The sequence below is a fragment of the Scyliorhinus canicula genome, chromosome 21 (genome assembly GCF_902713615.1).
Source record: "Scyliorhinus canicula chromosome 21, sScyCan1.1, whole genome shotgun sequence".
Classification (NCBI taxonomy): Eukaryota; Metazoa; Chordata; class Chondrichthyes; order Carcharhiniformes; family Scyliorhinidae; genus Scyliorhinus; species Scyliorhinus canicula.
Genome location: NC_052166.1, coordinates 19,321,977 through 19,393,805, shown reverse-complemented (window position 1 = coordinate 19,393,805; position 71,829 = coordinate 19,321,977). Strand labels below are relative to the sequence as shown.

Below are 71,829 nucleotides of genomic sequence, written 5' to 3'. Positions count from 1 at the left end.
GGATATTACATTTGCAATTGATGTACCTTCAATTCACAGTGAGGCAGAGAGAGCGAGTGAACAGTGGGCTTTATTAGTCATGAACTTGCCGAGCCAGAGTCAGTAGTACAGATGAATGCCGCTCACAAGAGGCCGGCCTATGTATGGCCCCGGTGTGGGCGGAGCCAGAGACAGAGCCATACCAGGGTTACAGTACAGTACCTGGAAGCAGTTCATATCACCACTTCCAAGTCATAGGTCACAGGTTATGGTATCATGCATGCATTATGATGAATACACTTACCACAGCAACATTATAGACAGGACTGAAGTAATGGATTGTGCCTTAAATGAGATTTGGAGGACTTGATGCACTATCAATTACGATGAGACGAGAAGGCAGGGATCTACCCCCGTACCTGTAGTACAGGGGCCTTACCGTAAAACCCATATATACAATATAATACAACAGTGGTGACTACCAAATTCACCCCCTGTTAAAAAATGAGTCCAGCGGGGGTGGTGGAGAACTATATACATGCAGATTGGTTTTTAAATTACAGAGAAGGTTACAAATTGAGACGATCGGGCGCCTTGATCTGTTGTTGAGAGTGCCACAGTGCTGGTGGCGGCTCAGGCGTCGGCTTGGTCTTCGGTGACTCCAGGAGCGTATCGAAATCCTCTTCATCCCCAGATGGGAGCAAGGAGCGGACGGATTGTCCTGGAGCGGGGGCTGCAGTGGGGTGCGCCGGGGGAAGGGAGGGTGTCGCCGGGGCAGAGGGGTGGGTGTGTGGGGATCCAGCTGGTGCCAGATCCCTGAGGGAGACTGTGTCTTGGTGGCCGTTGGGGTACGCTACATAGGCGTACTGCGGGTTTGCGTGGAGTAGCTGTACCCTCTCAACCAATGGGTCTGCCTTGTGGAGTTGCACGTGCTTGCGGAGGAGAACGGGTCCTGGAGCTGCCAGCCATGTTAGGAGTGAAACCCGGGAAGTGGACTTCCTGGGGAAGGCAAAGAGACGTTCATGGGGGGTTACGTTAGTTGCGGTGCACAGGAGCGACCGAATGGAGTGAAGTGAGTCGGGGAGGACCTACTGCCAGCGGGAGGCCGGGAGATTTCTGGACCGTAGGGCCAGCTGGACGGCCCTCCAGACCGTCCCATTCTCCCGCTCCACCTGCCCGTTTCCCCTGGGGTTGTAGCTGGTTGTCCTGCTCGAGGCAATGCCGCTAATGAGCAGATACTGGCGCAGCTCATCGCTCATAAATGAGCATCCCCGGTTGCTGTGGACGTAGGCGGGGAAACCGAACAGAGCGAAGATGGTGTTGAGGGCTTTGATGACGGTGGCAGACGTCATATCGGGGCATGGGACGGCGAAGGGGAATCGTGTATATTCGTCGACCACATTAAGAAAGTACGTGTTGCGGTAGGTGGAGGGAAGGGGCCCTTTGAAGTCCACGCTGAGGTGTTCAAAGGGGCGGGAGGTCTTCACCAGGTGAGGTTTGCAAACAGGGAGGGTGGGTCGACCTTAAGGGTAGCAAGGCCGCAAACAGTAAGGGGTGGTGGGGGCCCGTCAAATTTCAGGGTTAGGCTGAGTAGGTTGTAGTGGAAGTCCAGGCCGAATAGCAAGGCAACGCAGAGGTTGGGGAGGTCGTAGAGCCGGAAGCCGCTGAACACTACACCCTGGACGGTGAGGGGGGGGGGCGATGCAGTACCCCCGGATCACCACGGGTGGGATGCGCAGGCCAGGGAGATTCTCTGGTTAGCGGGGTGTACCGCAAGGGAGCAGTGCCTTACCGTTTCGGGGTGGATGAAGCTCTCAGTGGTCCCGGTGTCCAGAAGGCAGGATATCTCATGCCCATCGACCTTCACCTTTATCGAAGCGGTCGCGAGGTTGTGCGGTCGAGACTGGTCGATCGTGACTGAGGCGAGACGCGGCTGGTCGTCGGCGGTTTCAGGAGATGAGCGGCCCGATAGGCAGGGGTGCTGAGGTGGGTAAGGTGGCGGCGCCCACGGGCCGCACGTGTCCTGGGTCAGGCAAGATGGTGGCGCCCTCTGGCCGCATTTGGTCTGAGGAGAGAAAGATGGCGGCGCCCACTGGCTGCACGTGGGGGGGGGGGGGTGCCGGGACAATAGCGGCGATTGAGCGGGCCTGGCACACTGCAGCGAATGTCCCTTCTTGCCACAGGCCTTGCAGAGCGCGCTCCGCGCCGGGCAGTGCTGCCGGGAGTGTTTTGTCTGTCCACAGAAGTATCATTTGGGTCCCCGGGGTTGGTTGGCTGCCGCACGGGGCAGGCGTGGGGTTCGCTGGGGGCGGTCACTGATGGAGTCCGCAATGGGGTGGCCGCTGGCGGGATCCACGATGCACGGGGGGGGGGGGGGGGGGGGTGGGCTGTGCGGTTGGGGGCGTGAGGTGACCGTGAGCGAGAGTGCTAGTTTCTTGGTCGCCGCGAGGTCAAGTGTGGCCCCTTCTAAGAGGGGCTGGCGGATGTAGTCAGACCCTATGCCCGTAACGAATGCGTCTCTCACCAGCAGGTTTGAATGTTCAGTGGCCGAAACGGGCTGGCAATCACAGTCTCTCACCAGGGCGAGCAGGGCAGGCCAGAAATCTTCCACAGACTCACCGGGAGGTTGGTGCCGTGTGGACAGGATGTGCCTGGCATAGATCTTGTTGATTCTCCTTCAGTAGTGCCATGGCCTCTGCGTAGGTAGGCACGTCCTGGACGAGGGGGGAAGATGTTGGAGCTCAGTCGCGTGTAAAGAATCTGGAGCTTCTGTGCTTCTGAGATTGGGTCTTGTGCAGACCCGATGTGAGCTTCAAAGCAAGCTAGCTAATGTGCAAAGTCCTTTTTGGCATTGTCTGCTTGAGGTTGCAGCTGCAGGCGATCCGGCTTGATACGGAGGTCCATCTCTGAAAAATCTCTGTAATAAATTGATGCACTATCAATTACGATGAGACGAGAGTAGAATGTAATCGAGGCTTTATTACACAGAGATGTGTGGCCTCCTACAGCAGCTGATGAAATGGCCGCTGTTCTGAGAGCACACACATTTATACTCCGCCTACTGGACGGAGCTAGAAGGCAAGGATCTACCCCCGTACCTGTACTACAGGAGCCTTACCGTAAAACCCATATATACAATATAATACAACAGTGGTGACTACCACAAGGACATTACCATGTGATGCAGGAACTGTTGTGGAACAAATAGATTGTGGAGATGGAAGTGGTGTTGTCAGAAAGGTCACTGAGCTATACATTCTGATTGAAGAGGGACAAGGTTATGCACTGTGTCATCTCCAGCCTGGGTGTCATCACATTCACTCTTCTATTTGAAAGATGCACGGATAGTCTTGTGCCTCCTGTTGGTTACCACTGACCACAATCGCCTGCTCTAAACATGTCCCAGTGACTGAGCTGATGCCCTCTGCACAATTTATAAGTCTGGATCATGCTTATCATTGGATAAGCATATGGATGATAAGGGCATAGTGTAGGTTAGATGGCCTTTAGTTTTTTCCATGTCGGTGCAACATCGAGGGCCGAAGGGCCTGTACTGCGCTGTATCGTTCTATGTTCTATGTCCACACTGCAATACAGTGCCAGCAGTTAAAGGGGCACTGTCACCGTTCAAAGAGATTTGAAAAGATTGAATTTCTGACACTGTATATTTCCCGGTCTCAGTTATTTAATAATGAATGCATTTCTTATTCAGTAGTGCTGTAGTTAAATAAAAGTATTTAAACAACTGTGTTTCTAATTTATGAAAATTATTCTTGAACACAATTTTTTTGCCGTTACCACATTTTCTCATCAATCTTTTACAGCCATTCATGCTCCGTGACGCCATCCTTTTATCATACCTTTCTCTGTAACCCAGAGAAAATCTTAAGAGAGTGGCTGAGGCAGTGAGAAAGCGTGAATTGAATTTAATCAGCAATTCTTCCCTTCCTCCCTCACTCAACTTGACATGGAGGCCGAGCATCAGCCCTGCTGCCTTTAATGAATTTGCCAATCAAAATGTTCAGATTTCCCTTGTGACTTTCTTTGCATAGCTACTTACTTTGCATAATGGATGTCTATCAGTTCAGCCATTGATCTTTCAGTAAGTCTGTTAGAGAATAGGAGATGAGGATGTACATTCCCCAGGAAGCACAATGAAATATTGAGGCGCTGCACCTTTGACAATATTAAATTCATTCAACATTCTAACCAGTGAACCTGGACTCCATGGCGGTCTGCTACTTTTCATATTAAGGATAAAGAATACATTTTGTTTTTTAATTTGTATTTTTTACTGCGCTGCTGTATTTATACTGTTCAGACAACACGGCACCACTTTACTGGCTCTGGAAGGTTTTATTGTTCTTATTATTCCCTTTCAGATTTCAGGTAAGCATCCAAAGAGAGTAAAGTGTTTCACACGTCTTTGTGAGAGGGTTAACTGTGACTTTCCCATCACCTTCACATTACAAGGCTTGCAAGTTTCAAATTATTACAGACATTAGTGACTTGTGCTCCAGAACTAGCTGTTCCCTTAGTCAAGTTGTTCCAGCACACTTATAATGTTGACATGTACCTGACAATTTGGAAAATTGCCCAGGTACGTCCTGTCCTCAAAAAGTAGGAAAAATCCAACTACTGCCCATCAGTTAATCATCAGCAAAGAAATGGAAGGTGTCATTGACAGCGCTGTCAAGCAGCACTAACTCAGCCATGCTCAGTTTGGGTTCCATGAAAGCTACTTGGCTCCTGATTCCATTCCAGTTTTGTTCCAAACATGTACAAAAGAACTGAATCCTGAATGAGGTGAGTGTGATTGCCTTTGACATCAAGGCAGTATTTGACAGACTGCAGCATCAAGGAGGTCTTGCATAACTGATGTCAATGTGAAACGGGGGGGGGGGGGGGGGGGGGGGGGGGGAGGGGAACTGTCCACTGGTTGGCATACTTAACACAAAGGAAGATGGGTATGGTGGTTGGAGGCTATAATCATCTTGGTCCCAGTACATCACTGCAGGAGTTCCTCAGGGTAGTGTATTAGGCCCGACTATCTTCAGTTGCTTTATCAGTGACCGCATCCTCCATTAGGTCAGTGATGGGGATGTTCACTGATGATTGCAGTGCTCAGCATGATTTGAAACTCCTCAGATACTGAAGCAGTCTGTGCATGCCTCCAGCAAGGCCTGGATAACATTCAGGCTTGGGGAAATAGGAAGTAACATTTGCTCCTTCCATGACTGTCACGCAGTGTGCACCACCTACAAGATGCACTGCAGCAACTCACCTAGACTCCTCAACAGTAATTTTCAATTTCGCAACCTCTCTCACATAAATCAGATGTGTGGATACACCACTATCTGAAAATTCTCTTCCCAGTCACACATCATTCCAGACTTGGAACTATGGCTGCGATCTACCTGCCTTGTTGCACCTGACTCACGAGGCAATGAGGCCAGTAAATTTTGTCACACCACGTGAGATCTAACGAAATCTTGCGAACTTCGCGACCTGGATCCTGCCCACAATGGGTGGGGCCAATATTTGCATATTCAAGTGTGCAATCAGGCTCATTTGCACATACTTTCACCGGAGTTACTCAAGGTGTGGGATCTAACACCCATGCCTTCTGGAGACCCCAAGCGAGCGCCGTTTAGCATTGGTCTCCACTAATCTCCCAGGAAATCTCCCAAGGTGTCCAGGCAACACTTTCAGCCTGGCAGGGCACTGCCAGTGTGCCAGGATGGTAGTGCCAAGGTGCTCAGGTGACATTTTGCCCAAGCCAGGATCGGGCCCGGCGTGCCTTGCCCTAATGAGGTGTGGTGCAGGGGCTCAATGAGCCCCTCTCCAGGGTCCCAGGTTCGATTCCTACCTTGGGTCACTGTCTGTGTGGAATCTGCACATTTTCCCTATGTCTGCGTGGGTTTCCTCCGGGTGCTCGTTTCCTCCCACAAGTCCCGAAAATAAAGTCCCGAAATACGTGCTGTTACATAATTTGGACATTCTGAATTCTCCGTGTACCCGAACAAGACCCGGAATGTGACGACTAGGGGCTTTTCACAGGAACTTTATTGCAGTGTTAATGTAAGCCTACTTGTGACAATAAAGATTATTATAAGTGCGTTGGGCTCTGGGTGAGCTGTTGGCTATGGTGGGCATGTCTAGCGGTCAAGGCACCATTTTTAAATAGCACCCCAATCTCTTCCTGCACTAGAGAGCGGTGCTCCTTAGTGCAGGAAATGGGATTATGTGCAGCATCAGTGGGCATTCCTCGCTGAGGCCCAAAATGAGGCAAAGTCCCGTTTTAATAACGGCGTGGTCTTGGCCCTGCCAGCACCGGGAAACATCTGACTAAACAGACTTGACATGGGACTGTTTCATTTCCATTAAATTGCGCCCAACATTATTTTTCCTTCATTGCTCGGTGAAAATCCTAGAACCCCCTCCCTAACAGCACTGTTGCCTTACCTACACCATGTGGATTGTAACTGTAACATCTCATAAACAAACAGAAAAAATAAGTTTGTTTCATATTTCCAATAGTTTTGTTACTGATACAGAAAAGTGTTCAAAGATACTAGTTCTTCTGTAATAGTGTTCAGGAGATTAATTCCTAGACTCAAGGCTATAGGGCCTCAAGGGTGGTACAGTGGTTATCACTGCTGCTTCACAGCGCCAGTGACCCGGGTTCAATTCTGACCTCAGGTGACTGTGCAGAGTTTGTACCTTCTCCCCGTGTTTGCGTGGGTTTCCTCCGGGTGTCCCGGTTTCCTCCCACAGCCCAAAGATGTGCAATTTAGGTTGATTGACCATTCTAAATTGCCCCTAAGTGTTCCAATGTTAGGTAAGAATATGGAGATAGGGTGGGGGAGTGGGTCTGGGTAGGGTGCTCTTTTAGAGGGTGAGTGTGGATTGATGGCTGAATGGCCTCCTGTAAGGACTCTTTGCTTCTATATCCTGGAGCACTGGCAGCTTACTCTGGTCAGACTGGGCAAGGCACCTTGATCTGCAGTCCAAGACCTGGGCTAAGCATCCACAAGAAAATAGATGGGGAGAGACTGAATAGGTGCAGGTTACTGAAATGCAGGCCAATGGTAAAATAAAGAGAGCCAAACAATGAATAAAAGGCAAAGCTGTCCACAAGTTAATTTCCCCAGTAGGCACGGATTTGAATTCCTTCGACTGTTAATCTTTTGCAAAAAGCTCGAATTTAATTCAATTCCCCCTTTATATTCTCTAATTTCCGAAACCGCACTGAACTGTGACTCCACAATCACCCTCAACCTTGGCGGAACGACACGTAGGGAACAGCAAGCTTCCGGGGATTGTTTCTGGGGGCGGAACTCGGGGAATACAGGAAGTTGCATCGACTCAAGATTCCGGGTAGATCCACATCCGGCGCGGAGTGAATCAAGGCGTCGTATTGGATAATAAATCCCTCGGTAGCCAGGGGTTACAAAATAAAGAACCGAAGCAGGTTCTAGTCCAAAGGTGAGTGTTTGTTTAATCGTCTTTGAAGAGCCTGGAGTTAAAAACAGTCTCCTGATGAATAATAATAAGAATTTTATTCCTTCCCAGGTGGACTTGCATATCCTCCAGGATTGCTCTGGAGTCTCCAGAAAGTAAAGCTTCATCATCTGGACACCTGCTTCCAGTATCCCAGGAAAATCCACTGAGACACCAACATAACATTGTGCGCAGCTTTCATTTTCTTTGTCCCCTAGTGCGTGTCCAATATTCAAGAATCATCTAATTGGCCAATGAGGTGTCTTTGTTTGCCGGTTAATGTGGGTATTCGTGAGGATAGGCCAGTTGGCAGATCAATGGGAAGAACAAGGGCTTTGTCACGTTTATTCTTAGATTGCCCAACCCTAATTGCCCCTTGAGAAGGTGGTGGTGAGCTGCATTCATGGTTCATATAATGTAAGTACACTCACAGTTCTGTTAGCACAGTGAGGGAGTTCCAGGAATTTGACCCGGCGACAGTGGAGGAACAGCGATATGTATTCCCAAGTGAGGGTGGTGTGTAGTTCAGAAGGGAATGTGAGGTGGTGGTGTTCTAATGTGCTTTCTGCACTTGTTCTTACTGGTGGTAGAAATCACAGGTGAGGGAGGTGGGATGGTGCAATGCATCTTGTAGATAGCAACTATATAGTGGCAGCAATGTGTACTATGGAGCAAGTGAATGTTTAAGGTGTGGATGGGGTATCGCTTTGTCCTGGATGAAGTTGAGCTAAGTCGGGCACCAGCAAATCCACTTATGCTCTGCCTTGAAGAGGAAACAGATTCCACTATTCTTAAAATCACATTCTGTGCCCATGCATGATTAGTTAAGACAGTATTTTTAGATATTTACCCAGCTTCTAATCTTTTCAGTTTTGCCTTTGTTCTACAAGTGTTGCTTACATTACAGTAAGTGCATAGACCAAATATTTATCTTGCATCGTGTATGTGGTGTTTTGGCAACAAGTCTCTTGTCAGGGTGTCTTAATCTGGGTACTTCTATTCTCTGTCCTTGCACTGTTACACTGTTGATCAGATATAGAGACAAAATTTCCCTTTCCCCACATTTTCCTAACTCTGAAAATGCTAAAACAAAGGAATGTTGGATTAGCGGGTGGCATGGTAGCACAGTGGTTAGCACTGTTGCTTCACAGTGCCAGGGACCCGGGTTCGATTCCCGGCTTGGGCCACTGTCTGTACGGAGTGTCTGCACGTTCTCCCCGTGTCTGTGTGGGTTTCTTCTGGGTGCTCCGGTTTCCTCCCACAAGTCCCGAAAGACATGCTTGTTAGGTAAATTGGACATTCTGAATTCTCCCTCAGTGGACCCGAACAAGCGACATGGGGATTTTCACGGTAACTTAATTGCAGTGTTAATGTAAGCCTACTTGTGACAATAATAAAGATTATTATTAAATAGTTTCTTAAATATTTTAACAAGCTTCTTGAGTGTTGTTGCATCTGCATCCATCTAGGCCAGTCGAGTGTCCCCTCCTACTCCTGACTTGTATCCTGTCAATGTGTGATTGCCACTGTCAAGTTAGAGGTTATTGGAACTATTCACAATAGAGCATTTTTTATGTGATTAGGCTAAATGTGAGGTAGCTTTAGGTTTTAAGGCCTTCCTGCATTCTACAAAACTAAACTGTTTGGGTGAAATTTGTGGTGAGAAGGAAACCTGCTGCAGTTCTGAGAACCCAGTGTCAAGCACTCCCATTAGATGTGGAGTGCAGTTACTTCTTCTCGGCCCCAGTATTGTACCCTAACTCCACTTGCAGTGGAGTGCACGAAGAATTAATGTTTTCATCCAGCAATAGGTGCAGCTTTGACTTAAGGGTGCAGCAGAACCCCCTGTGGACAACTTTCAGCGGGCAAGGGAAAGGGATGTATGTAGTCTATTGGGATATCCCATTAGTATTCCATTCCTGTGCTCTGAAGCAAAATTAAATATCAGTCACCCGTTCCCTCTTCCACCATTAATACAGTAAATATCATGTTGGCACTTACACCTCTGAGTCAGAAGGTTGTGGATTTGAACCCCACTTCAGATGCTTGAATGCAAAATCTAGGCTGACGCTTGCAGCACAAGTACACAGGGAGTGCTGCACTCTCATCTTTCAGCTCATTAATGAAACCGCTCCATCTCCCTTCGCAAGTGGGCATAAAGAATGCTGAGCCATTATTTCAAAGATTAGGGGATCTGCCTGGTATCCTGGCCAATATTTATGCTTCAGCTGACATCACTGAAAAATGGCCCAGATTTTGCAGTAATAATAAGTGAATCTCTCAGCGTTCACCATTATTAAAGAGTAAATTGGATAGCAACTTCTAGCGGTTGCAGGTGTGCAGAAAATCAGGAAGATGATTTGGGTAGCATGGTAGTTAGCACAATTGCTTCACAGCTCCATGGTCGCAGGTTCGATTCCCGGCTTGGGTCACTGTCTGTGCGGAGTCTGCACGTTCTCCCCGTGTGTGCGTGGGTTTCCTCCGGGTGCTCTGATTTCCTCCCACAGTCCAAAGATGTGCGGGTTAGGTGGATTGGCCATGCTAAATTGCCCTTAGTGTCTTAAATTGCCCTTAGTGTTGGGTGGGGTTAATGGGTTATGGGGATAGGGTGGAGTGTGGGCTTGGGTAGGGTGCTCTTTCAAAGAGCTGGTGAAGACTCGATGGGCCAAATGGCCTCCTGCACTGTAGATTCTATGTTGTCTTGAGTTGACATGTCCCCCAGAAGGTTTATTATCATTGAATGCCATCCAGAGACTCGTCATTGAAACATATGTCAGAACATAAAGTTGCCCACTAACCAAGGCGGAAATGTTCATGCTGTATGTTCAGATTTGTGTGTTCTTTAAAAAAAGGTGTAATAAATTATAATTACTGCAAAAGATCTTCTCTGGGACTGAAATGTATTTTTACAAGCATGTTCTCTCATTCCTTTAGAATTTAATTATTGTTGCAGATATTTCTGTCTCTTTTAACTTTACCCTCTTAATCCAATCTCATTTTGCTCTCTGTACATGATTTTACGAAGAATTAAATATTTTAATTTGTATGTGTGGTTTAGACTCTGCTCTCCTGCAGTGAGAATTCTTCAATCTGATTGGTTGAAAAGGCAAGCTTTTCCTTGACCTGCTCAAACATACAGCATATGCCCTTTGAGAGTGCAAATGCTGGTTTGGATGCCTGATGATACCAACGTGCCAGTCAAAGTCCAGACAGTTGTGAACACAGTGAATGGCCAAGTCATTCCTCAGCCACTGACTTCACCTGCATGTTGCTGTTTGTGGGTTTTTTGCTCTGTGTAAATTGGCTGCTGTGTCTCCTACGTTAAAACATAAGTACTTCATTAGTTGTACAGTGCTTTGAGATGACCTGATATGTGAAAGAGATTGTGTAATTGTGAGTTTTTTTTTGCCCAACCTGTAGTCACAATCGGTGTTGGTTGAATTAAGGGTGACTGAAGATGAGGCTTCGGTTGCTGACCTGGGATGTTAAGGACACTCTGCTCCGAGTGCGTCACACAGTCGGCGAGCAGTACTCCTTGGAGGCCAAACTGCATGGGATTCAAGTTGAGGCCGAGGCACTCGACAAATCGTTCCTGGCTGCCTTCCGAACACAGGACAAGCTGCTCCCCAACTATGGTCTAAGCCAGGGCCTGAGTTCCCAGCAGTGGTGGGTGGAAATAGTAAAAAAGACCTTTCGGCTTTGTGGGGTGAGTGATGAACGGGTATTATCCCCGCTGGCAGAGAACCTGTATCGAGAGTTCTGCAGTGCGAAGAACTGGGAGGTGTTTAGCGATGTGAAAGACACCCTGATTCACTGCGACAAGCTGGGAATCCACATGGCGGTGATTTCCAACTTTGACTCCCGCCTGGAGCAGATTTTAGCCAACTGCGACCTGCGGCAGCACTTTCAGTTTGTGTTGACATCGGAAGATGTAGGAATAAGCAAACCGGACCATCGAATCTTTATTAAGGCCCTGGGCCTTGCCAAGGTGGAGCCTGAACAGGCCATGCACATAGGCGACCATGTGTTGAAGGATTATCTGGCAGCCAAGGCTGTGGGAATGGAGAGTTACCTGATCTGCAGGGAGAAGGAGCAACTCACTGAGGCTGAGGAACTGGTGCCCAAAGCTCACATCCTCCACTCCCTACAGCAATTGAACAGCCTCCTGAAATGAATAGTTTACCAAGTACGTCCCCAAACCCATAGTGTCCTCATAAAATGGAGTGTTTTACACTGAGGAACTGAGTCAGACTTCTGATAGGCGTTTGGGTGATATTTGCTTTCTCCCTTATTGGGGAGCTAACGGTTATGGATTGGTGATGCTGTGTAATTTTGAGTGACATAAAGGGGTACTCCGTTTATGTTAGGGCAGCATAGTGGTTAGCACAGTTGCTTCACAGCTCCAGGGTCACTGTCTGTGTGGAGTCTGCATGTTCTCTCCGTGTCTGCGTGGGTTTCCTCCGGGTGCTCTGGTTTCCTCCCACAATCCAGAGATGTGCAGGTTAGGTGGATTCGCCATTCTAAATTGCCCTTAGTGTCCAAAAAAAAAGGTTAGGTGGGGTTACTGGGATAAAGGGGATAGGGAGGATGTGTGGGGCTTAACTAGGGTGCTCTTTCCAAGGGTTGGTGCAAACTCGATGGGCTGAATGGCCTCCTTCTGCACTGTTGATTCTATTCTATGATCTCCACTAGGTGTCATCTCTGAACACCATGTGAGAGGAATTCTAGAATGCTGTACCAAGCACAAACCAACTGAAAGTGTCTGGCATTTTCCAAGTTTATCTTATAACCAATGACATTATTTACAAAGAGAAGCGCAATGATTAACATTTCACTACAGGTGAATTATTGAATATTTTATTCAAGATTTCTGAAATAAACATTTTCCTTCCTCTGACCGGTTTGTCCTGTGTTCAGTCTTAGAATAGCATTACCTTTTGAGCTCCATGTCCGGTACAGTGCACCTCCGTGAGGTGACATGAATGAGAGTTGGTCTTGAATTAGTGGCATGTTCTCTTGTATGAAAATAAATTGGAGAATGAGCAAGGTTAGATGTTATTGATAAAGCGTCTTCTGACATCTGTCGGAAATATCAGGGCTTCACATACACAATGGAGTAGGCTGGAATGCGGGGACCCCTTAATGCAGTTTCTGCAGGGGCTGCACCCTGGTTAGCACTGCTACCTCGCAGTGCCAGGATCCAAGGTTCAATTCTGGCCTTGGGTGACTGTGTGGATTTGCACTTTCTCCCTGAGTCGGTTTCCTCCGGGTGCTTCGGTTTCCTCCCAGAATCCTAAAATGTGCAGATTAGGTGGATTGGCCATGCTAAATGGAAACTTGCTATCCTTACCTGGTCTGGCCCATATGTGATTCCAGTCCCACACCAACACTCTGAAGGGGCATACAAGGTCATTTGAAGTTTATGATTGATGCCAGCTTTACTACCTCCATCCCATATATGAATTATGAAATAATCTTTAATATCTACTCAAATTGTTGGTGCCAGTTGATGAAGGTTTAAGGTTTGCCACTGAGAAAGTCAAAATCTTCATAATTCGTTAGGGAGGAGAAAATGACATTTGGATTACTGAACAATGAACCAGAGCAACAAACACTCTTCACATTCACCACCCACCCTCTCCCCAATTCCTCATCTGCAGTAAAAGAAGTGGCAGCACTGGGAATACACTGTGAGTAGGAAGGGGCCTGTCCAGTGAGTTGGGTGGGGGTGGACGGCGTGGGTAGAGAGGAAACACAGTGAGCTGACAAGGTCACAAAACAACTGTAATTTCTGTGTTTGTATTTTCAGACTGAGTGTCTCAGTCATACTGACCTTCACAAGCAATCATTCGTAAATCAGCAGCACTGATTTCAGCTCATATAATTATCAGCAATTTCTTTATTTCTGCACCAGGAGGTGACAGTCAAGGTTATAGTTTGATGCTTTCATCTTTCATTTAAATGGTTTGTTCCTTCATGGATGAACTACATCAGATAGAAACAGATTACCCATTATTTTTACTGAACTCTACATCATACCTGCTCTGTGTAATGTAAGCACATATGAACCAGCAGAAGTAGGCCACTCAGCCCCTCAACCTCTTCCGGCATTCACTAAGATCATGATGGTAACCGTAACTCCACAGTGAGAAATGTAGCAGCAGAATGCTAAAAGAGATGGCTAGGGAAATTGCAAATGCACTAGTGATAATTTACCAAAATTCACTAGACTCTGGGGTGGTCCTGGCGGATTGGAAATTGGCAAACGTGACACCACTGTTTAAAAAAGGAGGTAGGCAGAAAGCGGATAATTATAGGCCAGTTAGCTTAACTTCGGTAGTAGGGAAGATGCTGGAAACTCTCATCAAGGAAGAAATAGCGAGACATCTGGATGGAAATTGTCCCATTGGGCAGACGCAGCATAGGTTAATAAGGGGCAGGTCGTGCCTAACTAATTTAGTGGAATTTTTTGAGGACATTACCAGTGTGGTAGATAATGGGGAGCCAATGGATGTGGTATATCTGGATTTCCAGAAAGCCTTTGACAAGGTGCCACACAAAAGGTTGCTTGATAAAGATGCATGGCATTAAGGGTAAAGTAGTAGCAGGGATAGAGGATTGGTAATAGAAAGCAAAGAGTGGGGATTAATGGGTGTTTCTCTGGTTGGCAATCAGTAGCTAGTGGTGTCCCTCAGGCATCAGTGTTGGGCCCACAATTGTTCACAATTTACATAGATGATTTGGAGTTGGGGACCAAGTGCAATGTGTCCCAAGTTTGCAGACGACACTAAGATGAGTGGTAAAGCAAAAATGCAGAGTGCAGAGGGATTTGGATAGAATGGGTTAGGGTCTGGCAGATGGAATACAATGTTGACAAATGTGAGGTTACCAATTTTGGTAGAAATAACAGCAAAAGAGATTATTATTTAAATGATAAAATATTAAAACATGCTGCTGTGCAGAGAGACTTGGGTGTGCTAGTGCATGAGTCACAGAAAGTTGGTTTACAGGTGCAACAGGTGATTAAGAAAGCAAATGGAATTTTGTCCTTCATTGCTAGAGGGATGGAGTTTAAGACTAGGGAGGTTATGCTGCAATTGTATAAGATGTTAGTGAGGCCACACCTGGAGTATTGTGTTCAGTTTTGGTCTCCTTACCTGAGAAAGGAAGTACTGGCACTGGAGGGTGTGCAGAGGAGATTCACTAGGTTAATCCCAGAGCTGAAGGAGTTGGATTACGAGGAGTGGTTGAGTAGACTGGGTCTGTACTCGTTGGAATTTAGAAGGATGAGGGGGGATCTTATAGAAACATATAAAATTATGAAAGGAATAGATAGGATAGATGCAAGCAGGTTTTTTTCCATTGGGTGAAAGCAGAACTAGGGGGCATAGCCTCAAAATAAAGGGCAGTAGATTTAGGACTGAGTTTAGGAGGAACTCCTTCACCCAAAGGGTTGTGAATCTATGGAATTCCTTGCCCAGTGAAGCAGTTGAGGCTCCTTCATTAAATGTTTTTAAGATAGAGATAGATAGTTTTTTGAAGAATAAAGGAATTAAGGGTTATGGTGCTCGGGTCGGAAAGTAGAGCTGAGTTTACAAAAGATCAGCCATGATCTCATTGAATGGCGGAGCAGGCTCGAGGGGCCAGGTGGCCTACTCCTGCTCCTAGTTCTTATGAAAAAGTGGCAGAACAATACAAAAAATGAATTTGCTTTTGTGAATATTGTTTCCTGATTGCACAGTTTTTATATTTAAGAACTGACTCTGGTAATTGGCCGGGAAGTTTGAACTTCTGATGGGAAATTCCCCTGCTCCCTAGATTCTCTAAAAAAAAAAAGTCTCTGACTCTCGAGTGTTGGAACCTTCAGTTTTGATTTACCTGGGTATTAGCCAGGAACTGTTCGAAAAATTATTTTCTTAACTCCTGGATAACTATACAACTGAACCTCCCATCACTCACTGGCCACCCCTTCCTCCAACTTTCCTCTTGACTAGCCCCCACCACCTGATTGGACCCCTCATCCACTTGCAACCCTACCCACTTATCTCACCCCTACCCACTTACACACACATACTCATTCACTCATTTACCGCCATATCCGTGGCCATCTATTTGACTAACTAAACAGTGGAATTTTTAAACATTTCCCAAAATATGGCAGCTAATAAGATTTGTTGGTCAGTGTTTTGGCACTATTGAGTCAGGACAAAATGCTTAGATCCTCATTGATCTGTGGGCTGGAAGGAGTCGGGGGTGGGGCTTTTCTTCAATGACACAGCTACATTTGGGAGGTCTCCTGCCTGATGCTGCGGTGTATATCAACAGATGATGGCTGCTTACGATATTAATCTGTTTGACTGTCTCGGCTCTGCGGTTTATGTCGTCAAAGTCCAATTTCAAGAGTTGCAAGGCATTTTTATGGAGGTGTTGGAGGTGCATGAGGAGGTTCTTGTTGCAGAGTGTCGATGGAGCACATTTAATCCTGTCTGTTAGGCCAGGGGCGGGATTGGCCTACCGACCCTATGTCCTGTGTCATCCTTTTTTAAAAAAAAATAATTTTTATTGAAATTTTTACAAAATATAAACACCTTAACTCTATTAACAAACAACCGCGGTAACACCCCAAGAACAATCCCCCCCCCAACTTCAAACAAAAGGAAAAAGAAAAAAAACCAAAAGAGCACCCAAACACCAAAAGGGAAAGAGATAGCACCCGCCACATCCCACAGACCCATGTACACAGTTCTTCCTCCCCCCCAATGCAAACCCCTCCCCCCCCCCCCCCCCCCCCCCCCCCCCGGGTTGCTGCTGCTGTCGGCCTATTTCCCTACCGTTCTGCCAGGAAGTCCAGGAAAGGCTGCCACCGCCTGAAAAACCCTTGTACTGATCCCCTCAGGGCAAATTTCACCCTCTCCAATTTAATGAACCCCGCCATATCAGAGATCCAGGCCTCCACGCTTGGGGGCCTCGCATCATTCCATTGGAGCAAGATCCTCCGCCGGGCTACTAGGGACGCAAAGGCCAGAACACCGGCCTCTTTCGCCTCCTGCACTCCCGGCTCCACTGCAACCCCATAAATTGCGAGTCCCCAGCCTGGCTCGACCCTGGATCCCACCACCCTCAAAACCTCCTTGCTACCCCCATCCAAAACTCCCCCAGCGTTGGGCACGCACAAAACATATGGGCGTGGTTCGCTGGGCTCCCCAAACACCTAGCACACCTGTCCTCGCCCCCGAAAAACCTACTCATCCTCGACCCAGTCATGTGGGCCCTATGCAGCACCTTGAACTGTATGAGGCTAAGCCTTGCACAGGAACAGGAGGAATTCACTCTCTCCAGGGCATCCGCCCACGTCCCCTCCTCAATCTCCTCACCCAGCTCCTCTTCCCATTTACCCTTCAGTTCCTCCACCGAGGCCTCGTCTACCTCCTGCATCACCCGGTATATGTCCGAAATCCTCCCTCCTCCAACCCACACACCCGAGAGCACCCTGTCCCGTACCCCATGTGGGGGCAACAAGGGGAACCCCTCCATCTGCCGCCTGGAAAACGCCCTAACCTGCATGTACTGAAACATCTTCCCGGGGGGGGAGCCCAAACTTCCCCTCTAACTCCCCCAAGCTCGTGAATCTCCCCTCCACAAACAGGTCCCTCAACCTCCTAACCCCTGCCCTGTGCCAGCCCAGAAATCCGCCATCAATGCTCCCTGGCACAAACCGATGGTTCCCCCGTATCGGGGCCTCCATCGAGCCCCCCATTTCTCCCCTGTGCCGTCTCCATTGCCCCCAAATTTTGAGGGTAGCCGCCACCACCGGGCTCGTGGTATACCTCGTTGGAGGGAGCGGCAACGACGCCGTTACTAGCGCCTCCAAGCTCGTGCCCACACAAGACGCCGCCTCCATCCTCTTCCATGCTGCCCCTTCCTCGTCCATTACCCACTTACGCACCATCGCTGCGTTGGCAGCCCAATAGTACCCACAGAGGTTGGGCAACACCAGCCCCCCCCCCCCCCCCCCCCCCCCCCCCCCCCCCCCCCCCCCCCCCCCCCCCCCCCCCCCCCCCCCCCATCCCTGCCTCGTTCCAGGAATACTCTTCTAACCCTCGGAGTCCCATGCGCCCACGCAAATCCCGTGATACTCCTGTTGACCCTCCTAAAAAAGGCCTTCGGGATAAGGATGGGAAGGCACTGGAACAGGAACAAAAACCTCGGGAGCACCGTCATCTTAACGGACTGCACCCTCCCCGCCAGTGACAGTGGTAACATATGCCACCTCTTAAACTCCTCCTCCATCTGCTCCACCAACCTTGTGAGGTTGAGCTTGTGCAAGGTCCCCCAGTTCCCCGCCACCTGGACCCCTAGGTACCTGAAGCTCTTCCCTGCCTGCTTCAATGGGAGCCTACCAATCCCCTCCTCTTGGTCCCCGGATGTACCACAAACACCTCACTCTTGCCCAGGTTCAATTTATACCCCGAGAAACCCCCGAATTCACTAAGAATCCTCATCACCTCCGGCATCCTCCCCACCGGGTCCGCCACATACAGCAACAGGTCGTCCGCATACAGCGACACTCGATGCTCCTCCCCACCCCGCACCAGGCCCCTCCAGTTCCCTGACTCCCTCAGTGCCATGGCCAGGGGCTCAATTGCCAACGCGAAGAGCAAGGGGGACAGGGGGCACCCCTGTCTTGTCCCCCGGTACAGCCGAAAGTACTCCGACCTCCTCCTATTTGTGGCTACACTCGCCATCGGGGCCTCGTAGAGCAGCCTCACCCACCGGATAAACCCCTCCCCAAACCCAAACTTCTCCAACACCTCCCACAAATACTCCCACTCAACCCTATCGAAGGCCTTCTCCGCATCTAATGCCACCACTATCTCCGCCTCCCCTTCCACAGCCGGCATCATAATAACGTTGAGGAGCCTTCGTACGTTTGTATTCAGCTGCCTTCCCTTCACAAACCCCGTCTGGTCCTCATGAATGACCCCGGGCACGCAATCCTCTATTCTAGTGGCCAGGATCTTTGCCAGCAGCTTAGCGTCGGCGTTCAGCAGCGAAATCGGCCTATATGATCCGCACTGCAGAGGGTCCTTGTCCCGCTTCAGGATCAAGGAAATCAGCGCCCGTGACATAGTTGGGGGCAAAGCCCCCCCTCCCTTGCCTCGTTAAAGGTCCGGACCAACAGGGGGCCCAACAGGTCCACATACCTTTTATAAAATTCCACCGGAAACCCGTCCGGCCCCGGCGCCTTCCCCGACTGCATGCTCCCTATCCCCTTGACCACCTCCTCCAGCTCGATCGGCGCCCCTAGTCTCTCCACCTGCTCCTCCTCCACCCTCGGGAATCGCAGCTTGTCCAAGAAGCGCCCCATTCCACCCCCCTCCACCGGGGGTTCAGACCGGTACAGTTCCCCATAGAAGTCCCTGAAGACCCCATTAACATCTACCCCCCTCCGCACCACCTTCCCAGCTCTATCCATCACTCCCCCAATCTCCCTGGCCGCATCTCGCTTCCGGAGCTGGTGTGCCAGCATCCTGCTCGCCTTCTCCCCGTATTCATACACCACCCCCTGTGCTTTCCTCCACTCAGCTTCCGCCTTTCTGGTAGTCAATAGGTCAAATCTGGACTGAAGGCTACGCCTCTCCCCCAGCAATCCCTCCTCTGGGGCCTCCGCATATCTCCTATCCACCTGCACCATCTCCCCTATCAGTCTCTCCCTCTCCCTCTGCTCCCCCCTCTCCCTATGGGTTCGGATGGAGATCAATTCCCCCCTCATCACCGCCTTCAATGCCTCCCAGACCGTCCCCACTCGAACCTCCCCGTTATCATTGGCCTCAAGGTACCTCTCGATACACCCCCGAACCCTCTCGGCCACCTCCTCATCTGCCAACAGCCCCACCTCCATGCGCCAGAGCGGACGTTGGTCCCTCTCTTCCCCCAGCCCGAGGTCCATCCAGTGCGGGGCATGATCCGAAATGGCAATGGTGGAGTATTCCACATCCTCCACCCTCGACACCAACCCCCTGCTCAGGACAAAAAAATCAATCCTCGAGTAGACCTTATGTACGTGGGAAAAAAACGAGTATTCCCTGGCCCATGGCCTCGCAAACCTCCAGGGATCCACCCCCCCCCCCCCATCTGGTCCATGAATCCCCTCAGCACCTTAGCCGCCGCCGGCCTCCTATCCGTCCGGGACTTGGATCGATCCAATGGGGGATCCAGTACCATGTTGAAGTCCCCCCCCATGATCAGGCCCCCCACCTCCAGGTCCGGAATGCGGCCCAACATACGCCGCATAAACCCCGCATCATCCCAATTTGGGGCATAAACATTCACCAACACCACCCGCTCCCCCTGCAGCTTGCCACTCACCATCACATATCTCCCGCCACTGTCAGCCACCACATTTAACGCCTCAAACGACACCTTCTTCCCCACCAGGATCGCCACCCCCCTACTCTTCTCATCCAGCCCTGAGTGGAACACTTGGCCCACCCACCCCATCCTCAGCCGGACCTGGTCCACCACTCTCCTATGTGTCTCCTGGAGCATGGCCACATACGCCTTCAGTCCCCAGGGCCGGCCTAAGGTACCGGCAACTCGGGCAGTCGCCCGGGGCGCCATGTGCTAGGGGGCGCCAGAGACTCGGATCATGCGCAGTTGGGCCGGTGCCAACCAGCGCATGCGCGGTGGCCGCCCTCCCCCAGGGCGGCTCCCTCCGCCCCCCCCTCGGTCCGCCGCCCCCCCCTCGGTCCGCCCCGTCCCCCCCCTGTCCGCACCCCGCCCCCCCCTCGGCCCGCCCCCCAAAGGGCGCCGAAGTTCAGCTTGCCCGGGGCGCCAGCAACCCTAGGGCCGGCGCTGTCAGTCCCTTCAGGTGCGCAAATACCCGGGCCCTATTGACCGGCCCATTCACATTCCAGGTTATCAGCCGGATCCGAGGGCTCCCTGCCCCCCTCCCCTGCCGATTAGCCATACCCCATCCCTTGCCCACCCCCGGCCAGCGTCCCCCGCTCTGCCAGTTTCCCACGGCGGCAACTCCCCCCCCCCCCTCCAGCACCCCCTGCATCCTCCAGCTCCTTCCTGACCGTTTCAGCAGCAACTCGGTACCCCCCCCCCTCCCCTCCCCCCCAGGCTAGGACCCCTCCTAGCCGCGCCCCTCCCTCCACAGCACTCTCGTGAGCCAGCTAACTTCTGCTGACCCCGACGACTCCCGCCCTACCTTCGGCTCCTCCCCACGTGGGACTGCCCCTCCTCCATTGTGCCCGTCAACGGGTCCACCCTCCCCCCGCTCTTGCGCGGGAAAAGAAATCAGCCAGCAACGACCCGCGCTTCTCAGCCCCGGCCCCACCCCCACCATCTCACAGCGCGGGAAACCCGCAGAAAGCCCGTGCTTTTGCCCTGCCGGGCCCCGCCCCCTCCAGGGCCACTCCCATTGTCAGTCCCCCCCCACCAGCTCCCCGAACTCCCCGTTTACCCCTCTGCCGAACCTGTCCACCCGACCCCTGCTTAAAAACCCATATAGAAAAAACAGTACGACATTCTTACACTAAACCAAGCAAATGCAAATACAATATTATACAACATCCCCCATCCTATACCCTCAGTTTGAGTCCAATTTCTCGGCTTGCACAAAGGCCCACGCCTCCTCCGGGGACTCAAAATAATGGTGCCGATCCTTATAGGTGACCCACAGACGCGCCGGCTGCAACATGCCGAACTTCACACTCCGTCTGTGGAGCACCGCCTTCGTCCGGTTGAACCCGGCCCTCCGCCTCGCCACCTCCGCACTCCAGTCCTGGAAGATCCGCACCTCCGTGTTCTCCAACTTGCTGCTCCGCTCCTTCTTGGCCCACCGGAGCACACACTCACGATCCACGAACCGATGAAACCTCACCAACACCGCCCGCGGCGGCTCGTTCGGCTTGGGCCTCCTAGCCAGAATTCAGTGGGCCCCCTCTAACTCCAGGGGCCCCTGGAAGAACCCAGCCCCCATCAGCGAGTTTAACATAATCACCACGTAGGCCGCTAGGTCCGACCCCTCCAGCCCCTCCGTGAGGCCCAGGATCCGCAAATTCTTCCTCCTCGACCGGTTGTCCAGCTGCTCGAACCGCTCCTGCCATCTTTTATGGAGCGCCTCGTGCATCTCCACCTTCCCCACCACGGCCACCACCTCGTCCTTCCTTTCGGAGGCCTGCTGCTGCAGCTCCCGGATCGCAGCCCCCTGGGCTGTCTGGGTCTCTATCAGTTCCTTGTTGGTTACCTTCATGGACTCCAGCAGCTCCAACTTCAGCTCCTGGAAGCAGCGCAGCAGAATCGCCTACTGCTCCTGGGCCCACTTCCTTAGCTCCTCGAGGCCTTCGCCGGCCGCCATTTTATCTTCCTGCCCCCGTTTTTTCAGAGGTGCTTTCCTCGGTTTTTTCTCTGCCCCGCTCATGGTCCGGACCATGGGACCGTTGGGGTTGACTTCTGTCCTCTTCCCCCGTTGGGATTCGCCGCTACAGCTCCGTTGGGGGCCCTGAAAAGAGCCCCGAAGTCCGTTCTCCGCGGGAGTCGCCGAATGTGCGGCTTAACTGCTCATCGCCACCACCGGAAGTCATGTCCTGTGTCATCCTGTTCTGATGTCGGTCAAGAGGGGTTGGGGATGGCTGAGCCGGCCGAGGTCATCCCCACCACTGCTGGAGCCTAGATTGTTATCATCTGGGCTTGAGTGAGACCGTCATGTTGGAAGCAATAGTGATGTATATACACAACTGTTTATAAATATGAGAAATGCCAATAAAAAGATTTTTTTAAAAAAATGTTGGAAGCAGTAAGGTTTCATGCTTTGATTGTTAGAATCCTTGGAAGATCCTGAAGATTGCTCACTGTTTTTGATCCTGCTTTATCCTTGATTCTAGTTTCTTCATTTGCCAGTGGAGAGGTCTTTGGGCAGCACGGTAGCACAGTGGTTTGCACTGTTGCTTCACAGCGCCAGGGACCCGGATTTGATTCCCGGCTTGGGTCTATGCAGAGACTGCACATTCTCCCTGTGTCTGCGTGGGTTTCCTCCGGGTGCTCTGGTTTCCTCCCACAAGTCCTAAAAGACGTGCTTATTAGATGAATTGGACATTCTGAATTCTCCCAATGTACCCGAACAGGTGCCGGAATGTGGCAACAAGGGTATTTTCACAGTAACTTAATTGCAGTGTTAATGTAAGCCTACTTGTGACACTAATAAAGATTATTGTATTATTTATCCTGGCGGCATCAGATCTCAGTTGTTATCATAGAATTCATTGAATCATAGAATTTACAGTGCAGAAGGAGGCAATTTGGCCCATCGAGTCCACACTGGCCCTTGGAAAGAGTACCTTACCCACTACCCTATCCCCATAACCCAGTAAACCGACCTAATATTTTTTGGACACTAAGGGGCAATTTAACATGGTCAATCCACCTAACCTGCACATCTTCGAACTGTGGGAGGAAACTGGAGAACCTCGGAGGAAACCCACGCAGTTTGATCCAATTTCTCAAAAAATTGAGAGCACCAATAAAAGTACTTTTTAAAAAAAATCTTTACTATTTCCGCTTTCAGCCTCTGTTTTTCCCCATAAATTTAGAGTACCAATTCTTTTTTTCCAATTAAGAGCAATTTAGTGTGGCCAATCTACCTAACCTGCGCATCTTTAAGTTGTGGGGGTGAAGTCCACGCAAACATGGGGAGAATGTGCAAACTCCACATGGACAGTGACCCAGAGCGAACCCAGGTCCTCAGTGCCTTAGGCAGTAGTACTAACCATTGCGCTACCGTGCCCTTGCTTTCAACCTCTTGATTGCCTAATTTCTCTGGTTTAACTATCTCACCTTTTCTTTTAGTGCAACCTCTTGCTTTTTCTACCATCTACTGAACCTTGTATAACTATGACTACTTCTTCGAGGGGGACTTGCTCTCTCTCTGTTAAACATTCTGTGAACAAAATATGGACCTCACAGTCTGGAACCTTTAACTTCTCTTTATACATTGACAGAACACTACCCTCAGCTTTCCCTGATATTTCTTTACTCACCTTTAACTGACTGGCAGGTTCTACTAATCCTGCGACCGTGAAGCTTTTCTTTCCTGGTGTGAATGATGGCCGGTCCAAACATTACCAAGATCTCCAACCATCAACACCAAATATTCTTCATCTTGACCTGATCCTTCCACTGTATGCCAATCATAAAGAGGTTTGAGGCCAGATAATAAATTTCAGATGAGGAGACACAATGCAGCGGTAAGCAAGACAATTTATTAAGCAACAAAAATTATGCTTCACAAACAAGGAAAATCAATATCCTATTTTGAATGGTTCTTGCATTAGGTGCACAGATGGCATGTGCTTGTTGAAATGTGTGCAAGAATTCTCTTCAAGTGACTTATTTTATCCTCTGTGACCAAGTGATCTCCTGCGCTGTGATGCTGCCTTCAAGCTTTAATCATGTTATTTAATTTGTCAATGGCCACAGACCCGTGGTCACAACTCGACTAGTTTATTCTTAACACCAAATTGTTAACTTTTCCCGGTATAATCATTTGTCTCAATTATCTTTACACTAATTTAGTTATATCTCAAGTCCATTGGTCTTTACAGTTCAAAGTATACCTTCCTTTGATCACAACTGCTAGCATAGTTCAATCATCTATCCCTACTTTGCTTCTCTTAGTCAGACTATCAGTTCGCTCCAAGCTTTGGAGGGGGGGGGGGGGGGGGGGGGGGGGGGGGAAAGAAGATGGAAGATTATTGTACTTAAAAGATCAACTGACCTGCTGTGTTAAAAGCTAAGGAAACAAAAACTGAACTGGAGGTTTGTAAACCAAATCGGTCAGACTGAAACTGCTGATGGTTTTATAAAAACATGCAGAGCTATCCAAGCAGTAGTTGTAGTTTGGACCCGGTGCAGTTTGAGCTCACTAAGAAGATAGCTAAAGTTAAATGGCAGTGGAACAGACTTGCACTGTTTAAAAACAACTTCATCATTAGCCATGTGGAATGTGAATGAGGCTTAATTTGACTTTTAAAAATAAATTTAGAGTACCCAATTCATTTTTTCCAATTAAGGGACAATTTAGCATGGCCAATCCACCTAGCCTGCACATCTTTGGGTTGTGGGGGCGAAACCCACGCAAACACGGGGAGAATGTGCAAACTCCACACGGACAGTGACCCAGAGCCGGGATCGAACCAGGGACCTCGGCGCCATGAGGCAGCAGGGCTAACCCACTGCGCCACTGTGCTGCCCTTTAATTTGACTTTTATGAGGGAACAGCAACTGGAAGATTGCCTCATTTGAAACTGGTGAAAGAATCTACAGTGATGCTCACCTTGTGGCACTGAAAGCAACAGATTGGTTTGAAAGCATCGAACAAGTAACCAGAACTGGGGATGGAGATATGAGAGCATATAAAAGAAAGTTTGACCTCTTGAAAATAGCTGGGACTAGGGAGAATTAAATATAGTTTTCATTAGACTGTGCTATACTCAATACTTGCTCTCTGTAGCATAAATAAGATATTGTAACGTATTGAGAATTCTTGGGGAATTGAGAAATAAACTTACGGGCCCATAAGTTATAGTGTTAATTGTATTTTCTTTGTTTATTTTTTCCTTATGCACTAAAGCTTTGTTTTGTTTAAAACAAATGGAACTTGTGGAGTAGCTGTATTAGTTAAAACAAGTGTTTGGATTTCTCTTTTTAAATGTTAATGGTCCCAAACTGGATTGCAACAGGGTGGCACTGTGGTTAGCACTGCTGCCTCACAGCTCCAGGGTCCCTGGTTCAATTCCGGCCTCAACTGACTGACTGTGTGGAGTTTGCACTTTCTCCTGTGTCCGTGTGGGTTTCCTCCGGGTGGTCTGGTTTCCTCCCACAATCATATGCAGGTTAGGTGGATTAACTATGCTAAATTGCCCCTTAGTGTCCGAAAGGTTAGGTGGGGTTACAGGGACAGGGGTGAAGAGTGGGCTTAAGTGGAGTTCTGTTTCCAGGGGCCTGTGCAGGGTCGTTGGGCCGAATGGCCTCCTTTTGCATTCTAAATATATGATTCTATGAATATGTCCTCAGTCATATATACATTTAGAATTGCCCCTTCATCTACCAGCTCAGAAAAAATGCACTAAAAGGAATTCCGAACATGCATACTATAAAATAACGGTTCATATTTCCTATAGGGCAGCATGACGTTAAATCATCTAAAGTTAATGGAGGATGGTGGATGGGAAATTAGCCAAGAGATTATTAGAAAGTTGAGTCTGGAGGAAACAGAAGCAGGGATGAGGGTTGCAGCAGCAGATGTACTGAATTGGAAGTGGAGATGATGGTGGGACAAGGTAACCTTCCCAGCAGTACATAATAAACTGCAATGCGATTCAGAAGAACCATCCCTCCATAACCTCTTAATTACTCAGCCTGGTTCTCTGAGTACTAAATACAACCTGAGCAGACCAACGTTGATCACAGAGTCTCACCTCACCTCCTTTTAGGAGACTCGCTGAACTCATTATCAAAAGAGTCATGGAGAGGGTGCAGCAATGGGGTTTAGAATTCAATTCAGTGAGGGGGGCAGAGCACCCGCACATCTGGATTAAACTCCTGAATGCTCCAGCTCTAATTTTAAGATTATGTTTCTTAGTTCAATATTCCAAAGAGATAGTTCCTCTATCTCCTCAGTTAAATACCCTTTATCATTTTAAATATCTCAATTAGATCACCCTTAAATTTAAAAACTCTGGGTGTGGAGCCAGAAGGGATACTCCAGGCTTGACAGCAATACTGAGAGCTACTCCCTAAGCCAGTGCATTTCCATTCAAGATGATAAACCTCTCCAGTAATATTGAAATGAGGTCCAGTCCCAGGAGAGCCTCAGGTATGTCAATAATTTATCAAGCATTGAGTAAAAAAAACAAGGCAGTTATGTTGAACCTATACAAAACAGGAATATTGTGCCCAGTTTAGACACTACACTTTAGGAAGGATGTGAAGACGTTACAGTAGGTGCAGAAAGATTAAGAGAAAGGTTTCAGCGATGAGAAACTTCAGTTATCTTGATTGGAGAATTAGGGACTGTTTTCTCTGGATAAAGGAAAGTTGAGAGGAGATTTGATAGAGGTATTAAAAATCATGAAAGGTTCTGCACAGTAGAATGAAACTGTTCCTTCTGCTGGTAGGATGGAGAACCAGAGGCCACAGATTCAGGATAATTGAGGAAAAACTTTTTAAAAATAAATTTAAGGGTTGTGGGCGTTGCTGGTTAGGCCGGCATTTATTGCCCATCCCTAGTTGCCCTTCAGACAGTGGTGGTGAGTTGATTTCTTGAACGGCTGCAGACCCTGAGGTGTAGGTACACACACAGTGTTGTTAGGGAGGGAGTTCCAGGACTTTGACCCAGCAACAGTGAAGGAATGGCGATATGTTTCCAAGTCGGGATGGTGAGTGACTTGGAGGGGAACCTCCTTGTGGTGGGGTTCCCAGGTATCTACTGCTCTTGTCCTTCTGGATAGTAGTGGTCGTGAGTTGGAATGTGCTGCCTAAGAAACCTTGACGAGACCCCACAGTGCATCTTGTAGATGGCACACATGGCTGCCAATATTATTCACTGGTAGAGTGATTGAATGTTTGTGGAAGGGGTAGCAATCCAGAAGGCTGCTTTGTCCTGGATGGTGTCAAACTTCTTGCGTGTTGTTTGAGCCACACTCATCCAGGCAAGTGAAGGGGATTAGGAGAAAGTAAGAACACAGCATTGGGTATCAGGGCTGTGGTTTCACAATGAAAGTCAGACTGGCTTGCCCAGGAAATATTCAATGTCAGATCACTGCTGTCTCTAACACCATAATAAAAGCCAGCAGTGAACAATACGGAGCAGTGAATATATTTGAGCAGCTCCCTCCCACTCAAAGAATTGCACATGCTTTGCATTGGTTTCTAGCAGTTTGTCACTGATTTGTAGAGAACTCAAGATGTTCTATGATAAGACATCCGGGCTCAGAAATCTGATGGTATAAGCATATGTCTCACTGCCCGCCATATTGGTTAGAGGATCCCCTCAAATGCACGCTGGAAGTATTCAGAAAGCTCATTCGGATATTAAAATTAGGAAGCTCACCCTTTAGTGACATTGATTTGTCCCTGTCCCTGCTCTAATGTGGCTTCTGTTCACTGCCTATCCATTAATGCCACCTTGTTCTGCAAGAAAGGAGTTTTCAGAGCACACCTGGATTATTGTGAGCAATTCTGGGCACCATACCTTAGGAGGGATATACTGGCCTTGGAGAATATTACTTGGACTCCAGGGATTAAATTACGATGAGAGATTACACAAATCAGGGTTTTATTCCCTGGGATTTAGAAAGATAAGCAATGAGTTGATCGAAGTTCAATACATTAGGGGAACATATAAGATAGATTGGAAAAAAACTAGTTCTACTGGCTGGGGAGTCTAAGACTAAGGGGCACAGTCTAAATATTAGAACCAGTCCTTTTAGGAGGTAGGAGCTTGGAACTCTTTCTCAAATGACAATCGATTTAAATCAACTATTTTTTATTTTTTTAAAAATCTAAATCAACTATTATTAAAACTGGATAAGACTTCTGGTGGCGACCGTGGAGTGAATGGTCGCACATTTAGCAGCTCCCGCTCTTAGTGGTCTTTTAACGGATTTCCGTGGGAATTTATCAACGTAAGTGGATAAAAGAGAAGACGACCCCTAATTTATGGAGCTGCGCCCAAGAAACAAGCGTAAAAGTATATCAAAATTTGGTTGGAAGTGAAGTTCAGAGTTTGGTGGATGCAATGATAGAGAAGTAAAGATCAACCATGCCAGCTCAATGGACGATGGATCAGTGGGTTGAATTCTTGGATTAGAAGTTTGCCCGGCATTGTAAGGAGTGTGTGGTGGACCTGACCTGGGCAGTGGCCTCGATCAAGAAGGGGGTCGACCGGGTGGAAGAGAAAGTGATGACCCAGGGGTAGGCAATCCAAAAGTTGCAGGAGCTGGCGGCCAAAAAAGAGGAGCAGTCCATTGTTCTAGAAATTACTATTTTAGAGGATCGGCAGGAACGGCTGTTGGAGAAGGTGGAGGACCTGGAGAATCGTTCTCGTAGGCAGAATATCCGGATCGTCGGTCTGCCAGAGGGAGAAGGATCGGATGCCGGTGCATTTGTGGGGAAGATGAGTTCAACAGGCCGTTAGAGGTGGACCGGGTTCACAGAGTGCCCATGCGTAAGCCCCAGGGTCATGAGCCCCCGAGGCGATGGTGGTGAGGCTGCATCGGTTTCTGAACAAGGAATGCATTATGAGGTGGGCCAGGCAGATGAAACAGTTCATGTGGGAAGAGGCTGAGATCCGGGTGTATCAAGACTTGGGAGCAGAATTCGCAAAGAGGAGGGCGAGTTTTAATAAGGTTAAGGTGGCCCTGTATGCGAAGGGAATAAAATTTGGGACTTTCCGTCAGGAGATATACATTGGCCTTGGCGAATGATACCTGGACTCCAGGGATTAAATTACGATGAGAGATTACACAAATCAGGGTTTTATTCCCTGGGATTTAGAAAGATAAACAATGAGTTGATTGTCTTTGGTGACCTACGAGAACCGGGAACTATATTTTGGCTCGCCAGAAGAAGAGCCAGTCTGCATCAAGGACAACAATCTGGTAGAGGCATAATGATTTTAAAATCGAGACGGTAGTGGTCTGAGTTAGAAGTTTTGTTGCTTTATATTTTTTAAAAATCTCAGCCTTTCACAGTAACTAGAAGTTGCCGTGATTGGAAAAAGAAGGATCTCTTGGATTGGTTTGATTTTGATCAGTTGATGTGGGCTGAAGGGCCTGTACTGTTCTATGTATGTACCGAGGTATAGTAATAACGTTTTTAAGTTCCAATGTTCTAGGGGGGTAAAGAAAAAGGAAAGATATTTGAGTTTTTGCATGCATAAATTTTTTCTTATCCTGTTTGATTTTTCTTCTATTATTTTCGGCTCTGTTTGAAGGTGATGGGACAGGGTGGTCTCCGGCACCTGGGTGGGGGAGGGGAGGGTGTCGGCTATCTATCTACCAGGAACTACAGGAGGCGGAGGAAACCCCGGTGGAGGAGCTCAAGGGCAAGTGGGAGGAGGAGCTAGGTGAGGAGTTGGAAGCGGGTCTGTGGGCAATCTTTGGAGTGTCAGAAGACCCGGGGGTTCAGGGAGCGAGAGGCCGACGTCTTGGCCTTTGCCTCCCTAGTAGCCCGGAGATGGATTTTATTAATGTGGAGGGACTCGAAGCACCCGAGTGTAGAGACTTGGATTACCAACATGGCTGGGTTTCTCAGCCTCGAGAAAATAAAGTTTGCCTTAAGAGGGTCTATGCTAGGGTTCTCTCGGAGGTGGCAGCCGTTCGTCGACTTTCTTGGGGAAAATTAAAATGTCAACAGCAGCAGCAATCCGTAGGGGGGGAGGTGGGGGGGGGGGGTGGTGGTGAGTGCTTCATTGGGATGGTGTGGGAAGACTGGGTCACGTGGGGTCATTTAGCACACTGGGCTAAATCGCTGGCTTTGAAAGCAGACCAAGCAGGCCAGCAGCACGGTTCGATTCCCGTAACAGCCTCCCCGAACAGGCGCCGGAATGTGGCGACTAGGGGCTTTTCACAGTAACTTCATTTGAAGCCTACTCGTGACAATAAGTGATTTTCATTTCATTGTTATTGTATATTCTCTTTTTGCACTATGTTAATATTCACTCGTTTGTTTTGTTATTATGGTTACTACTGTTTTATTATGAAAAATTCTGCAAAACCTTAAAGAATACTTTTTTTTTAAAAGGTGATGGGACGAATAAGAAGTTATAAAGGGACGAGGGGTGGGCCTCTGCGCCCGGACCTTGGGGATTGTTTGTTTGCTTTCTGATTTGAAGTTGGAGACTAGATGGCGGTGGCTGCCGAGGGGCAGGCCAGGGGAGGTGCAGGACATGGGCTAAGGGCTGGCCTAGAAAGGTCATGGCTGATCGATGAGAAGGGGGGGAAAGAGCCCCCCCCACCCGACCAGACTGGTTACATGGAATGTTTGTGGACTGAATGGGCCGGTCAAAAGGGCCCGTGTGTTCGCACACTTGAGACAGCTAAAAGCGGACATGGCCATGCTACAGGAGACACACTTCAAGCTGGGAGACCAAGTTAGACTGAAGAAGGGATGGGTTGGCCAGGTATTCCATTCAGGACTGGACTTTAAAACAAGGGGGTGGCCATCCTGATAACAAAAGGGTGGCATTTGAGATAGGGAAGATAGAGGAAGACACAGGAGGCAATTTTATTAAGGTTAGCAGAAAAATGGAGGGAATGGCAGTGGTGTTGGTAAATATATATGCCCCAAACTGGGATGATGTCGCGTTTGTCAGAAAGGTGCTGGGAAAGATCCTGGACCTTGACTCGCACCGGCTGGTTATGGGGGGGGTGACTTCAACACGGTCCTAGATCCAAGAATGGACCAGTCGATTCTAGGTCAGGTAAGGTATCAGCAATGGTAAAAGAACTGCAGGGGTTCATGGAGCGCATGGGAGGGGTTGATCCATGGAGATTTGGAGAGGCCACGGAGCAAGGAATATTCATTCTACTCTCATGTGCACAAGATATACTCCGGGATAGATTTCTTTGTACTGGATAAAACACTGTTAGCAGGGATGGAGGACACTGAGTACTCAGCAACTGGGGTGTCAGACCACGCGCCACATTGGATAGACCTGCGGGAGAGCACCGGTAAGTCCCAGCGCCTGCAGTGGAGATTAGATGTAGGGCTGTTAGCGGACGACGAGATCTGTGAGCAAGTGAGGGAAGCCATTCGGGGGTATATAAAGAACGACACGGGAGAGACAGCGGCTGGGATGGTGTGGGAGGCACTGAAGGCGGTTATTCGAGGGGAATGTATTTCGATTCGGGCCCATAGGGAGAAGACTGAACGGGCAGAGCTGGAAAGGTTAGTCGGAGAAATCTTACAAAACTGGATAAGAAAAATCTCTCTATATTTCGGGGATATGGGACAAATGTGGGTATATTCAATTCGTAACAGATCAGCCATAATCTCATTGTCTGGTGGAATATCTCAAAAAGCTAAATAGGCTACTCATGTTCCGATGTTCCTAAGGAGAATGATAGCAGCAGCCTTGTTTAGAGAATCATGGACAAATTGTATGTTGTGCACAAGATGTGAAGTATGGAGAAGTGAGAGTTGCAATAGAGCTGAGAGTAGGAGGTTCACCAGTGCCAAGGAGGAGGTGGGGTCAGGGATTCTGTTAACGAGCATGGAAAAGGGAACATAACCCTCAGACACAAAGGGGTAATTTAGCCAATCCATCTAACCTGCACATTTTTGGACTGCCAGGGTACTGCCCGGGCACACCCTCTATCCCCAGTAGTTGCACTTTCCTGTGTGCTCCCAGAAGGTTCTGTTCTACAGTTCCCGATATTAAAAACCTGCTGAAACCCCACCCCCATGTGATGTCACACCGCAGAGAGGGGGAGGGGGAGTGGAAGACATAACTTTCCTACTGTGGTATTGTGTGAAGCAAATAATGGCATGATGGGAAAACTAGTCAAGTCTTCTTGGTACAAGTGAATTTAAACTGATTTTCATATAACCTAAGGCCCAGAATACAGAGACAGCCGAGGTCAGCATGTCTTGGGAACTGGGTGACTCTGAGAGTCTAGATAAGGCTTGGAGCTAGAAGTAGTCTTAATACATAACAAGCTGAACAACTATTTCTTCCTGTTCCTAAACAACTTCTTCCCTTTCTTAAAACAAAGACAAGATAATGATATGAAACTCAAGTCCCCTGGAGGTCAGCAAGGTGACGCCATGGTAACGATTATTACTTATGTTTTACTTTTGACCAAATTCCTGACCAAGCTGTATTCATGTTATCTTGATCCTATAATGTATAAGAATCGCCTTCTTTTTCTGTACTAGCGCAGACTTGGGACGGACTCCGCAGTTTGTAATTGACTGCCTTCCGACTTTCCAAGTATCAGCCAATTTCTGCTAGCAGTTCTAATTAGTGAATAAAGTTCAGTTTTGCTTATCTAATGAATGCTGTTTGAATTTCTCTATCACAGTCAAGACGCGGGGAAAATATAAAATACAACACTACTTTGGCGGGGGGGGGGGAGAAAATGTTACAGTGGCGATGCCAGCCAATTGAAATGTATTAAAATGGGGTTCCTGTCATTGCATGGTGGGAACCCCATCATGTCACTGGTGGGGGTGGGGGACAATCGAGCGGGGAACTCCTGCCGTGTAAAAGCCATTTTGGGACTTCCCCTTGAGTCTCTGCCCTCTGACATTTCCACTCGCCAAAAATGGGGGTGGAAAATCCTCCCGGTTTGCTTTAATTTACAACACAGAAACAGGCCATTCAGCCCAACAGTTCAACTCACCATATCAGCTACACCTTCTATTCCTTTCTGCCTCATGTTTACCCTTCAATCACATGTTTCTGAAATGATAGCTTCATTCATTTTTTAAAATTGCCTCCTTTCTCAGCTGTCACTATAGAAAAGGACGATTCAATCCTATTGGCTGACAATACAGTGCCTCATGCTACTAACAGCGGACATTGGGTGATTGGACATCATCAAATTCTTCTTCAACCTACTTTTTTGCTGCCATAAGATATAAGTTCATAAGACATAGGAGCAGAATTAGGCCATTTGGGCCATCGAGTCTGCTCCGCCATTCGATCTGGCTGATCTCATCCTGGTATTAACTCCACCATCCTGCCTGTTCTCCATAACTCTTCAACCCATTACCAATTAAAAATCTAACTCCTCCTTAAAATTTACCACTATCCCAGCACTCACCGCACTCTGGGGTAGCGAATTCCAAAGATTCACAACCCTTTGGCAGAAGTTGTTTCTCCTCATCTCTGTTTTAAATTTGCTACTCCTTATCCTGAGACTATGACCCCATAAGAGGAAGCATCCGCTCCACGTCTACTTTTTCCATACCTTCAATCACGTTGTAAACCTCAATTTGATCTCCCCTCCATCTTCTGGAGAGTTTTTTTGGGGAATGGGTACAGGGGCATCAGGTTTAACAGATGGAGCAAACGTTTGCTGAGCGCACAGTTAGCTAATGTCTAACCTCATCTACAGTAGAACTAGTGACCAGTAAAACGGGTGACCTTTATTCTACCAAGACAGTCTCAGCTCAGTGGGCAGTGCACTTGGCTGCGATTGGGAAGGCTATGGATTCTAGATCCCTTCCAGAATCTTGAGCACAAAAGATTATGCTGGCAAAACAGCACAATACCTTTTTTTTCTCTCTTAACAAATTTAGAGTACCCAATTATCTTTTTCTCCAATTAAGGGGTAATTTAGCGTGGCTAATCCACCTACCCTGCACATCTTTTTGAGTTGTGGGGGTGAGACTCATGCAGACATGGGGAGAATATGCAAACTTCACACAGACAGTGACACAGGGCCGGGATCAAACCTGGGACCTCGGCGCCGTGAGGCAACAATGCTGACCACTGTGCCGCCCACAAAACAGCACATTACCGTGTGTGCGTGGTAGGGGGGGTGGGGGGGGATTAAAAGGTTCCATGGCACTATTTGAAGTGCAGGGTGTTCTCACCATTTCCCATGCCAGTATTTTTCCCTCAATGCCCAAAACAGGTTATCTTGTTATCATACTTTTTTTTTCACAAAACCGGAATTTTCTGGTCCTACTCGTGGCGGGAATTGTCGCAGACCAGCCAAAGGTTCGCTAACTTTTGGTGGAAATTTCCGGTTCCACAGCGGGCGGGACTGGAAAATCACAGCCAGGATGTAGGCATTGCTGGCGATGTCAGCATTTATTGCCCATCCCTAATTGCCCTTGAGAAGGGCAATACTGTTTGTTGGACCTTTGTGTGTGTAAGTTGGCTGCTGCATTTCCTACAAGGGGGGCTAGCGCTTCAAAAATTACTTCCTTGGTATGCAGTGAAAGGTGTTATATAAATAGAAAGCTCTTGCATTCTTAACCCTTGATAGCTATTTTCAGACAATGCAAAACTATGTTCCTAGGATGAGAATCTTTTGTCAAGACATTACCTGGGTTTCAGATATATTGGAAATGTAGCAAAGGAGTGCTGTGGGAAAGGTGGCTAATATGAATCACAGGGCGTCTGGCTGTATAGTTAATAGGCTACAATTACACACATTGTTTCAACTCCTTAACAAGTCAAGTACTGTCAGGTGATTTTAATTCAGTCCATTCACCATCGAGATGAAATCACGTGAACAGGTGCAGGAGAGTGCGGTTCCTGATTAAGGAGACCTGTAAACAATTGGGAGCTCAAAGCAATGGTGTTCAGGACTCATCATCATCATCATCAGCTTCCTCAACAAAATACTGAGCCCCTTCATTCACTGGAACATCCTGGTAATACTGGTACTCCGCAATCAGATCAAGCATGTCAGCTTCAGCATCGGAAAACTCCACCTCATCCATGCCCTCGCCAGTGTACCAATGTAAGAAGGCCTTCCTGCGGAACATGGCAGAAAACTGCTCACCGATGCGCTTGAATAGTTCTTGGATAGCTGTTGTGTTGCCAATGAAGGTGGCTGCCATTCTGAGACCTCTCGGTGGGATGTCACAGACAGCGGTCTTGGCATTATTGGGGATCCACTCCACAAAATAGCTGCTGTTTTTGTTCTGCACATTCAACATCTGCTCATCCACCTCTTTCATGGACATGCGGCCTCGGAAAATAGCAGCAACGGTCAGGTAGCGGCCATGGCGAGGGTCACAGGCAGCCATCATGTTCTTGGCGTCAAATATCTGCTTGGTGAGCTCAGGTACTGTGAGGGCACGGTATGGCTGGCTACCACGGCTGGTCAGAGGAGCAAAGCCAGGCACAAAAAAATGTAGGCGGGGGAAGGGAACCATGTTCACTGCTAGTTTACGCAGGTCAGCATTCAGCTGACCAGGGAATCGAAGACAGGTTGTTACACCACTCATGGTGCATGATATCAGGTGATTCAGGTCACCATAACTGGGAGATGTCAATTTGAGGGTTCGGAAACAAATGTCATGGAGAGCCTCATTATCAATACAGAACGTCTCATCTGTATCCTCTATGAGTTGGTGAATAGATAAGGTAGCATTATAAGGTTCTACCACAGTGTCCGATACTTTGGGCGAAGGAATAATACTGAAAGATAGCATCATTCTGTCAGGATATTCTTCACGGATCTTGTTCAGGAGGAGAGTACCCATGCCAGCACCAGTACCACCACCCAGTGAGTGAGTGATCTGGAATCCCTGGAGGCAATCGCATCCCTCAGCTTCCTTCCTCACCATATCCATGACGGAGTCGGTCAATTCAGCTCCTTCAGTGTAGTGGCCTTTGGCCCAGTTGTTAGAGGCACCGCTACGCCCTAGAAAAAAGAGTGCAGAACAAAATGTTTTACTAGAAGACGCCAACAGTCAAATTTGATGAAAGGGCATTCAGCCCAACAAGCTCACCTTCCCCCAGTACATTAAATCCTGCAGCTAGCCTATTCAGCACCTTTCATGACATTGTCTCAAATATCTTATGTGGCAGAACGTTCCAAACCGGCAACATTCCAATGCCTGCTTAATCAAGCCTTAATTAATTAAGGTCCCTGGTGCTCCTTATTGTGAATTAATAATGCAGGCTTTTTAATAATCTAATATTTTATATCTTTTGACAAGATTGTCGTTAGCCCTCTCTAAAGACACTAAAACCCCAGCTCCTTTAAGCTTTCTCAACTCGCCCCTTTACATGTGGAATGATTCTTTGGCTCTTTTCCCTCCTTCAATATAAACATATCCTTTTTGAACCACCTGACCCTTCTTAAACACCAATCAAAGTGTGCTCTGAATAGTGTAGCGGCAACTAGCTCTAGTCTGGCATCACACCCTAGGATTCTATAACTTTTGACAAACTTCACAAGAATATCTTTTACTCCCAGTGGCCTCAGCAAGTCAAACCACCCTGTGCTGATTGTATTCCACTTGTTAACAACATGAGCCTGGATTTTTGTACCCGAGTCAGGAAATTCCCCAGCTCACCTTGGAAGAAACATCTCCAATTGGCAGGGTCTTTGGTCTTTAGGGATGGATGGGGCGAGGAGGTGCAAAGGGAGGGTGAGGGGAGTGCGTGATGGAGTATGGCCTATGCCACAGAATTCAAATGCCAGGCCGGGTTGTTGTAGAGGCCGGATACTAGGCCCAATGATTTCGTTAAATGTTAGGCCTTCTAAGGTGGCTCAGTGGTTAGCACTGCTGCCTCACGGCGCCGAGGTTCGATCCCGACCCCAGGTCACTGTCTGTGTGGAGTTTGCACATTCTCCCCGTGTCTGCGTAGGTCTCACCCTCAGAACCCAAAGATGCATAGTGTAGGAGGATTTGCCATGTTAAATTGCCCCTTAGTTGGAAAAAAAGAATTGGTACTCTAAATTTAAAAAGAACTTTAGACTTTCTAGTCCCCAGAGACTCCCCATGGCCCCTCATACCCTCCATCCATTCAAAATTAATGCCAACACATGGCAACCCAGGTACCCCCATCCATCCCCCCCTTTGCCATTTACCCTCCGTGCAAACTCACCCAGTATCCTCTATGGGCAAACCTCAGGAGCCATGTTGAGATGAAATAAAATAAAGTTCTAAATATCTACTACAGACTTTGCTACAGTAAAAATAACACTCCCATTCATAAAAGCCGATTTGTTTAAATCCCACCAAATACTTAAATCATTATAAACTGAACAGTTGCACACATAACTGCTCATCAATAACAGCTAATCCTTTAAGATCCTCTTTGAACTGCCACACTGTGAACCTACAACCTATTACGGTCCCAAACCAGACCCCAACAGTGGCTAGGATGCTGGATCGAAACCCTAACATTTTATTTTATTTTTTTCCAACCATCTTCAGCTGCTTCATCAATGTTTTTAAGAATTTAGAGTACCCAATTCATTTTTTCCAATGAAGGGGCAATTTAGCATGGCCAATTCACCTACCCTGCACATATTTTGATTGTGGGGGCGAAACCCACGCAAACACGGGGAGAATGTGCAAACTCCACACGAAAAGTGACCCAGAGCCGGGATCGAACCTGGGACCTCAACACCGTGAGGCAGCAATGCTAACTACTGTGCCACTGTGCTGCCCCTTATTTTTTTTTTAAGGCTGTGTGGAAAGATTAATTCGCTCCAGGAGAAATAAGGCGTGGTTATTTACTTTAATTACAATATTAAACTTTTTAACTTCAAACCCTAAAAGAACCACATACATGTACAACTTAGCACTACTGTTCAATTTCCCATTAAACAACAAGAAAATACACATACAGCTTTCAATCCACCTTAAACGGGCAAGGTCTAAATTGTTACTTGCATTACAAAGCCGATTCTGGCTTTTGTGAGAACCCCTTCATACTCTTATCTTCAAAATGCTGATTCACTTGAGTAACGACCTTGTCTGCAACAAGGCTGCTCTATTTTTAAATATTATCACTTTTAAAGCTATCTCACTGGGAAAGAAAACTGCCACTGCTGTGATCACGCAAGGCTTGCCAGATCCGAGCTTTCCTTTCAGTCTTCTCCTAACACATTAAAACTTTGAATGCTTTTCAAAATGGTCTCTCTGAGCTCCATCCAGCACTGACCTCAAGATGAAAAAAAAGGTATTTCTTCAGGCAAGCTGCAAATCATTAACTCTCTAGGGACTTTCCTAGTCAAACCTCACTGGCCACAGGCTACATTTATAATCCAATTTCCTAAAATCCTCCAGTCGTCACACAACCCCACACTGAAATAATAAGTTGAAAGCAGCCAAGCATTAAAAATGGCATTGATGTACAAGGACCCTCAGATCCATCAGTACTTTAATGTTCTGTAGTCATTCTCCCTTTGAATATTTTGATTTTCTATTCTTCCCACCAAAATGAATAACCTCACATTAAACATCTGCCATTATTTCCCCCTTTCACGTAACCCATGTCCCTTTGCAGACTGTGTCTTCCTCACAATTTGCTTCCCTACCTACCTCTGTATCACCAGCAAAGTTAGTTCTGTCTCTTCATCTAATTCATTATATGGGTTGTTAAATGTTGAGGCCCTAGCACTGATCCCTATGGCGCCTCTGAAATGATCTGTTTATCCTGACTCTGTTTGCTGTTACTTAACCAACCCTTTATTTAAGATGCACAGATTCAGAAACAGATCATGCATGATCTTCGCAAACACTGTTTGTGCAGTACCTGTATGGGAGGCGAGCCACCAGTAAAGATTGCAGTAGGCACAGATGGTCTCTCTTGTGAAGCGCAGTCATAGAATCATAGAATTTACAGTGCAGAAAGAGGCCATTTGGCCCATCAAGTCTGCACGGCCCTTGGAAAGAGTGCCTTACTCAAGCCCACACCTCCACCCTATCCATGCAACCCAGTAATTGCACTCAACCTTTTTTGGACACTAAAAACAATTTAGCATTACCAATCCACCTAACCTGCACATCTTTGGAGTGTGGGAGGAAACCCAAGCAGGCATGGGGAGAACGTGCAAACTTCAGAGACAGTGGTCAAGCCAGGAATCGAACCTGGGACCCTGGAGCTGTGAAGCAACTGTGTTAACACTGTGCTACCGTGCTGCCCACAGTCACAAGTTCCTGTCTCTGCTTGAGCAGTGTTCTTCAAAATTGGGCGCACGACCCGCGGGTGGGTAGCGGGCGGGTGTTGGGAGGGTCGCGGAGCCGTTGTCCGCGGCGCTCCCAATCGCGCAAATCCCCACGCAGCAGCCTGTTTTTCATAACGTAGGCTGCAAGCGCCCGCGAACATGTTAAAAAAATTTTGGCCGCATTGTGCATGTGTGCACGATGATTGGCGCCCATGCGCAGAAAATACGGCCGCATTGCGCATGCGCGCACAATGATCAGCGCGCATGAGATAATTGGGCACGCATGCGCAGTGCGGCCACTATTTTTTTTAAAAGGCTGCAGCTTTTTGTTTTACAAGTTCTGTTGTGGTTTTTATTCATTTATTTTATTCATTTTATTTTTTTTTTACAAGTTTGGGGGGGCGTTTTAATTGATAAAATAATCGTGGCAGCACAGTAGCATTGTGGATAGCACAATCGCTTCACAGCTCCAGGGTCCCAGGTTCGATTCCGGCCTGGGTCACTGTCTGTGCGGAGTCTGCACATCCTCCCCGTGTGTGCGTGGGTTTCCTCCGGGTGCTCTGGTTTCCTCCCACGGTCCAAAAATGTGCAGGTTAGGTGGATTGGCCATGATAAATTGCCCTTAGTGTCCAAAAGTGCCCTTAGTGTTGGGTGGGGTTACTGGGTTATGGGGATAGGGTGGAGGTGTTAACCTTGGGTAGGGTGCTCTTTCCTGGAGCCGGTGCAGACTCGATGGGCCGAATGACCTCCTTCTGCACTGTAAATTCTATGTAAAATTTTACAAGAAAAAAATTCAGAACTTTGGACAGATGGAGACTCCATACTTTCCGACACCAGAAGGCTTCACCTTCATCCAACAGGGACCCAAAACCATTTTCTCCATTTTGTCAGCAGCAAACAAGGTAAGAGAAAATGGTGGGTCCAGCAGGTTGGCCGACGTGGGTCGCGAATGTCGGTTGGTGTGGGTCGCGAAGGACAGCGGGTTGGGTCCTGAAGGTTGGCCGGTAAAAATGGGTCCCTGGAAAAAAAGTTGGAAGAACATTGAGCCAGAGGTAGGAGTGGAACCTTCATTTCCACATTTCACAATTTCAGCCAAACATTTCTTTGGTGTTTTATTTTCAAATTGTTTTGCAAGCTTGTGAATCTCTTCATTCAACTACTCTAGTGAGTTCAGTTGTGTTTGTTTTGGGGCAGCACGGTAGCACAGTGGTTAGCACTGTGGCTTCACAGGACCCAGGTTCGATTCCCTTCTGGGTCTCTGTTTGTGCGGAGTCTGCACATTCTCCACATGTCTGCGTGGGTTTCCTCCGGTTGCTCCGGTTTCCTCCCATAGTCCAAAGATGTGCAGGTTAGGTGGATTGGACATGCCAAATTGCCTTAGTGTCCAAAAAAGTTAGGAGGGGTTATTGGGTTACATGGGTAGGGTGGAAGTGGGTCGGTGCAGACTCGATGGGCTAAATGGCCTCCTTCTGCACTGTATGTTCTATGTTCAGAGTTATTTACAAGATTTTTATACACAATTAACAACTTCACCTGGGCATTCAGTTCCTTTCGGAGTCTTTCTTTCATGGTCTGCTCTTTCGATTCTTCCAATTCACTTGCTAGATTGTCAGTCTGTTTCTCAGGATTTTCCTTTTCTGCTTTTACAGTCTATTTGTTCTTCCACACTACGCATCTCGGGCTGAATTCTGCGCCGTCGAGATGCTCCCTTTTGTTGGCAGCCCGGGGGTTTCCCGATGGTGTGGGGCTGCCCCAAAATGGGAAACCCCATTGGCCAGCCGGCGAAACGGAGAATCCCGACAGTGTGCTGAACCAGAAATTTGGCACGGCGGGACGAAGAAACCCGACCCATATCTTTTATTTTCTTCAGATTGGATTGAAGTTAAAGAGTTTCATTGCTCTTTGCAAGATGAAGTTCCAACAACTCATCTTCTGCACATGAAAGTTGGTTCTCTACATGGACCAGTTTTTCCTTCGCAGAGCCTGATTCATGTGTACAATCCCCCAAGCTCACATTCTTTAATTTTATTTCTGATAATTGTATCTGAGACTCTTCTTCGTGAGAACTTCTATTTTCTCTGCAATTCCTCGAGCAGCGGAAGCTCGTACAGCCGCAGGGCAACCCCCAGGGCTGCGGCAATTAGGAGGAAGGCCACCATTGCTGGTTGACTTTCAACATCCATTGTCTGCAGGGGGTGGAAGGTCGGCGTGTTAGCATGGTGCGTACACTTATGCTCAACCAAGTCCACTGGGCTACACAATAGCTCCAGTTCGCACTGTGGACTCTGCCCCCACATGTTCCATCCACCCCAACCCTACATCCCTGGCTCTGTTGATGCCCGGCACAGTGGGGACCTCTGGCCCTGGGGCCCACCCATGATGCCAGGGGGTACCACTGGCTGGCACTAGTGGTACGCTCCAAGGCCCCCTCCCGGCACCCCCGTAGGGGCTACTGTGGGCGGTGTCTTGGGAGGGCCACCAGCAGATGGTGGCCGGGTGGTGGGGGTATGGCGGAGGGTGGGGTGCGAAGGTGGTGGCACCCATACGGCCGGTGTAATGCTGCAAAACCAGGGGCCAAGGTGGGCGGTTAGTGGGGTGCGCAGTGGAAGATGAGGAGAATGTTTTTTTAACATAAAAATTTGTGGGTTTTACGATCTGGAATTCACTGCCTGAAAATGTAGTGGAAGCAACTCCAATAGGAACTATCAATGGAAATATCTGAAGGGTTACGGGGATAGAGCAGAGGACTAATTTAATAAAAGCAAAATACAGTGTGTGGCGGAAATCTGAATAATAATAATAATCTTTATTGTCACAAGTGGGCTCACATTAACACTGCAATGAAGTTACCATGAAAAGCCCGAGTCGCCACATTCCGGCACCTGTTTGGGTGCACGGAGGGAATATTCAGAATATCTAAATTACCTAACAGCACGTCTTTGGGACTTGTGGGAGGAAACCGGAGCACCCGGAGGAAACCCACGCAGACACGGGGAGAACGTGCAGACTCCGCACTGACAGTGGCCCAAGCCGGGAATCGAACCTGGGACCCTGGCGATGTGAAGCAACAGTGCTAATCACTGTGCCACTGTGAAGTAAAAACAGAAAATGCAGGAAAAACCCAGCAGGTTTGGCAGCATGTGTGGAGAGAGTTAATGTTTCGAGTCCGTATGTCTTTTCAGAGTGGGACTAACTGGTTAGCTCTTTGATAGAGCTGGTGTGAGCATATCAGACCAAATAGCTTCCATCTGTGCTGTAAGATAATGTGTGGACAGTAAATGCAGGCCTTCCCAGTGAAATCCATATTGTGAGAATTAATTAACAAAGCAGTTCAAGAACAGCAAGTACCCAGATGCTTGTCCCCTTGTGGGATACAAACAGGATTCTTGAAATAAATTTACAGAATGTTCACTTGACATTTTGGACTGTTTCACCAATTGAATGGATTGGTTGGCTCCACTGGGTGTTTCAATCATTTTGCTTTCCTAGGGAGAACACAGGCCAGAGAAATTGCTACCACGTTGCAGTCTCAACCTCTCACATATGCTCCCTCGCTATGCCCAGAATCTTGTCTCTGCACATCTGTAATAATGACACTAGATTATTGTGCTTCATTGATTTAGGCCTCTTCTATCAACCCTACAACTGAAAAAGTAAATTTAAACCCCTAAAAAGTAGTAGCAACTTATCAATACTTCAACCAATCAACAACTAACCATGTAGGAACTTTTATACACCTACATTGAATCCTGTAGTTCTGTTATAATAGAGCTAGAAAGCAGTCCCAGTATTTACCGAAAACTTCACTTACCAAAGATAAAGTTATCTGGTCTGAAGAGGTGTCCAAAGGGTCCAGAACGAACAGAGTCCATCGTACTAGGTTCCAGGTCCACAAGGATAGCACGAGGCACAAATTTGCCACCTGTTCAGAAGTAGTTTAAAAAAATAGATAAATACAAATAGTAGAAAGCACCTGAAGAACGTTGAGATGAAGATTGGTACCTGTGGCCTCATTGTAGTAGACATTGATCCTCTCCAGTTGAAGGTCACTCTCTCCACGGTAGGTTCCCGTAGGGTCAATACCATGTTCATCACTGATGACTTCCCAGAACTAAACAAGAAATAGGACATCAATGCATATGTAGGACACAGGTCAGTAGGACACTGGCTCATTTTATTTTTAAAATTACTTGATCAGTGTTACAAAGCCAGAACTCAGAGTGCGGACAATGGCAAACCCTTAATCCAGCCCCTAGCCTACTCCAAAACAATTCAAATTGAATCCAATTCATGGTCCCCACAAGAGACACAAACCAGATCCAGGCATTACACCTGATCTCATGCTCATCTTAGCTTGAACAATTGTTCTTGGAGGAAGAAAAGCTCTTTACTGCCAAATAGGTACTTGAAATGTTGTTTGAGGTATAAATATTGGCTAGGACACTGGAGATACAAACATGCTCTTGTTTGACGTAGTGTCATGAGATCTTTTACATCCACCTGTGAGGGTCTCTGCTTAATGTCTTAACCGCAAGATGGCATTCCTGACAATGCAGCACTCCCTCAGCAATACATTGGAATGTCAGCTTTGACATTTGCGCTCATGTTCTGGAATGGGACTTGAACCCAACCATATGACATAGAGGCGGCTGTGCAACCAAATGAGCCACAGTTATCACTCAACAGGACTCTATGTCTACTCACAATGGCTCTTTTGAAAGATTGCTTTGCCCTTAGAGTTCTATTAGAGTTTTCAGTGTGAGAGATGGTCTTCAGTGAACTGTATGAATGACAGATAATCAGTGTGCCCAGTCATAACCCAGAATGTACCATTTAACTGATAGAACAGGACAGAATCCTTCAGTTCTGAGAAACAATATCAGATATCACAAAACAAGCATCCGTGTCCGTGCTGGAAAACTCTTCTTTGTACCAGATTGTGATTTATCCACAAATGACGTCTGGCAGCCTTGCTGAACATACTCTCTCCTAGTTAGAAGCCCCTGTATTTGCTTGGGGATCCTTTCACTAAACCTAGTTCAAATTCTATACAAAGCCCAAAAACCCATTTAATGCCTTAGTTTATCACATTTGTTCTTTGGAAAACATTTATAAATTTGTGAAATACACAGAAAAAAATAGGAGAGTATGTGACTGAAGAGCACAATGTTGAAAAGATGATACACTGATTGTTCTTCAAATGACAACATTCTCTACACAACAACTGAACTAGTTTGGCATCATTATTTTAAATGCTTTTATATGGAAGTCATTGAGAAGGCTAGCATTTATTGACTTCGAAAAGGTGGTGGTGAGCTGATGTTTGAACTGGTGAAGTCCATGTGGTATAGGTATACCCACAGTGCTGTTTGGTAGGATCATAAGAAATAACAGCAGGAGTAACGAGTTCCAGGATTTTGGCCCAGCAATAATAAAAGAATGACAATATACTTCCCAGTGATTTTGGTGTGTGTCTTGGAGTGGAACTTGGAGGTAGCAGTGCTCCCAGCTCACAGTGGAACCCATCAAGTGTTTTGCGTTGCGGTACTGCCTTCATGATCTCCTCACTCACACAATAAACGATCACATCCATCCTTGGATCGAGTCTTTTCTCAGACAGAATCCTTTTAATTTTATAGAGAAGCAAGTAACCATCAAACCAGGGGCTGGTTTAGCTCACTCAGCTAAATCGCTGGCTTTTAAAGCAGACCAAGCAGGCCAGCAGCACAGTTCGATTCCCGTACCAGCCTCCCCGGACAGGCGCCGGAATGTGGCGACTAGGGGCTTTTCACAGTAACTTCATTGAAGCCTACTCGTGACAATAAGCGATTTTCTTTCTTTTCTTTCTTCTTCTTTACAACGGTCACTTTCATACTGACATTAACAATAAAGAAGGTACGGTAAAAATTGTTAAGTCAACTTAATGGGCTGAGGTCAGGATGCTGATGTTGGATTAATTTACCATCCTGTTTGGAGCCTGACACCATTTTGAAGTGTGAATCGATTAAGGGTCAGAATGTGTGCTCGATGTTCAATTAAGGATGGTGGGTGGCTCCCACGGCTGAACGGTCAATAGGGGGCTTTCCAGCAATGACACCTCAGTAGTTCTAGGTGTGAGCTGTTGATGTAGGTCAGAGTGAGAGAAGGCGCTGTGACCTTCTCCAGACCCGTTATTCTACAATAATATTTTTGTTTATTTTGTTCCCACGTACTCATCTGGCATTCATTGGAAAGCATCAAAGCCATTTGGCTCAATTGCTTTCTAAAATAGCAAGTTTCTTTTGCTAACTACTTTCTGAATAAAGAAGTTTCTCCTTATTTCGCAAATGGATTTATTAGTAATTATCTTATATTTATGACCCCTAGTTTTGGTTTCTCCATAAGTGAAAACATTCTCTCTGCATCTGCTCCGTCTAATACATTCACTCATATTCTTTTCCCCACAACTCTATTAGTGAACAGGCTTCTGTCAGTATAATTATAGAATTTCTACAGTGCAGAACGAGGCCATTTAGCCTATTGAGTCTGCATTGACCCTTTGAAAGAACACTACACCCACTCCCCCGCCCTACCCTTGCAACCACACCTAACCGTTGGACCCTAGGGGGCAATTTAGCATGGAAACCTGCATATCTTTGGACTGTGGGAGGAAACCGGAGCACCCAGAGGAAATCCATGCAGACATAGGGAGAATGTGCAAACTCCACACAGTGACCCAAGATTGGAATTGAATCTGCGTCCCTGGCGCTGTGAGGCAGCAGTGCTAGCCACTGGCTCCTGTGCTGCCCAATAATTTTTCCCAATAATGTAATGTCTTGGTTCTGGTACTATAGTTATTTTTTCCACTTTCTATGTTCTTTCTATAATGTGGAGAGTAAAACTTTGCACCTTACTCTGGGTGCTGCCTGACCAGAGTCCTACTTCATCACTTTGGAATTCTACAATCCTTTGAAACAAATCTCATTTACATTTTGAACTGCTTTATTGACCTACAATGCTGGTGTTATTAATTCCTGCACCTGTATCCCTTTTCCATCAGAATAGAAAGTAGCAAATATAACCCCTCCATTCAAGAAGGGGGGAAAAGGCAGAAAACAGGAAATTTTAGGCTACTTCGACGTATGCCATGGGTAAGGTGTTTGAATCAGCCATAAAGGAGGTTATAGCTGGGCACTTAGAGAATCTCCAGATAATCAGGAAGAGTCAGCATGGTTTTGTGAAAGGGAAATTTATTGGATTTTTTTGTGGGAGTATCATATATTATGGATAAACGGGAGCCTGCTGATGTACTGTACTTGGATTTCCAGAAGGCATGAGAAGGTGCGACATCAAAGGCTATTGTGATAATAAAAGCTCATGGTGTAGGGGGTAACATATTAGAATTGATAGAAGACTGGCTGGCAGGCAGAAAACAGAGAGTATGCACAAAAGTGGCTTTTTCCGATTTGCAGGATGTGACAAGTGGGGTCCTGCAGTGGTTCATGCTGGGGCCTCAACTTTTTACAATTTAATATCAATGACTTGGACAAGTGGTAGCATGGTAGCTAAATTTGCAGATTACACCATGTTAGATAGGAATGTAGGATGAGAAGAGGAGGAGGAGGTTGCGACCCTGGGTTTGAAACACAGGGAGTGGACCACCACCTTCTGGGTCTGTGCCACATCAGCCTCTCCCTCTGTGTCTGTGCCATGTTGGCCAGCACCTGGGCAATGCCACTGATGCTCTCAGCCATGGCTTGCTGTGACTGGGCCAAGCTCAGAAGCGCCACTGCACTGTCCAGATGGCTCTGGCACATAGTTGCCTGCAAGAGGGCAGCCATCTCCTGGGCCTTGGCCACTGCCTGCACAGATTGCCCCAGGCCTTGGACATGCTGATCCATAGCCAAAACGTTCACCACCAAGACCACCACCGCAGGAGCCACCTGTGTTTTTTGGCCTGGGTGGCACGCATGGCCGGCACCATCGCCTGCTCCTGCATGAAGTTGGACTCCATCACTTGGGCGGCACGATAGCACAGTGGTTTGCATTGTTGCTTTACAGCTCCAGGGTCCCAAGTTCGATTCCCGGCTTGGGTCACTGTCTGTGTGAAGTCTGCACGTTCTCAGTGTCTGCGTGGGTTTCCTCCGGGTGCTCCGGTTTCCTCCCATAGTCCAAAGATGTGCAGGTTAGGTGGATTGGTCATGATAAATTGCCCGTAGTGTCCAAAAGGTTAGGTGGGTGTTACGGGGAGAAGGGGCCCTTAATGCCGTTCTTCGGGGTGCCACCTTCTTGGCTGGAATGAGAGTGTGTTTATATGCGGCTGCAGCATGTCAGGCTGTCGAGTGCTAATCCTGACCCCCGCGAACCACACGCCGGTGTGTGTTGGAATTGCACTAGTTCCGCATCACACGGTGCTGGCCCATTAGCCTGTCCTGAAATGCTCTGGCGCCTCTATCGTGATTGTAGAACTCCCGTGATTCAGTCCTGGCGTCAGCACTTAGTCTCTGAAACAGAGAATCCTGCCTGACAATGGTGCTGGTTTAGCACAGTGGGCTAAACAGCTAGCTTGTAATGCAGAACGAGGCAGCAGTGCGGGTTCAATTCCCGTACTGGCCTCCCCGAACAGGCACTGGAATGTGGTGACTAGGGGCTTTTCACAGTAACTTCACTGAAGCCTACTTGTGACAATAAGCGATTATTATTATCTTTAGATGTAATTGGATTTAATCATTTAGTTAGTTTTCCTTTCATGCACATGTAATGCAGTAATCCTTACTAATGCAAAGTTAAGATAACTGCTGAAAATACTAAATCCCATCCTCCTTGTTGGACGAGGCCTGCCGTTCATCCTTCCCGTCCTCAAGTTCTGACAGTTCTTTCTGCGTATTTCCATTTCTCTGTGTCCTGCAGTGCAATGGTTTACTTCTTTACTATTACTCCAGATTTAAAGTACTTTGAGCCTCCTTCACCATCTATATCAAATTAATAATATTTCCTAACACTTCCCCGATTCACTGTCATACTAAACTTTTGTTTTATTCCTGCTTGTAATACATCCTGGCTAAAAGCAGCCGATATCAATAGATTGCTAACTGGTTTATTGAAAAATCATCATGGCAGCATGTGCCAAATTGTGATGAACTGCACATAAATTATAATTAACATAGTTATATATGTGGTGAAATGCGTGCAGATAATATTACATGTACTCAGCAGTGTGACCTCCCACCAGCAGGTGGCATCACATACAAGTCAGGTGAAGGTTGTAAGGCCTACATGAGGACAGTTGTACATAAGAGTAGTTCCAGGAGAGTCTAATTATCTAAAGATAAATGCTTAATGCATTGGTCTGCCTGCCAGGAAACTTTTAGAACATGTCGGAGCATGATGGATTCCATTTGTGCAGCTTCGAGCATGGCATCAACAACCTACCATTAGCCGTTTCAGCTGAAATCAGGGTATTGGAAGCAGTATGTGGATCTCCTGAAGGAACAAAGTTGAAGAACCTAGATCCCAGAAGGTGCACTGAACAGAGAAAAACAAATTGGTGAGCAGAGGACTGGGCAGTCAGGGTTGCTGCTTGTAAGCAGGCAGTATTGGATGGCTCAATGGACCCTTTGGAAAACATGGTGAGAACCACAAGCAGCATGTAGGTGTGATTCAAGGATTCAAGCCTTGAATGGCAGCAGAGTACGAAGGCATAGAGTTGATTTGCAGTGTACTCAATATTCCATCTATTTCTGCTTATTCTTATGACTTATTTGAAGTGGGTTACCCAGTGGAAGTGGGTTACCCGGAGCTGATAGGGAGTGGCCGGGTTGTTCACAGGAAGAGGTCAGTGTCGCTCCATCAGATCCATAGCAGCTTCGGAGGAGTTCCAGAAACTACAGGTTCAGGAGCTGGAGCCGGCAATGAGTGGCACCGAGGCCAACACTGCTAGGGAGGCGACCACAGTGGAGAGCCTGGTGCACAATGTCGGCACCATGAGTGAAGATGTCCAAGGCATAGTGAAGTTGGTAACGGCCATGGCGGAGGGCCTCGGCATAATAACCACTTTGCTGGGGGTTGTCACCCAGCACCAGGCTGATCTTGATGAGATTCTGCGGAACATGTCCTGCTCCAGATGGACATGGCTGAGGCATTTCGGAGCTTGTCCCAGTCACTGAGGGTGTGGATACCATGGCGCAGACCATGGGTAACCGTCAGGGCTAGCAGAGCCAGATGATGCATGGGCAGCCAGGACTCGAGTCAGCTGGCCCTCCATCCCAAGGTGGACCCTAGGGCCTTGATCGGGAGGAGGGGGCGCTGATTACCAGTCCCATGGAGTGGAGACGATGGGCACCAGCTCCCCCAAGTTCCACCTCTCTGATGAGGCCGCGTTTCGAGGTCAACACATGGGACAGGGTGGCACAGCTGTGCATGTGCCACTGAGAAGTGAGCAGGGGCCCTCTGGCCCCAGAGGGTGCCTGTCAGGGGCATCTAAGGCAATGGGATGAGGTAGGCAGCTGGCAGCCTCCACATCAGATGTGGTTCCTCGACGTAGAGCTAGGAAGTCCAAGCATGTTGAGGATCACTGAGGGCACCGGATGAGAGAGTTGGTATGGGGTGGGGGGGGGGGGGGGGGGGGGGGGGGAGTTGGTAGGGGGTGGGGAGGGGTTAGTGCGGCACTATCGGGATTGGGGTATTATGCAGCATATTAAACTCCTTTTTGCACAACTGTTATGATGCCTCTGTCACTTTCTTCCCCAATGCACACCGACCTCCGGACCTTTTGCCCATCTCTCCAGGCATCCCTCCCCTCCCCCTGGCACTCACCTACCCTCCAGCCATTGGTATATCTCTAGGGTGTTTGGATGTTACACATGTAGTGTTGCATTCCGCATTGTTCAAGCATAACGCGCAGGCATGAAGGTGTGATTAGGATGCTAAGCAAAGACTCCCACATGCCACAAGGCCTGCCCACCCAAAGGAATCCACCGCATGTGTGAAGTGATCACTTAACCATGATTGTCTATTCCCTATTGGCAATAGACTTCAGCCGCGCAGCCAGAAGCCTCAGAAGGGCCTCACGGTAGCATGGTGGGGGGCCTCACGGTAGCATGGTGGTTAGCATCAATGCTTCACAGCTCCAGGGTCCCAGGTTCGATTCCCGGCTGGGTCACTGTCTGTGTGGAGTCTGCACGTCCTCCCCGTGTGTGCGTGGGTTTCCTCCGGGTGCTCCGGTTTCCTCCCACAGTCCAAAGATGTGCAGGTTAGGTGGATTGGCCATGCTAAATTGCCCGTAGTGTAAGGTTAATGGGGGGATTGTTGGGTTACGGGGTTACGTGGGTTTAAGTGGGGTGATCATGGCTCGGCACAATATTGAGGGCCGAAGGGCCTGTTCTGTGCTGTACTGTTCTATGTTCTATGTTCTAAGTTGGTGGAGGGGGTATGGGTGATCGGTGGGGCAGATGGACAAAGACAAGGGTGTCCCCGGAACTGGTACACACAATCCATGAGTTGGCATGATGGTACCGCCAGCAGTTGCCCCCACAGCGCCTCCCTTCCCCAACAACGACCCACCCCTACGAAGCTTCTGCCCCCCCCTCCAGAGCCAAGCACTGGGGTGGCACCCCCGGGCTCTTTGGCTGTCTGCAAAGATGACTACTCACCTTTTTGGATCCCCACAGAAGCCGTTTTGCCAGGTTCACGTTTTTCAAAAGGAGTACTAATCGGCGCCAGTGTGAGCACTTGCTGGGGAGGCCGCTGAATGATGGGAGACCGTCGGACATGGGGTCGCTCTCGTTGATTGTATGGAAATGGGGCTTAAGTGGTGATAATTGGTTTCTCGCTGTGCTACGGTGAGATCCCGATTTCGCCTATGGGAGTGGGCCAGTTGCATCAGAAACTGTTTGGCGCCCGGCGAGGATCGCGTTCCTGGCCTCTCCTGTTATTCACTGGCCTCATCATAGAACAGTACAGCACAGAACAGGCCCTTCGGCCCTCGATGTTGTGCCGAGCAATGATCACCCTACTCAAACCCACATATCCACCCTATACCCGTAACCCAACAACCCCCCCCCCTTACTTTTTTAGGACACTACGGGCAATTTAGCATGGCCAATCCACCTAACCCGCACATCTTTGGACTGTGTGAGGAAACCGGAGCACCCGGAGGAAACCCACGCACACACGGGGAGGACGTGCAGACACCGCAGACAGTGACCCAGCCGGGAACCGAACCTGGGACCCTGGAGCTGTGAAGCATTTATGCTAACCACCATGCTACCGTGCTGCCCTAAACAACAAGGCCAAATAATCGTGTTCAGTGTTAACGTTTCGCAACCACAAGACTCTTCTGTACTTTCTCCGATTTTTATCTCAAAGGGATCTTGCCAAATTAAGTTTAAAAATATTCAGGCAGATAGCATGTGAATTTAGGTCAAGTTTGAAGTCTGGGATGACCTCATGCATATCTGCATTCATCAACAGAGCTACAACTGCAACAAGGAGAGACCAACCATGTGGATGGCAGGAACCATAAATATTAAAAAGAGTTTTCCACACTTAGAAGTGGGGGGATTCTCCGGTCTGCCAGCCATAGTTTCTGTCGCGCGCACCCCCGTCGGCAACAGGATTCTTCGTTCCCGCAGCCGGCTAATGAGGCCATTGTGGCCACCCATGCCGTCGGGAAACCCGTGGGTGCTCTGCCTGCGGACCAGAGGATCCTGCCGACGGAGAATTCCGCTATCTTTTCTCCTAGAGAAATAAAATGATAAAATGGAGGGAACAAATGGTAAAATAAAACTTTTAATACCAAATTCAATAAATATAAAAAGTTACAGTAACTTTCTGAAAATAAGGAGATGACATCAAGTTGCATCTTTTCTCGCGAACGTAAAATTATAATGAGTGCTACTGGCTCTAGCCATATTTGATGGCTACTGTGATGTGCATATATCTTTAAGGAATCATATATTAAGCTACTGTCAATAATTACACATCCCAACAGGCTATGATGTCCCATGACTTGTAGGCAGTCAGCATGCAGCAAAGTAGAGATCAGATATACCATAGCTAGCCTCTTGGTGAACATTACCTTTAAATAAACTTCGGTGTACGATTGGTGTGTACCATCAAAGAGAAGAACATAACAATGGCAGACTGATATATAAATCCACCTCTGAACTAAAATTACATGTTTGCATAATTTCATAAGTATCTGCACTAGTTGTTTAGCACATTATTCTTCCAACAGTTCTTGTCCAGGATGGTAGTGTTTCAGGCGGACTCAATATTTTTATTGAATGTTTCACAGTCAATGCTGGGAGCAACATCTATTGCTCTCAGTCCACCACTCAACAGAACTGCAAAGACTTCAATCCCATTCTTTTCTTGGCTTCTAAACTTCAATTCAGCTCTTCTATTAGTTCTGCTCCTCTCGACTTTTCTTTTGTTCCAAGGCGATGGCTGATTCCTTTCGCAATAATTGCTCTTGAATTAATTGTCGTCTTCCTCAATCGTTCTCGTCTCCTGCCTCATAAGCAGCCTGTTCATCTGATTATTAAGGAAGACCGTGCAAAGACACCATCTTGCAAAACGAGATGCCAAATGAAAGAGGTTGATGTCTCAGGATTTGTATTATGATGAACAAAAAGATCCACAGAAACACATACATAATGATAGCCTGCAATTAACTAGAGTAAAATACAACATTTCAAAATTACTATTAAATCACTTGTAAAAAGTTATTTCTAGTCAGATCCAATCACTCAAGGTGTAAAGTTGTATATAATTAGAAAAATCAAAAGTAGGTAGTTAATTCAATAAAATATAAACCAAGAAAGAACAAGGGAGTTATAAATGGCATCTAACTACATCTGCAGTCATTGAATGTCTTGAAATGCAGTGGGCAAACATCACGATCCAACGAACAGCAAACAAAAACCTCAGAACTAGTGGGAACCTTTCTGACTTACATTGCTGTAACTTAGTCAAAATCCTGGAACTCTTCCTAAGAGGCCTGTGGGTGTATCCATACCATATGGACTGCAGTGAGAAGACTGGTCACCATCACCTTCTCATGGGCAATAAATGATGACCTTTCCAGGAATGCTAACATCCTCAGGAAGAATGAATAAAAGTGTCATTTGTTAAACTAAAGGCCGAATGTTGCACTTACACGAGGGGCACTCTCTGCTCTCCTTCAAATAGATCGCAGACATATATTTGAGTGACACGTGGAACCTCAGTTGGAACATCACATCATCACAATCAAGGTAATTGGAGACATCGGCAGACATTTTTCCAATCTTTATTTGTCCATCGAAAGGGATCCTATGCTCTCCCGATTGGAGGCAGCATGGAATTGCTTCTTAAAAGATTTCAGGATTAGTCATCTCCATTGCTCCACAAGATCATTCAGACATTTCACTGATAATGGAAAGTTTGTATCTTGTGGTACCATGAACCTGCTTCTCCTTGCCCAATTTTCACAATCGGGTCAGGTGCCTCCTTTCTAGAATGAACTGTTCCATCGATACTCATAGCGAGCATATCTTAACCTTTCTTAGATAGGGAGACCAAAATTGTGCACGGTACATCAGGTGTGGTCTCACCAAAAAACTCAGAACTAGTAGGGATCATTCAGCCCTTTTTTTGGACTCAGGGTTTTGGTGTTATTTTCCAAATTGATCAATTCATACGTCCTTATAATTATGTCTCTTGCACTCAGGTATTTGGCTGCCCTTTTATGACACTTAATAATTAGCCAACTGGACATGTATCCCAACTTGAGCCTGAACCATAGCTCTTACTCTGGGTCGACAAAATCAGATTTCTGAATTTACCAACATATTTTTGCAACTGCCCCTTAATAAAATTCATCAAGAGGTTTGGATTTGGGGAGGGATTCATCAAATGGGTGAGGCTGCTTTACGCGGCGCCGATGGCGAGTGTAGTCACAAATGGAAGGAGATCGGAGTATTTTAGGCTTTATCGTGGGACCAGGCAGGGGTGTCCCCTGTCCCCCCTGCTCTTTGCACTGGCGATTGAACCGCTGGCCATGGCGTTGAGGGAGTCAGGGAAGTGGAGGGGTCTGGTGCGGGGGGGGGAGGAGCACCGGGTATCGCTGTATGCAGACGACCTGCTGTTATATGTGGCGGACCCAGAGGGGGGAATGCCGGGGGTGATGGAACTGTTAGCGGAATTTGGGGGCTTCTCGGGCTATAAGCTGAACTTAGGAAAGAGCGAGGTATTTGTAGTGCACCCGGGAGATCAGGAGGAGGGAATTGGGAGGCTCCCCTTCAGGAGGGCAGTGAAGAGTTTCAGGTACCTGGGGGTGCAGGTGGCCAAGAGTTGGGGGGCTCTTCATAAGCTTAACTTCACCAGACTAGTGGAACAGATGGAGGAGGAATTTAAAAGGTGGGACATGGTGCCGCTATCGCTGGCGGGCAGAGTGCAATCCGTCAAAATGACGGTTCTCCCGAGGTTCTTGTTCCTCTTCCAGTGCTTGCCCATCTTTATCCCTAGGGCCTTTTTTAAAAGAGTGACCAGCAGCATCATGGGATTTGTTTGGGCGCATGGCACCCCAAGGGTGAAGAGGGTCTTCTTGGAGCGGAGTAGGGATGGGGGGGGGGCTGGCGTTGCCCAACCTCTCGGGGTATTACTGGGCGGCCAACGTGTCGATGGTGCGTAAGTGGGTGATGGAGGGGGAGGGGGCAGCATGGAAACGGATGGAGAGAGCGTCCTGTGGGGATACAAGCCTGGGGGCCCTGGTAACGGCGCCGTGGCCGCTCCCTCCCACGAGGTATACCACGAGTCCGGTGGTGGCGGCTACCCTCAAGATTTGGGGGCAGTGGAGGCGACATAGGGGAGAAGTGGGGGGCTCGATGGAGGCTCCGTTAAGGGGGAACCATAGGTTCGTCCCGGGGAACATGGATGGGGGATTTCGGGGATGGTATAGAGCGGGCATTAGACAGCTGAAGGACCTGTTTATCGACGGAAGGTTTGCGAGCCTGGGGGAGTTGGAAGAGAAATTTGGGCTCCCGCCGGGAAACATGTTTAGATATCTGCAGGTAAAGGCATTTGCTAGACGGCAGGTGGAGGGATTCCCTGCGCTCCCCGCGAAGGGGGTGAGTGACAGGGTGCTCTCGGGGGTCTGGGTCGGGGAGGGGAAGATATCCGATATCTACAAGCTTATGCAGGAGAAGGAAGAGGCGTCAGTAGAGGAGCTGAAAACGAAGTGGGAGGGGGAACTGGGGGAACAGATCGAAGACGGGACATGGGCTGATGCCCTGGAGAGGGTAAATTCTTCCTCCTCGTGTGCGCGGCTTAGCCTCATCCAATTCAAGGTGCTGCATAGGGCCCACATGACTGGGACGAGGATGAATAGGTTCTTTGGGGGTGAAGATAGGTGTGCCAGGTGCTCGGGGAGTCCAGCGAACCATGCCCATATGTTCTGGGCATGCCCGGCATTGGAGGAGTTCTGGAAGGGGGTGGCGAGGACGGTGTCAAGGGTGGTGGGATCCAGGGTCAAGCCAGGATGGGGACTCGCGATCTTTGGGGTTGGGGTAGAGCCGGGAGTGCAGGAGGCGAAAGAGGCCGGTGTGCTGGCCTTTGCGTCCCTAGTAGCCCGGCGAAGGATTTTGCTACAGTGGAAGGACGCGAGGCCCCCAAGCGTGGAGACCTGGATCAATGACATGGCGGGCTTTATTAAGCTTGAGAAGGTTAAATTCGCCCTGAGAGGATCGGTGCAAGGGTTCTTTAAACGGTGGCAACCTTTCCTCGACTTTCTGGCTCAACGATAGGGTACTGGGACAGTAGCAGCAGCAACCCGGGGGGGGGGGGTGGGGGGGGGGGGGGGGGGGGCGTTGATTATGTTAGCTTATTTTATTTAAATTTGATTTATCTAATTTTAATTTATGGTTAAGTTCTCTTGTTTGGGGGGGGGTGGGGGAATGTGATACATGTGATGTTACGGTATGGGGGGAATTGTGGGTGTTATGGGGCTGTTAGTTGCATATTACTGCTTTTTGCTATACTTTTTGTTATATTTTCTGCAAAAAATTACAATAAAAAAAATTTAAAAAAAAAAAAAAAAAAATAAAATTCATCAATGCAGCAACAATCGCAGGATTTATACAAAGCAGAAGGGGACCTCCTCCACCCTCTCAGGAAGTTCAGTCCAGACGCCAAACATCCTCTGGGTAAAAATATATTTTCCTCACATCACTTATACTCCTTTTGACGAAATCTTTTGAATCTGCACCCTCTAGTTCGTGATGCTGTCTCTGAGCGGGCACAGCTCCTCACGTTACTCCTGATCATCCCCATCAGGACCTCGAAGACCATCATCAGGTCTCCTCCCGTCCCAAGGAAACCACTCCCAACTTATCCAATCAACCCTCATATTTCTTTGTCCCTGAAATCATTCTTGTAAATCTTCTCTGTGCAATGTTTGCCTTTTGTGAATTAACCGACTTAATATCTTGGAGATCAGAATTAACCATTAAATAATGATAATAAAGGAGGAGGTGGGTTTAAAACGCCTACAGGGTCTCGCCACACGCAAGGCGAGTGAAATCTCGCTCGCACCAGCTCGTGCGGCTTGCGGGAACGGCCCACGTGACTCCATGATCTGCGCGTGCGCGCCCGGCCGTTCAAGACGCGCGTGCGCTCTCGGAAGCCCGCGCAAACTCCGAGGACTGATGCGCGCGGTTGCCCGGCCGTTAAAGACGCGCGTGCGCTCTCGGAAGCCTGCGCAAACTCCCAGGAACGATGCGCGCGGCTGCCCGACCGTTAGGGACGCGCGTGCGCTCTCGGAAGCCCGCGCAAATGTTAAAGACGAAGCCCAAGGGCCGCATGGGTGAGAGGTATATCTCCGCACCGTCTATCGGCTTTGCCACCATAACTCAAGGCTTCGCTAGCGGTAAGGGCTGACTCCGCACCCGATTCCCCCCCAATACTCTGCGGCTACGTTTACAAACCTTTGCCCCGATCTGGTTCCCACACTGGCCAGCCTGGATGTGCACAATCTCCCGCATCCCGACAGTTGGAGTTAAACTGACGTCGCCGCCCAGCAAGAAATTAGGCCCATCGCCCCCGCTGGCGTGACTCCCGCTATTGGACGGAGTTGATCCTATGCCGGTATTTCCATTGGCTGCTTAGTTGTCAATCAACACGCGCCCGCTCAGAGTTGCGTCCCAAATTGCTTCAATTCAGACGTCCTGCTGGTCTTTGATTGGCTGTGAGTTGATGTTGCCTGGTAACAGCTTGACCTCCCACCGCCTGGTTGCAGCTTGTCACAATATTCTGGAACAAGTGATGACATCTTGCTGGCAATGTTTCACCTGACAGCATCTCACCTGTGCCTGGACAACACCTTGCAAGATCCAGGTTGATGTTATAACTGCACGGGGAGATCTTAGAATGGAACCCTGGCCCAGAAGACCGGAGCTTTTGCTTTTTTTTCACAAAACCTGGAGGAACAATACCAAGACAATACTCCTTTACAACAATTATTAACACGGGTTACAGAGTACCTTATAAGATACGATGGTCTCTTCAAAACACAAAGTCCCTTTTAAGCACACAAGGTGGCTGGGGTAAGGCACAGTCCTCTCTGAACCCAAGTAAATGCCTGTAAATTTCTCCTTAAAATCCCCCAAGATGATTATTATATGATGAGACACAATTGTCTCTCTGAACTCTGGCTTCCATCCACACAAGTGATTTCCAATTCTGCTTTCAAAGGTCACACTTACAAATCTTCTCTTAAACTTCGCTTTCCCTTAGCGGTTTGCATTCTGAAATCCAAAGTAGGTTTTACAAATGACTCGAGCCAAGCTTCTGCTCCACTTTTAACATTGAATCCAGTCCAGAATTTCACATAACCGTCTTTAGGATTTATTTGTCTTTACTGCTGTGCAAGCTGCTCATAATTGCTTTAACTCCTGATTCCCAGACTTAAAATAGCATCAGATGTTTGATTTACCTTGAAAGCTGCTGTCCCATTTAAAATCTGGTTACTGCATTTGTCTCTTTAACTCAAAATACTTTGTTTATACTTTGAATTCTTCTTGGTCTCTGTTCACTTAACTCCAGAATTCTCAAGACACTTTTTCTGTTCCAACTGTCTTATTATCTAGATTGTAACTTGTACTTTAGGAAACCCACTTCTTTGAAGTTCCTGTCCTGTCCATTCTTTCTTCTGATAGAGCTGAGACACATTCACTCCCTGAGGTCTTGTCCCCAACTGCCATCAAATTAGCTAAATTAAAACTCACACGCTTCTCTACCTTACAAGGTTGCTAAGTCACACTGCCTACCTCGGATGACCTATTTATTCTTCATGCTGCAGCCCTCTCTAGAAACACAGTTGGAACTTAACCAACCTCCACACTTACAAACACCTTTGTCCAGCATGAATCCAACTATAGGTTTTACCCTTCCAGGCACAGAAACAATAAATTAAACACGCTCAAAAGTATATTTTATTTCTAATAATTTACCAATAGAAATATAAATCCCTTAAAACTGCCTTTGTTTTCCGAACAGCTTTTATAAACAAAGACTAGAACTATTTAAAAAAAAAGTTATGTTAACCCTTTTCGGAACACTAATTTAAACCCAACACTGTGGGTGTCCGATTCTGTGCACCGCACTTTTGGAACGATATGAAGACTTTGTATTTTGGAAAAAAGTTTGCAAGAATGCACCCTCAGTTAAAGGTCTGTGTTTAGTGGATAGATTGGAGAAGCTGGGATTGTTCTCATTAGTATGGACAGATAGGGGTGTTTAAAATCATGACGGGTTCAGACAGAAAATCATACAATCGACACAGTGTAGAAAGAGGCCAACCGGTCCAACGGGTCTACACCGACCCTCCGAACGGGCACCCTACCAAGACCCATTCTCCCCCTAACACCCCCCTAACCTTTTGGACACTACGGCAATTTAGCATGACCAATCCACCTAACCTGCACATCTTTGGACTGTGGGAGGAAACCGGAGCACCCGGAGGAAACCCACGCAGACACGGGGAGAACTCCATACAGTCACCCGAGGCTGGAATTGAACCCAGATCCCTGGTGCTGTGAGGCAGCAGTGCTAACCACTGTGCCACTGTGCAGGTACTTTGAAATTAAAAAAATTTGAAATAAAATCTCAGCAGATTAAGCAGCATCTGTTGAGAGAGAAACAGACCTGCTGAGCATTTTCTATTTTCAGATATTGTCAGAAAAAAGTCCCTTTACTTACCTTCAAACCTTTCTACCCTAAGTTGATAAAGTTCTTAAAAAACATAAAGGATCCTGCACTTTATTAATAGAGGCTTACAGGAGGAAAAGCAAGGAAGTTATGCTCAGTCCTTTTTAAAACTGGGTTAAATCTAGCTGGACGATTTTGATTCTTGGCATCACGTTTTAGGAAGTCAAAATCCTGGAGAGTTTAAAAACTTGTTCATGGGATGTGGGTGCCGTTGGTAAGGCCAGCATCTGTTGTTCATTCCTAATTGCCGAAGAGAAGGTGATGCTGGATTGCTGCAGGTGGGTGTGGCGAAGTTACCCCACAGGAGTGCTATTAGGGAGTTTTAGGATCTTGACCCAGTGAGGATGAAGGATTGGCAAAGTACTTGGCCAAAGTGGTTAGCACAATTGCTTCACACCTCCAGGGTCCCAGGTTCGATTCCGGCTTGGGTCACTGTCTGTGCGGAGTCTGCACATCCTCCCCGTGTGTGCGTGGGTTTCCTCCGGGTGCTCCGGTTCCCTCCCACAGTCCAAAGATGTGCAGGTTAGGTGGATTGGCCATGATAAATTGTCCTTAGTGTCTAGAATTGCCCTTAGTGTTGGGCGGGGTTACTGGGTTATGGGGATAGGGTGGAGGTGTTGACCTTGGGTAGGGTGCTCTTTCCAAGAGCCGGTGCAGACTCGATGGGCTGAATGGCCTCCTTCTGCACTGTAAATTCTATGATACTGTATGCTCAAGTAAGGATGGTGTGTGACTTGGAGAGGAATCTGGAGGTGCTGGCATTCCAGGCGACTGCTGCCCCTGGTGTGGTTGAAAAGCCTTGGTGAGTTGCTGCAGAGCATCCTGTTAATGGTACACACTGCAGCCACTATGGCGGTGGAGGGAGTGAATGTTTCAGGCAGTGGATGGTGTGCCAATCAAGCGGGCCGCTTTGTCCTGGATGGTGTTGAACATCTTGTGTGTTGTTGGTGCTGCACTCATCCAGGTAAGAGCATATTATTCCATCATACTCCTAACTTGTAGATGATGAGCTTGAGCAAGCCCAAAGGGAATCGGGTGTTGGGTCAACCACAGGATGCACAATCCCAAAACTGCTCTTGATAGATATTCACACCACAGAAGGAGATCTTTCAGCCTTTTGTGTTGTTAAAAAGAACCATCTTTAAAAATAAACTTAAGAGTACCCAATTATTTTTTCCAATTAAGGGGCAATTTAGTGTGGCCAATTCACCTAAGCTGCACATCTTTGTGTTGTGGGGGTGAAACCCATGCAGACACGGGAAGAATGCAAACTCCACACGGACAGTGACCCGGGGCCAGGATTTTTAAAAACTATCTTGGTCTGAAGTCTTGTATGTTATGGCACTTCAAGCACATATCCAAGTATTTATGGGGCTCGCCCAGTTAATTATTATTTAATGGTTAATTCTGATCTCCAAGATATCAATATTGGGGGATTCAATGAAGATAATGCTGTTCAATGTCAAAGGGTGGGGGTCAGGTACTCTTGTTGGAAATGGTCATTGCTTGGCAATTGTGTGTCGAAAATGTTCGTTGCCACTCATCAGTCCAAGTCTGAATGTTTTCCAGGTCTTGTCTGTGGAATGTTATGAGGATGGCACGAAGGATGCATGCTAGAGAAGTTGGGGTTGTCCTCCTTAGGACAGAGAAGGTTAAGGGAGATTTTATAGAGTTGCTCAAAATTATGAGGCGATTTGATAGCATAAATTAAGATAAACGTTTTTACACTGGCAGGAGGGTCAGCAATCAGAAAATTGGCAGAGAAGAGGAGGAGATAAGGGAGAGCTTTTTTACTCAGCCATTTGCTTTGCTTTGGAATGCAGCAACTGAAAGAATGGTGGATGGAGATTCAATAATTACTTTCAAAAGGGATTGAATAAATACTTGAAAAATAAAATTAAAGGAAGACTAAAGGAGGGCTATGAAGAGAGAATGGGCGAAAGGGATTAATTATATAACTCTTATAATGAGCCTGAACAGGCACATTGGGCCAAATGATCTTCTGCGCTGTATGATTCTATGACTCTTTGTAGCTTCTAGAATTCTAGTAGCATCAGAAGTAAAAGGTGTATAATTGTGGTTGATTTGTGCTCATTTCCTCTTTCGCAAACATCACATGACTGTTGCAAAATTTGCCTGAGGTTCATTGACATTGCAATGCTTGCAGCAGATATTTAAAGAATGTATCAAAAAAACAGTGAGGCACCTGCTCTGGCTGATCATATGGCTGCTGACCCCATGTCCCCTTTTCCTGATATCTGAGTGCTGGAACTCAGCTGTGTAAGATTCAAAACCCACAGTTGCTGACTATTTCTGACTGGAAACAAACTGTCAGAAGGGTACTTTTGCTGCTGATGAGGATTGAAAACTGCCATATTGCCAGGCCAAATTCCTTTCTCAGTCAGCTGGTGGAACAGAGAGGATCCAAGGATTTAAGAAAATCCCTCCTCAGTGTTAGTTCGAGCAGTTGTGTTTCAGGAGTGAGTAGTAATAGTAGATGTGCCAACAATATTTCAATATCTGCATATGCTGGATGATAGACCCATTCACATTTTGTTAACATTTATAAAACCTCATTTTTGCTTACGGCCTACCTGCGATGGGCAGGGCAGGGCAGGACCTTGGAGCCTCCTACTTTATGATTGGTGCCAGGAAGATGCCCCCTTTTGTTCCTCAGGGTGGACCACAGGTTAATTTTGAGCAAATCCGATGAGTTTCTGTTTCTCTTGCGATTGACAATCACCGTACTAGTCCTAATCTGCAAGAAATTTGATGAACTATCTAGAACAGTGATCAGCTTCATTTGACACAGATTATGCAGCAATTTGAAGGCCCACTTGTTTCCTTTTTGAGATTGTTTTGAATTTCATTAAATCCTTTGAAACAAACTATTACTTAACCTCTGTGCGTACAACATTAGCTTATTAGTTACTGTGTAGATAGGTCAAAGGAGCTTTGTCAATTCAAATGATTGTTTATCCTCTACTGCCAAAGTTAAACAGCAATTAGGTAAATTAGTGCAGTGTAATTCCATATAACTGCATATGCACCAGCACTGGTTTAGACCAAAGGCCTGATTCCGTGCTGTAAATTCATTGTAATTCTCTGTAAATAGCAGAATAGGACTCACCAGAAAATTAGAGCTCTGTTTTTAAGTTGCAAGGTATCCCTCTCGTGGCCAACGTCTTTTATTTTCTGTGAGCATCGCTGGCAAGGCCAGCATTTCTTGCCCTTAAGAAAATGGTGGTGAGGTGCCTTCCTGAGCTGCTGCTGACCATCTGCTGTAGGTACACACAGAGAGCTGATAGAAAACAATTCCTATCAGCTGTGTATGTACCTACACCAGATTTCGATCCAGTAACAGTGAAGCAGCAATGAAATAGTTTTAAGTCAGGATGGTGTATGTCTCAGGGCGGCACGGTGGTTCAGTGGTTAGCACTGCTGCCTATGGCGCTGAGGACCTGGGTTCGATCCTGGCCTTGGGTGCCTGTCCGTTTGGAGTTTGCACATTCTCCCCGTCTGCATGGGTTTCCTACCCACAACCCAAAGATGTGCAGGTTAGGTGAATTGGCCACACTAAATTGCCCCTTAATTTGATAAATGTAATTGGATACTCTAAATTTATTTTTAAAAAAGGATGATGTATGTCTTGAAGGGGAAGTTGTAAGTGGCAATATTCCCAAGCATCTGCTGCCCTTGTCTTTCTCGGTGGTAACGGTTGCAGCTTTGAAAGTTGTATCTAAAGGAATCTTGGTGAGTTCCTGCAGTGCAGGTGCACACTGCTGCAACTTTGCGTTTGTGGTGGAGGAGTGAATGTTTACTGTGGTAGGTGGGGTGAAGATAAAGTGGACTACTTTGTACTGGATGGGGTTGAGCTTCTTGAGTGTTGTTGGAGCTGTACCGATCCAGGCAATTGGCGAGTACTCCATCAAACTTCTATATTGTGCCTTGTACATGGTTGGCAGGCTTTGGGGAGTTAGGAGGTGAGTTACTTGCCACAGAATTCTCAGCCTCTGGCCAGATGTTGTAGCCACTGTATTTATGTCGCTGGTCCAGTTTAGTTTATGGTCAATGGTCAATGCTAACCCCCAGCATGTTGATAGTGGGGGATTCAGCAATGGTCATGTCATTGAAAGTCAAAGGGGAAGAATTGGAGATGGTCATTGCTTGTATTTGTGCAGTGCAAATGTTACTTGCCACATAGCTGCTCAAGCCTGAATGGTGTCCAGGTCTTGCTGTATATGGACATGGACTGTGGTGATGTGCATCACTGTAAATACACAAGGGGTTAATGTAAATACACGTAGACTAGATAGACACTAGAGGGAACACCAGAGACATGACACACAGACATTCAACCAATAGGTCAGTAAGATAGGACACGACCAATGGGCATTCACGATACACACAGAGGTGATACTACCACAGGGGGCCATTACAGCAACCCATATATAAAGGACACAGCACACATGATCTTCCTCTTTCCAGTGGAGACACTCTGAGTACAGACACAGGGTTGATTGAACATCACACCCACCACGTGGATTGTAGCAGACTGTTTTGTCAGTCTGAGTAGCTATAGAAGGATTAACAGTAGAGTCGAATCCAAGTAGGAGAATTGTTAATAGTTCAATAAACGTTTTGAAGCTATCTCCACGTCTGAACCTTCCTTTGTCAGAGTGCACATCAAGGAAGCAGCTTATGCTAAGTCAAGAGCATAACAAGACACGGACTACTTCAGGGTCTGAGGTGTTGCAAATGGTACTGAATGTTGTGCAATCATATGACCTAATGATGGAGGGAAGGTCATTGATGAAGCAATAAAATGTTTGGGTCAAGGACACTACCCCAAGGAACTATTGCAATTATGTCCTAGGACTGTGATGATTGGTCTCCAAAAACCACAACTATCTTATTTTGTGATAGGTATGACACTAACCATGGAGAGTTTTCCCCAATTTCTATGGACTTCAGTTTTGCCGGTGATCAGCTGGCTCCTTGATGCTACACGCGCTCAAATGCAGCCTTGATGTCAAAAGCAGTCTCTTGGGGGATTTAGCGGTGGTAAAGCTGTTGAATGTCAAGGAGAGATGGTTAGGCATTTAGCTACAGCAAAGGAAAGAGATATATTAGCACTGCTGTGCTCCAGAGTTTTAAAACTTCAGAGCCACCTTATTTGTTTTTCTTTTTTCCAACTTGTCTTTCAAATTTGAACAAATCTGAAAGATTAAGAAACAGTTCAGAACAGCTAGAGTCTTTATCAGCCTTTAAATGCTAACTTCCAGTTGACCTCATGTTCTTTATTCAGACTTTATGTGGTTTGGAGCAATATTTTTCTGTTTTGTACCATTGAGTTTATGCATGTTTCTGTTTTACTTCTACTCTGATATTTCAGTGCACCTTGCTGGTACTGGAAGTCTCACCCTCATCTTCATCAGACAAGGCAACCCTTTCCTCAGATCCTTGGGACTCTGAAGTTACTGCAGATATCTTTACTCAGCGAAGAAGATTCTACTTATGGTAAGTAGTCTCTTATTTTCCTCGACTAAAAATAATTCATGGAAGAATAAAACAGACCTCCAAGTCTGAAGGTTAATTAAAGACTAGTCAGTGCTGTTTGGTTTAATGGTCAGACGTGGGTGTTAGGTAGTATGGAATCTGTCCCTCTATCCACCAATACTTTTTAAGATATTTAAACTATTAATTGTTGCACTGGCATTAAACCTAGACTATTATTTTCAGTTATGAAACTATAATTATCTCATCTCTACAATGTAATTAGTTTCGGATGAAAGCTTGGGAAAATAGATTAATGGCGTCTCAGACAAAATGCTATTCATTATTTTATTGTGACTATTTACCAATGATGACGGCATTGATTTTTGTTGTGATAAAACAGACTGTCCTCAATTATAATGCCAAAATAGCCATTCCTCTCATGTGAACCTCAGTCAGCGGGTTTGATGACATATTAGAGTGAAAGGCGCAGTCCGAGAAACTGACCAAGTCATTTTTCAAGTATGGCATCAAGCAGCCAAGAATACCTACTCATTCCTAATCACTGTCCAATCGCCCCAACGGGAAAGTGAGGGTCATAGAGTCATACAGCACAGAAAAGGCCCATCCTGTCTGTGCCGGTCAAAAACGTAACCACCTAACTTATTCACAGCCTTGTATGCCCTGGGTCTGTGGGTGTTCATTAGGGCATGGTGGTGGAATTGCCACAGTTGAATAATCCATTAGCACTCATAGTCTACATTCACAGGAGAAGAAAGGCTAGTGTGTGGGGTTATCAGAAGGCTTTTTGTGAGGAGGGGAGCACAGTACTTTTCCCCAGCTTCAAAGATTCCAGTTTCCATTGTATGATCAGACTGGGAAATATAACCATTTCAACAGTTGATCGGAATAAAGATGTTAGGTTTCAGTAAATTGAACATTATCAGCACACAGGTAATTTGGGGTTCATTTACCTACGCGAGCCATTACTTCCACCAAGTAGAAAAATGGCAGAGGGGTTTTGTAGAATATACCATATGAATGCTTATTGAATCTTACAACTTCTAGCAGTTTTAGCACAGAACAGAGGTATCCATCCTTGTCTAGATTTTCCAATGTCAAATGCCTCTCAGCCTTGAGAATAAAGCAAAGGGATTTCATTATTCCGAACTTAAATTGAACCACTTTGTGGAAATATTTCATTCAATATCTCGGTCAGGTATATTTTGTGCATTTTTATTATTTCCTTCCTCTCTTTAGGTCACCCTCTGGGAGGTGAGATAAATGTCTTAGTGCAGATATAAACTTGCCCAAGACTTTGATTAGAACCACTCATTGTCAGCCACTAGGTGGTGCAAAAGAGCAACTCTGAGTTCTTTAACCTCGAACAGCGCACTCCACCAACGTTTGCTTTATGTTTCCCCGACAAAATCCCTCCGCTATAATAATAATCTTTTTTATTGTCACAAGTAGGCTTACATTAACACTGTTATGAAGTGGCAACACGGTGGCTCAGCGGGTTAGCCCTGTAGCCTCACGGCGCCGAGGTCCCATGTTCGATCCCGGCTCTGGGTCACTGTCTGTGTGGAGTTTGCATATTCCACATATTCCGTGTTTGCGTGGGTTTTTCCCCCACAACCCAAAGATGTGCAAGCTAGGTGGATTGGCCACGCTAAATTGCCCCTTAATTGGAAAAGATTAATTGGGTACACTAAATTTATTTTTAAAAACACTGTTATGAAGTTGCTGTGAAAAACCCCTAGTCGCCACATTCTGGCGCCTGTTCGAGTACATGAATGGAGAATTCAGAATTCTCAGCTAGTACGGGAATTGAACCCGCGCTGCTGGCCTTGTTCTGCATCACAAACCTGTGCGTATGAGCACATGGCTGAAACTAGTACCTCAGTATTAATTGGGGCCAGTGCAATAGAATGGCAAAGCATTGTGCCACTATAAAAATCTTAAATTGGTTTTTGAGTTTACATCTAAGCAAAATGTAAACCAATAAACTTTCCCCCTCCTTTAACCCCTCCAAGTCACACACAGGAACTGACTTGGAACTATACATCAGTTCCTTAACTGTTGCTGAGTTAAAATCCTGGTACTCGCTTCTTAACAGCGCGGCACCAACACCACATGGACCGCGTTGGCTCACCACTGCCTTCTCAAGGGCAATTAGGGATGGGCAATAAATGCTGGCCTAGTCAGCGACACCCAAATCCTGTGAAAGATATTTTAAAAAATATTCCTATATCTTTTGAACCAAGTATCTAACTCAGCCTTAAATAAATTTAATGATCCTGCCTCCATTGCTCTCCAGGGACGAAAATCCCATAGACTGACAACACTTGAGAGAAAATCCTCCTCATCTCCAACTTTGAAGGGAATATTCCATTGTAGGATTCATAACATTGCTTTTTTCCCAGAAATAACACACTTGTATTTACTTAGAGCCTTTCACAATTTCAGCACGCCTCAAGCACTTTACAGCTAATGAAATATTTTTGAAGTGTAGTCAGTGTTGCAATGCAGGAAATCAGACCATCAATTTGCATACAGCCAGCTCCCAGCAATGCAAAAATCACCAGATAATAATGATGTTGGCTGAGGAATAAATATTGGCCATGATGCTGGAGTAAATGCCTTCCTCTCTTTTAAAATAGTGCTGTGGGACCTTTTACATCCACCTGAGATGCAGACAGTGCATTGATTTGATATCTCATCTGAAATATCGCACATTCAACAATGTGGCACGTCCTCAGTATTGCAGTGGGGTCTCACCCTGGATTTTGAGCTGTAAGGGTTTTGAATTGTTTTTACTGGTGCTCAGTGGAAGGGCAGAATGATAAGAATCACTTCACATTTCTCTGCATTAAATTTCATTTTGGCAATAAGAATCTGGACAGGCAGTACAAAATAAAGGGTGCAATTCTTAGAGATGCAGGAGCAAAGAAACCTGGGGGGAGTGTGTGGTACAAATTGAAGCAGGCAGGTCAGGTAGAGAACATGATGAGTAAACTATAGGATTCTGGGTTTTATAAAGAAGGGCATAGAGTATAAGAGCAATAAAGATATGATAAAACTGTATAAAACACTAGTTTGGCCTCAAGTGGATTATTGCATCCAGCGTTGAGGACAACACTTTACGAAGAATGTGAAGGTATTAGAGAGGGAACAGAAAAGATGGACGACAATAGTTCCAGGGACAAGGAATATCAGTTACGTAGATATAACATATAATATTTTGAGGGGGTTTGATAGGTTGGATACCAGGAGGATGTTTCATAGAACATAAGAACATAAGAACTAGGAGCAGGAGTAGGCCATCTGGCCCCTCGAGCCTGCTCCGCCATTCAATTAGATCATGGCTGATCTTTTGTGGACTCAGCTCCACTTTCCGGCCCGAACACCATAACCCTTAATCCCTTTATTCTTCAAAAAACTATCTATCTTTACCTTAAAAACATGTAATGAAGGAGCCTCAACTGCTTCACTGGGCAAGGAATTCCATAGATTCACAACCCTTTGGGTGAAGAAGTTCCTCCTAAACTCAGTTCTAAATCTACTTCCCCTTATTTTGAGGCTATGCCCCCTAGTTCTGCTGTCACCCGCCAGTGGAAACAACCTGCCCGCATCTATCCTATCTATTCCCTTCATAATTTTAAATGTTTCTATAAGATCCCCCCTCATCCTTCTAAATTCCAACGAGTACAGTCCCAGTCTACTCAACCTCTCCTCATAATCCAACCCCTTCAGCTCTGGGATTAACCTAGTGAATCTCCTCTGCACACCCTCCAGCGCCAGTACGTCCTGTACGTCCAGTACATAGAACAGTACAGCACAGAACAGGCCCTTCGGCTCTCGATGTTGTGCCGAGCAATGATCACCCTACTCAAACCCACGTATCCACCCTATACCCGTAACCCAACAACCCCCCTCCCCATAATCTTACTTTTTAGGACACTACGGGCAATTTAGCATGGCCAATCCACCTAACCCGCACATCTTTGGACTGTGGGAGGAAACCGGAGCACCCGGAGGAAACCCACGCACACACGGGGAGGACGTGCAGACTCTGCACAGACAGTGACCCAGCCAGGAACCGAACCTGGGACCCTGGAGCTGTGAAGCATTTATGCTAACCACCATGCTACTGTGCTGCCCATTTTATGGGGGAAACGAGAACTCGGGGATACAGTTTAAATTTAAGAGTTCTCTCTTCAAAGATGGAGATGAGGAGGATTTTTCTCTTAAGGGCTTTCTTCTCGGAGAGCAGTGGAGGCAGGATTATTACATTATTCAAGGCTGAGTTAGAGACTTAGTTCATAAGAAAGAGGAGCAGAATTAGGCCATTCGGCCGATCGAGTCTGCTCTGTCATTTGATCGTGGCTGATCTCATCCTAGCTTGAACTCCACCATTCTACACGTTCTCCATAACCCTTCAACCCATTACCAATTAAAAATCTGTCTAACTCCTTCTTCATAAATTTACTCACTGTCCCAGCATCCACCGCTCTCTGGGGTATCGAATTCCACAGATTCACAACCCTTTTGGAGAAGTAGTTTCTCCTCAACTCCGTTTTAAATTTGCTACCTCTTATCCTTAGACTATGACATCTCATTCTAGAATGCCTCACAAGAGGAAGCATCCGCTGCACGTCTACTTTATCCATATGTTTTATCATCTTGTATACCTCTATTTAATCTCTCCTCATTCTTCTAAACTCTAGAGATTGTAGGCCTAAACTATTTAACCTCTCTTCATATGACAAACCCCTCATCTCTAAAATCAACCTAGTGAGTTTCCTCCGGGCGCTCCGGTTTCCTCCCATAGTCCAAAGATGTGCGGGTTAGGTGGATTGGCCATGCTAAATTGCCCGTAGTGTCCTTAAAAGTAAGGTTAAGGGGGGGGGGTTGTTGGGTTACGGGTATAGGGTGGATACGTGGGTTTGAGTAGGGTGATCATTGCTCGGCACAACATCGAGGGCCGAAGGGCCTGTTCTGTGCTGTACTGTTCTATGTTCTATGAACCTCCTCTGAACTGCCTACAATGCCACTACATCTTTCTTCAAATAAGGGGACCAAAACTGTGCACAATACTCCAGGTGTGAACAAAGAACAATACAGCACAGGAACAGGCCCTTCTGCACTCTAAACCTCTACCAGTCATGACACCAACCTTCGATAAACCCTCAGCACTTCCTTGTGCCGTATCCCTCTATACCCACCCTATCCATATGTTTATCAAGATGTCTTTTGAACACCGTTACTGTATCTGCTTCCACAACCTATCCTTGAAAAGCGTTCCAGGCACTCACCACCTTCTGTGTAAAAAACCTGCCTCGCACATCTCTAAACTTTGCCCCACGGACCTTAAACCTATGCCCCTTGGTGACTGAACCCTCCACCCTGAGAAAGAGTTCCTACCCATCCACTCTATCCATGCCCCTCATAATCTTGTAGACCTTTATCAGGTCATCCCTCAACCTCCGTCTTTCTAATGAAAACGATCCAAATCTATTCGGCCTCTCCGCATAGCTAACACCCTGCAGACAAGGCAACATCCTGGTAAACCTCCTCTGCACCCTCTCCAAAGCCTCCACATAATTCTGGTAGTGTGGCGGCCAGAATTGTACGCAATATTCAAAGTACAGCCTTACCAAGGTTCTGCACAACTGTAGCGTGACTTGCCAGTTTTTATACTCTATGCCCCATCCAATGAAGGCAAGCCTTCCGTATGCTTTCTTGACTACATTGTCCACTTGTGTTGCCACCTTCAAAGATCTGTGGACCTGCACACTCAGATCACTCTGACTTTCTATATTCCTCAGAGTTTTGCCATTTACAGTATATTTCCCCTCTTATGTTAGATCTACCAAAATGCATTACCTCACATTTGTCCGGATTAAACTCCATTTGCCATTTCTCTGCCCAAGTCTCCAACCTATCTATGTCCTGCTGTATCTTCTGAAAATCCTTAACACCATCTGCCACTCCACCAACCTTTTTTTAAAATATTTTTATTCTCCATTTTCACATTTTCTTCAGAATTTACACCCCGCCAACAAACAGTAAACTGTAACAAATACAATGTCACTCCCCTTATCAACAACAATGATCCCATCCTCCCACCAGCACATAAACAATGGAGAAAGGGACTGGTTTAGCACAGGGCTAAATAGCTGGCTTTTAAAGCAGAACAAGGCAGGCCAGCAGCACGGTTCAATTCCCGTACCAGCCTCCCCGAACAGGCGCTGGAATGTGGCGACTACGGGCTTTTCACACTAACTTCATTTGAAGCCTACTTGTGACAATAAGCGATTTTCATTTCAGCTGGCAATATAAGCATCAAATAAAACTTAACCTCCCAAGGTGGGAAAAGAAAGGAAAAAAGAAAAAGGAATCAAGAATTGCCTTTGGTCATCATTGACATATACAGTCCACCCCCCAACCCACCCCCCCTAATATTCAATGCCATCCGATCCCCGAAAGAGTACCGTGAATGACACCCATAAATTGTAGACACCTCCCACCCCCCTCCCAGACTCCTCCCCTCCACTTCCTCTTGTAAACTCCTCCCCCCAACCTCGGTTCCTTCCCCCAACTTTTCATCCCGGCTAGACTCACTGGAACCTGTTCTACCAGGCTCAGATGGCCGCAGCCCCTCTCCCCACCTCACTCCTGTTCACTGGCCTGCTTAAACCAGCCAGGGTGGAGGCCCCTGCCCGGGTCTCCTTCCCCCTTGCCCAGTCCCAGGAAAACCAAGAAATTCCCCTTTAGCACACAACGCCCGCATACACACCCAAGCCCGAAAGAACCATCATTGCAATGAAAGTCCCATCTCTTCCCTTGTCCAAATATATACAGTGTCGATTCATTTTGTACATACACCAACACGCAGTGAAAAAATTAAGTTACGTGAGGCTATATCGGTACACGACCATTTCTCAATTCAGCCACA

General features: G+C 47.1%; 2 protein-coding genes across 4 annotated transcripts; one reads left to right on the top strand and one right to left on the bottom strand.

Moving 5' to 3' along the window:
* Positions 1-7,317: 7,317 nt before the first annotated feature.
* On the top strand, positions 7,318-11,997 carry hdhd3 (haloacid dehalogenase-like hydrolase domain containing 3). 3 transcript variants are annotated; one of them, XM_038782331.1, is made up of 3 exons: positions 7,318-7,467; positions 7,555-7,669; positions 10,903-11,997. In XM_038782331.1, exon 3 carries the CDS (start codon positions 10,940-10,942, stop codon positions 11,654-11,656), a length of 717 nt encoding a protein of 238 aa, XP_038638259.1. In that variant the 5' UTR covers positions 7,318-7,467; positions 7,555-7,669; positions 10,903-10,939; the 3' UTR covers positions 11,657-11,997. The 3 variants fall into 3 exon arrangements, with proteins under 3 accessions (XP_038638259.1, XP_038638260.1, XP_038638261.1); XM_038782332.1 differs by having other exon boundaries at positions 7,555-7,899; XM_038782333.1 differs by lacking the exon at positions 7,555-7,669 and having other exon boundaries at positions 7,346-7,467.
* Positions 11,998-34,683: 22,686 nt separating this feature from the next.
* Positions 34,684-58,325, bottom strand: LOC119955626 (tubulin beta chain-like). Its single transcript, XM_038782025.1, has 4 exons — positions 57,092-58,325; positions 43,149-43,257; positions 42,958-43,068; positions 34,684-35,882 (listed from the first exon to the last, which is right to left on the bottom strand). The coding sequence occupies exons 1-4, from the start codon at positions 57,146-57,148 to the stop codon at positions 34,813-34,815; spliced, it is 1,347 nt and encodes a 448-aa protein (XP_038637953.1). The 5' UTR covers positions 57,149-58,325; the 3' UTR covers positions 34,684-34,812.
* Positions 58,326-71,829: the final 13,504 nt, after the last annotated feature.

Excerpts from the sequence above, each read along its gene's own strand:
- LOC119955626 (XM_038782025.1), bottom strand. The coding sequence starts at position 57,148 with ATGCGGGAGATTGTGCACATCCAGGCTGGCCAGTGTGGGAACCAGATC. Across the intron at positions 43,258-57,091 it reads GGAACCAGATCGGGGCAAAG|TTCTGGGAAGTCATCAGTGA; the intron begins GTTTGTAAACGT and ends TTTCTTGTTTAG. Across the intron at positions 43,069-43,148 it reads CTACTACAATGAGGCCACAG|GTGGCAAATTTGTGCCTCGT; the intron begins GTACCAATCTTC and ends ACTTCTGAACAG.
- hdhd3 (XM_038782331.1), top strand. The coding sequence starts at position 10,940 with ATGAGGCTTCGGTTGCTGACCTGGGATGTTAAGGACACTCTGCTCCGA.